This window comes from Mustela erminea, chromosome 6 (genome assembly GCF_009829155.1).
Source record: "Mustela erminea isolate mMusErm1 chromosome 6, mMusErm1.Pri, whole genome shotgun sequence".
Classification (NCBI taxonomy): Eukaryota; Metazoa; Chordata; class Mammalia; order Carnivora; family Mustelidae; genus Mustela; species Mustela erminea.
In genome coordinates, this window is record NC_045619.1 from 118976199 (window position 1) to 119036625 (window position 60427).

The following is a 60427-nucleotide window of genomic DNA, read 5'->3' on the forward strand; positions in this document are numbered from 1 at the left end:
TGGGATTGAGCCCCGTATCGGGCTCTCTGCTCAGAAGAGAGCCTGCTTCTCCCTCTCCCACTCCCCCTGCTCTGTTCCCCCCCTTCTCTGTCAAACAAACAAAATCTTAAAAGAAAAGAAAATAGGAAAACCGTAGTTACTTCTTGTCAAACCAAAAAAAAAGAAAGACATAATTGCCTACATTTACAAAAGAAGCAAATAATAAGGAGGAAGAAGAGTTATTTAGGGTAAAATAACCAGGAATTATAACTAAGATTCATGGGAATAAAATATTGGCATTGTGTGGCAGATATGACTTGTGGCCACAAACTATTTCTCCATTCTTCCTTAGTAAAAAATATATATAAATAATCCCGATTTTATAACGGCAGCAATGAACTCAACAAAAAGATGTTCTTTCCCAAACTCCCTTGCAGCTAGGTTTGGCATGGGATTAAGTTCTGATCGATAATCTGTAAGCAGAGTGTGGGGGAAGGGTAAGTAGAAGAGAAAGGGGAAAGGCTGCCCTAAAGCGGTGGGCTCTGTTTTCCATGCCTTGTCCCTTCTGCAATAAGGAGCTCCAGAGTCAACTTGGACCATGAGATAAGAATGGAGCAAGTCCCTGATGTAAATAAAGCAAAAAGATGAGAACTCAGTACTTAATAATTTTGTGGAGATGCTGTATTTATTCTGGACTGGCTCTCTCTGGACTTCTTTTACATGACAGAAGCAACTCGTGTGTGTTTATTGTTGTTTGTTTTTATTGTTGTTGTTACGGTTACATTCAGCTCTATCAAAAACCTGAGACGGACAATTGGAGAAAATAAATCAACTGCGGGATCCAGGACTCCAAGGCCCTCCCTTGCCACTCCAGGTGTGGAACCTGCAAGAGCCGCACGGGCCTCACTCAGGGGCTTGCTAGAAAAGCAGTCTCGGGCCCCACCCAGGCCTCCTGAATCAAAAGCCAAACTTTAACAAGATTCATGGGTGACCTGTGGGTATGGTTTAAAAAGTTTCAGTGGCGAAGGAAAAAATGAAACAAGATGGGATCGGGAGGGAGACAAACCACAAGAGACTCTTAATCTCACGAAACAAACTGAGGGTTGCTGGGGGGTGAGAGGGGGAAGGAGAAGATGGTTGGGTTATGGACATGGGGAGGGTATGTGCTATGGTGAGTGCTATGAAGTGTGTAAGCCTGATGATTCTCAGACCTGTACCCCGGGGCAAATAATACATTGTATGTTAATAAAAATAATTTTTTTAAAAGTTTCAGTGGCAGTAACAGAGTGAAAGCTCTATGAAAATCCAAACCAAACCTCACGGATTTGAATGAACTGCTGGGCAGTGCTCTTATGACCTAGATTTCTATCCTGAGGAAAAACAACAACAACAACAACAACACTGAGAAAATATGACCTGATTTTGAGGTCAGACATCAAACATACTATGTTCAAATGTTAAGTTCCTCAACAGGTTCAAAATGCACTAAAAGAAAACAAACACAAAGGTTATAAAAAAAATAAGAAAAACAATTAAACTAAATATGGACTTCTAAAGATATAATTTGTAATAAACTAGAGTGCTTTACACACAATGATCAAGCTTCTCAAATCCAGAAACAATAACCCTTTCGGTCATTTATTATACCAAAGCTTTTTTATTCTAATTTTTATGTTACTAACCACCAATTGTCTGATAAGTTCGGTAACATCTCAACTGCCTAACTAAAAATTAATTTACCTCCATAGCATTTAAATGGGAAAATTGTACTTTCAGTGTACACATTCAATCTGGAAATTTTCTCCTCCACTCCCCAAAAGGACTCCCAATCAGCAAATGTAATTCTCTACATGAACAAGATGTTTTGAATCAATGAAGTTCAGTTAATTTCCAAATAATTTTTCTATAGCAGTATTTTAAATAAAATGTATATTTAAAAAATTACTGGATCTTAACTGTACTGCTGATGAGTTTCACAATCCTATCCAACCCTGTAACCACCACCCCAATCAAGGTACAAGGCATTCCTATCCCCCTAGAAAGTCCCCTTGAGCTGCTCTGCAAGCCTTTCCCACCTCTGCCTCCTCACCCGAGGCAGCCACTTGTGGGGGTGGGGGTTCTCACCCTGATGGGGCCAGAAAATGGAGCCAAGAACGAATCTACAATTTAAGGCAGATAAAATAGCATTAAGAACCGTAGAGCTTTTTCTTGCCTGCAGGTGCTCTTACCATGTTTTAATCTTCAAAAAACGCTTGTCTAATGTGTGGTAGCAAGGAATACAGAACACCTTGAGCTTAGTTTAGTCAATAGTGTGAGCGCTGATACAATTTGCTAAAACACAGGGTCTCCTTAAGTGGATTCTTGATCTGTTTTAAGTAGGTATAAATAGGTTTTAAATAGGTATTCCTTCTTTGGGAAAATCCTAATTTCAAATAGTGCCTCCTGCCCTCCCATATCAGATGCCAAAAAGAGCCAGAACATAGAGTGATTTGCAGTTGAAAGTATAAAGTTTACTTCTTAAAACCTTTGATTATGCCATGTTATTGTTTTGGATTGAAGGTGGGAGTCACGTAGACAAAACATTGTCTCTTTTTTCCTAAACCAATATATTTAATTAAAAATTAGTGCACAGAGAGGGGCCTCTGAGCACTGTCTTCCGTCTTTGAATCGACTTACTCCATCAATTTCTCAGTACTTCACATTTCTCGATTTTAAGGACATGGATAAAGACAATATATGTGATCCTTACAAAAATAATGAGAAAGGCACTGTTAGGTTTGGGTACACTGCAAATGTAAGACACCACTAATAATCAGCAGTTTTCATTGTAAATCCAAGTAATCAATTCTTGGTTGTTTTTTTTCTTAAAGCAAAAATAATGAGACCACATACAGTGCAACTCCCAGTTACTCTTAACCAACAAGTCATTTTCCTGGAGAGTCACTGTGTCTTTCATTAATGGCGCACCAGCATTGGAGGGTCAGAGCTCTGTTTTGGGGTCGGCTGCTGCATACTTGGGTGCCAATTCAGTGATGAGATTCACGTAGTCGGTTTTCTCCGCACAGGCTCTGCACTCCTCTCCCCAGTTGTGCAATATCTGTTTCAGCTCTGCTACTCTCATCTTTGACAGGTCCACTGATGCCAGGTCCAATTTCTTTTCTAAACAACGAAAAGGGAAAGCACCATTTTAAAAAAACAAAAAACAAAAACAAAAACAAAAAAACCTGTGAAACACTTAGAAAGGCCAGTGGTGTTACTTATCTTGGTGCCAACTACCTTGTGTTCCAAAGTGGGGAACAGTTCCAATTTCTATGGAAACCAAGACATACCTAAGAAAAATGTGTTATGTACAAAGCTATTGGGATCATTAGTGTTCTATTCAATTTGCTTTCCATGGAATTATACTTGCTTCAAAACAGGAGCCTGGGTAGCTTTACAGGATTTTGTGACCACTCCATGGTTTCTCAAGACCGTAATGACTAAAATGACTGCACTGCATCTTAATTGCTGCTCCTAAGATACAGAGAAGAGTATTGATAAATGGCAGTGCCTGGGGATGGCCTTGAGCGTGGCCAGCTGAAAGCCCTAGATTGTAATTAACTAGAAAGTAATGGTTCGAGTTCTGTAAGAACACATGTCTGCATTAAAACAGATGGGCATACCTATTACGAGGCCCTTTGGAGCTTTTAAATAACAAATGTAAAGACACCAAAAACATGAATGAAATTAAGAGCATTCTCATTGGTCCTTAATTGTGTGGGATCTCTGCCTGAACTCACCTGATCCTCTGTCCCTACTGGGATTACAAAATCATCACAGCATTCATTGGTAGTCCTTTGGGATATATCCACTTCTCTAATGCTAGCGCTTTGGTGCCAGCCAATCTGGCTCCTAACCTTCTTGCCAATAACACTTGTTATTAACATCCAACTCCTCTAGAAAGATTACTGTTTCCATTTACTATCTGCAGACAATGTAGAGAATGCAGCTACTTCTCCATCCTTGACCCCAGAAACAGGAAAAACAAACAAAGTTCATCTATAACATACTCATGATTGTAATTTCCCTGTCAGAAAGGGGAAATTCTTTTTGTTCCCCCACCCGCAGGACCAGTTGTGTGTTTGAACATGGATACAACATTGAAGTTTGCTTATTTAATAATGAGTGGCAGCCCAGGACTTTTGCAGCTTGATTTCTCTCGAGGAGCCCTTTCCTTTTTTCCCCTGAATGATAGAACACAGCATTTAAAAGTCTCTTAACAGGAGCCGGGGTTGCTCAGTGGTTTAAAGCCTCTGCCTTCAGCTCAGGTCATGATCCTGGAGTCCTAGGATCAAGCCCCACATCAAGCTCTCTGCTCCATGAGGAACCTGCTTCCTCCTCTCTCTCTCCCTGCTTCTCTGCCTACTTGTAATCTCTGCCTGTCAAATAAATAAATAAAATCCTTAAAAAAAAACAAAAAGTCTCTTAACAACCATAGCATGGTCATCAAGTGACTTATCAAAAACTTCCAGTACGTGTGCTCAAATCTAAAAGTTGGATTTTATACTTAGGAATAAATGTAACCAAGGAAGTGAACGATCTATATACTGAAAACCACCAGACTTTGATGAAATAAACTGAAGAGATCACAAATGGAAAAGTATCCTGTGTTCGTGGACTGGAAGATTAATACTGCTAAAACGCCCACCCTACCTGAAGCCATCTACAGCTTTAATGCAATCCCCATCAAAACTCCAATGGCATTTTCACCAAAAAAAAAAAAAAAAAAAAAGAGAGAGAGAAAGAAAGAAAAAATAACCCCAATTTGTATGGAACCACTAAAGACCCTGAATAGAGGGGCGCCTGGATGGCTCAGTGGGTTAAAGCCTCTGCCTTCAGCTCAGATCCCAGGGTCCTGGGATCGAGCCCCAAATCGGGCTCTCTGCTCAGCGGGGAGCCTACTTCCCCCTCTCTCTCTGCCTGCCTCTCTGCCTACTTGTGATCTCTGTCTGTCAAATAAATAAATAAAATCTTAAAAAAAAAAAAAAAAAAAGACCTGAATAGCCAAAGCAATCCTCAGAAAGAACAAAGCTGGAAGCATTGCACTTCCTGATTTCAAACTGTACTACAAAGCTATAATAAAACAGTGTGGTACTGACATAAAAACACACACATATACTAATGGGGTAGAATCAAAAGCCCAGAAATTAACCCTTGCATATAAGGTCAACTAATATTTGACAAAGGTACACAGAATATACAATGGGGAAAAAATAGTCTCTTCAATAAGTGGTGTTTGGAAAACTGGATAATCACATGCAGAAAAAATAAAACTGGACCCCTATCTTATATTGCTTAGGAAAATTAACTTGAAATGGATTAAAAGTTAAACATAAAACCCGAAATCATAAAAATTCAAGAAGAAGACAAAGGGAAAGGCTCCTTGACGTTGGTCCTGGTAATGATTTTTTGGATATGACACCAAAGCACAACAAAACCAAAAACAAATAAACGGGGCTATATCAAACTAAAAAGTTTCTTCACAACACAGAAGCCATCAACAAAATAAATGGCAAGTTATGGGATGTGAGAAAGTATTTGAAACTTATATATCTAATAGGAGGTTGATATCCAAAATATATAAAGAACTCATACAACCCAATAGCAAAAATATCTCAAACAATCTGACTAAAAAAAATAGGGAGAGGAACTGAATAGATATCCTCACAAAGAAGACATACAAATGGCCAACCTTGATGAGGTACTCAGCCTCACTAATCATAAGGGAAATGCAAAACAGCCTTACAATGAAGTATCACCTCACATTTCTTAGAATGGCTGTCATCAAAAACTTAAGAGATAACAAGCGTTGGAAACAATTTAGAAAAAAATCACTCTTGCTGGCAGTGTAAGTTATTACAGCCACTATGGAAAAGAGTATGGAAGCTCTTTTAAAAATTAAAAGTAGAACTACCAAATGATCTAGCAGTCCCACTTCTGGGTATATATTGAAAGGAAATGAAAATAGGATATCAAAGAGATACCTGCATTTCCATGTTCACTGCAGCATTATTCACAATAGGCAAGATATGAAAACAACCTAAGTATCTAGCAACAGATGAATGGACAAAGATGTGATGTTTGTGTGTGTGCACATGTGTGTGTGACACACATGTATACACACACAATGGAATGTTATTAAGCTATGAAAAAGGAAATCTTGCCACTTGCAACAAGAAGAATGGACCAAGTGAAATAAGTCAGAGAAAGGTAAATACTGTATGATAACACTTATACATGGAATCTAAAAAAGCCAAACTAATAGAAACAGAGCATAGGATGGTGTTATCAGGGGCTGGTGGATAGAGAAATTAAGAAGATGTTGGCAAAAGGGTACAAACTTCCAGTTACAAAACAAGTTCTGGGAATTTAATGTACGCTCTGGTAGTTATGGTTAATACTGTATTATATACTTGAATATTCCTATGAGAGTAGATCTTAAATGTTCTCATCACAGAAACGATATGGTAATTATAAAACATGATGGAGGTGTTAACCAACACAATGGTGGTAATATTGCAATAGATAAGTGTATCAAGCCAACATGTCATACACCTTAAACTTACACAATGTTTTATGTCAATTATATCTTAATAAATCTGGAAAAAATAAAAGTTATATTTTAAGCCCTTTTTGTTATTTGGACAGTCAGCTACACCCTGTGCTCAGGGGACCCTTTAATTTTTATGGTGATTTCCATCCTTTAAAAAAAATAGATGTAGCAAAAACATACTTTCAGGTCAAAAACCAAATGACACCTTCCTAATTGAAAACATAATCTATCTCTACACTTACTTTGTTTGTTAATTTCATGGCTGACTTAGCAAAATACCTTTAAACATAGATGCTTTGATAGCTCAAATTATTAATATCCCACCAGTCGAAGACCCTGTTCAATCTCAACTTTACTGCCAACCATAAGCAGGGAAGGAGAATTTAGAACTATTGGTCTATTCAAGATATATGCTTAAAGGAAAAAAAAAAAACCACTTTCTTGCAAGTGTCAGTAGTGTCTTTGAGTTTTTTCTAGAGAACTTGGCATCTGGCTTTAATTTTAAAACAGGAAAAACTCTGTAACCCAAAAACTGTAAGGAAAACGTTGATCCCAAAATTAAAACTGGTTCATGGCTCCCCAAGGGCCTCTAGTGGCCAGCATTGCCAAAACATTAGTAACTCCACATTTCTTTTCAATAATACCTGAATAATTTTTCTATTATTCAAGATCCAAGTAGGATCCCTTGTATATAGCAGATGTTATTCCAAATACATCTGTCAAATAAAAGAATCAAGACAGGTTTGTTCCTTTTATGAATATTGTTTATATAAACTCAATGATTCCTGCCTCTACTTCACTGCTTGGAAGCCAATAAAAACAGATGCTTTCCCCATAATCACTACCTTGGAGATTAGGGCCTGCCCTTGGGAAATTAAGAAATAGATTTGTCTTGGTATCTTCTGACTTTAAACCTATTTAAAGCCAGCTTTGTTACTATGGTGCATAGGCATATTACACAGCTATGTTGGAAAATAAGACTAAAATAATTCAGAGTTGGGTGCTAATTACTTAAGTAGTTTATAATGCTACAGTGTGTCTGTAACATAAAACAATGACCTAAGCAAAAGAAATGAGTCTTTCCTGGTAAAATCTCAGGTATTAAGGACAGGCTAAGGGAGGGATGTCCCAGGCTTTCCACCCACCTCTTCAGTCTACCCAAAAGACTGGCCCAGATGCAAATCATCTGTACTATATAGGAATAGATCTATATCGGTGAAATTCATAAGGCCAAGGATAATGGTTTAAATAGGACAGCTCCTCCCTTTCTTCACTGTTTATTTTAGGCACCCTCGATAAACTTACTTCATCAAGCAAAACCTGACTTGATGTGAATAACCTATTTTCTAAATTTTAAAACTGGCAGGATGGTAGACAAATCTAGGGGAAAAAGGTATAGTCCATCTTTAAAACTTCAAAGTCCCAGCATCGCCTTTGAATAGATGCAACTTTTGTCTTAATAGGTCACCAAGACCTAAATCACCATGAATAGCTGCTCCCTTTACATTTGGAATTTTTCCTTGACATACATTGTCGACATTGCCTTGGTGATTTAAGAGTTTAAATGTGGCTATCTGGGTTGGAAGATTTACCAAAAGCTGATTGTGTCAGTATTCATTTCTCTTCCCCCAGAGGAGCTCAGATGGTATGAGGCACCAGTCAGCAGCCCCGGAACCTACTGGTGAGTGGAGATTTTCTTCCCTTCTGACACCAACATTTTAGAAACAGGGACCTCAGTTTAGAGAATTGACAATGCTCTGGACATATTGGAAAAATACATCTGTCTCCATTTTACCGTATTTCAGTTCACAGATCTGGCTGTCCATCTTCTTGAGCTTCTCGCAAATCTTTGCCGCGGGCATGTGCACACTCATCGGGCGAGCGACCTCACTGAGGATCTTCGTGGCTGCGTCCTTGGTTGCACCTAGATAATAGCACTGAAGGAGTACAAAGGGAATTTAGTGTCCTGGGTGATGAAAAAACGTAGTTAGTATAGTTTGGAAAAGTGAGAAAGAGGTTAACCTAATTTTCATGGCCCAGCTATTAAATTTTAACTCCTGCTGACTAAGACACCAGGAAACAAATTGTTCCATCCCCGTGATCATGTTAATTAGAAGCGCCCTACACTTCACAAGATGCTCAAAGACTATTAAGAGCCAACACTTGCTAAGTGTTTTCTCTGTGCCAGGCACTGCTCTCGGAGCTTTAAAGGTCTTAACTTACTGAACTCTCCCAACAGTCCTGTGAAGTAAGTACTGTAATTAGCCCCATTTTACACCCAAGTCAACCAAAGGTCACCAGTTGGTCAGCAGAAGAGATGGAATTTAAAAATCTAGTATTTTGGCTCTAGAGTCCGTGTCCTTCTCCATCATGCTATGCTGTCTTTCCAGCTGCCTAGCTGAGGCAATTTACACTTAAAAATAGGAAACTTTGTGGCACAAATGAATGTTGAGATGCACAAATGCAGATTTAACTGACAAACTGAACATCGAAATTTTAGGCAGAATGAATTGGCCGGCAATTATCTGTAGTGAATTAAAACACTATATTGAGGGGCGCCTGGGTGGCTCAGTGGGTTAAAGCCTCTGCCTTCGGCTCAGGTCATGATCCCAGGGTCCTGGGATCGAGCCCTGCATGGGGCTCTCTGCTTAGCAGGGAGCCTGCTTCCTCTTCCCTCTCTCTCTGCCTGCCTCTCTGCCTACTTGTGATCTCTATCTGTCAAATAAATAAAATCTTTAAAATAAATAAAATCTTTAAAAAAACCCCACTATATTGAAAAGTCATCTTTGTAAACCCAGGAAACACTATTATAAGAGAACATAAATACTTCATTAGTTATGTAGAAATGACTTGATAAAAATGTTTTGACAGGTTTGACTAATAGTCTTGGTAACAAATAGAGAGTCTACCCACACTTAACCCAGGACAGAAAATGCTCATTAGGAATCTGTGTAACTTTACTTAAAACATGGAATTGCTTGTCTATTCAGAAAGCAAAATGAATCCAGATATATTCTAAATGAAAATACATCGGACTACATTTCACTGGAAGATCAATTTCTGCTTGCTATCTGCAATGAACATGCTTGAGGCAAGCATTTGAACAGGAGAACATTAAGACAAAGATGAGAAATGAAACTATTAACAAGTTCTTCAAGCATAAGGGGAAAATGAACAGGGAAAATTTACCATACCAAGCGGTTTTCTTTTCCTTTGACATCCAAGCAAAAGCGGACCAATTCCTTTTCTATGGTGTCCAGGGAAAAGTTGACTCCTCTGGCTATCAAGGAATTATAGAATCGGTTCAAGAATTCTTTACAAACTAAAAGGATCAAAGAAATCGTGTAGTTAGGTACAGTATAACCCGGACCACAATGTGTATGCCCCACTCCCCAAGTAAAAAAGTTAAATATGATTCAACACATTGTGACAATGAATTCAAATTATAAGTAAGAATGGTTTGGGGTCTATAGCAATTTGCTTAGTGGGTCCTGAATAATATGAATTTATCAAATCAACCAATCAATCAACCTTTGGAACCAAGTTGAACCTGAAATGAAAATTCTCCTATAAAAGTTAATCTTAAAAAAGAATATACCTTTATATAGGATTCAATGCTTGGGAAAGCTTTGTTTAAAGCACAGAGAAAAACCTGAATACATATCTTAAATGAAACCCCTTGATAGTCTGCCTATGTCTGTATGTTCTATCATCACAAACTTAAGTGAAACTCCAAATTTGAATAATCATATTCAATCCCAGCATCCAGAGTCAGAAAAGAGGCAAAGGAGCTATGAAGTGGTTCAGGCAATAACCAGAGTCAGCATTTGTTGGGTGCTTACAGGTACTGGCACCATTCTAATGTATGTTATTAACTCATTCAAGTCTCAGAACAAAGTGATGCTGTAGACGCTTACCATCCTTATTTTACAGATGAGGTAACTGAGTCAAAGAGAGTCCAGTTAACTTTCCTAATAAGTGCTGGAGAGGGAATTAGATCCCTGGCCATCTGACCCTGGCCCTACACACTTATCCATTAGGTACTTCTGCAGTAGGAGGATTCTGCTTTCCCATGTTGCTTTCCCAGATGGGGCAAGTGTGCGGAAGAAGGAACTGGAGACCAAAAATTTAAACTGGAACACAGTGGCACTAGTATTAGAGAGAGAATTCTAGAGAAACATACAAGGAAGAGTGGAGAGTGCTCTGGCCCTTGGTTCTATCCCTACTCTTGATTTATGGTATTAACTAAAACCACGTAATGCGCTCCCATCCCCAATGTTCAAGTGTCTTATCGGTTTGTCTGGTAAATGAGGCAAGGTCTAGTGATAACCCTAATACACAAACTAGACACCTGCTGTAGTTTAAACTGTGTTCATCTGATTAAAATAGTTTATTTAATAAACATTTATTGGGCACTTCCTATGCATATAACACCTTAGGAGATACTACTAACAGATAAACTTCAGGAAGGAGGCAAGATCCAGAAAGGAGAATCAGGTTGCAAGAAGTAATGTGAGAAGAAAAAATTGCAAGTGGGAGAAAATCTAAATCCAAGATAACTGTGTAAACAATAATAATAAACATGTAGGGGTATAAGCATAAGGTAAAAACCAAAAAACAAGACAATCCTAAAACATAAGGTGGGAAATATAGGAGAATTCACTTGAAACTTCCTAAGATCCTTTATCATCCAGAAGAGAGTGGAGAAACATTATTGTTAAGTTATAATAATTTTTAGCCAATTATGAACATTGATTTAAAAAAAAGGAGGCATACCTAGAGAGAGAATAGAGACTCTAAAATCATAAGAAAACACCATAAGAAAGCTTTATTTCAATAAATTTGAAAACAGCATAGACAACATCACAGAAAAGCTTAACAAAAATAACTTACATAGAAATAAGAACCTGAACAGAGCTAAACCATTTTAAAAAATTGAAGCAGTAATTAAAAATCCACCAGGGAAAAAAAGAAAACCACTACCAGAACTATTTTATATAAACTGTCACAGAGACAAGGATAGCAAAGGAAAAGAAAGAAAGGAAAGAAAAGCTCCCGAACTTTAATGAGATTGGCCAGACCTTGACATCAAAACCAGGCAAGGACAATATGAGACAAAAATTATTGGCCAATTTCACGTTTTGAAAATAAAATGCACATTAAAAAATTATAATCAAAAAAGAATCACATCAGTGACCAAGATGATTTAAAATCAGAATAGCTATTAATGCAATTTATCATACGATCATCTCAGTAGATGTATACATATTTAATAAAATCAAATTTCTGTTCATGATTAAAGCAAGCATCCATATGCACACACTTAGCAAACTCAGACTAGAAAAGAACTGCATTGACTTAATAAAGGATATCTAAGAAAGCTCTACAGCAAATGTCTGACATTAGCAGTAAAATGATCCTTTGTCACCGCTTATATTCAATACAGAACTGGATGTGTTAGCTAATAGAACAAATGTTTATTAGAAAGGAAAAAGTGTGGCTCAGTAGGTTTAGCCTCCAAATCTTGATTTCGGGTTCAGGTCATGATCTCAAGGTTGTGAGATCAAGCCCCACATCAGGCTCCAGGGAGCCTGCTTAAAATTCTCTCCCTCTCCCTTTGCCCTTCCCAACCCCAGCTCACACTCACTCTCTCCATCTCAAAAAACAAAACAAAACAAAACAAAATGGGAAGGAAAAAGCAAAATTTTTATCATTTGCAGATTATATGATTGTCTAGGTAGAAAAACATTCTTAATAAGGAGAGCATTATGCAAAATTGCAGACTATCAGATTAATACAAAGAAAAAATGAGGAAACTGCAAATTTAAAATAAGAAATCATAGGTGCCTCGTTAGCGCAGTAGGTAGCGCTCAGTCTCATAAAATAAGAAATCATTTACAGTCATGACAAAAATTCTAGTATAACCAGGAATAAATTTAATGAAATATATCAAGACTTTGGAAGAAAAAATTACAAAACTTGATCAAAAGACCTTAAAGTAGACCTCAGAAATGAAAAGATAAACTATGTTCATGGATGGGAAGTTTTAATATTATGGATAATTATTTTTAAATAAACTTATAGATTTAATGTTACTCCAGGGGCACCTAGATGGCTCAGTTGGTTAAGCTCTGCCATGATCTCAGATCATGATCCTGGGCTCCCTGCTCAGTGGAGAGTCAGCTTCTCCCCTGGCCTCTCCTCCTGCCTTGTGCTCAATCTCTCTCTGTCTCAAATAAATAATGTGATTCTAATCAAAATTCAAATAGGGCTTTTATAGATTTTACAACCTGATCCAAAAATACATATGAAGAAACAAGAGCAAATGAAAGCCAAGAAATGTTTGAAGAAGAACGAAAAAAAGAAAAAGGAGTTTGAGGAATAGACATTATCAGATATCAAGATTTGGTTCTGGAGCATTGAAAACACTGTGGGAATGGCACAGAATAGACCAGGAGAATTAGTCTAGAAACAAATGCACAAATAGAGTCTAAAAACAAATGCACAAATCTAGAGGAGGTTGGTAAAGGATAGAAGTGATGCTAAAAATCAATGGAGGATAAAAATTTAGTAGGCAATAAGTGGTATTAAGACAACTTAACCACAGAAAGAGATAATCTTAGATCTCTATCTAAAACTAATGCAAACATAAATCCCAGGTGAAGATTTATATGGGAAGACCATCACTACTAAATTTTTAGAATAAAACCCAGGAAAGCATCTTTATGATGTCAGGATAGAGAAAAAAGATTTCGTAAAGAAGGCCTGGGTGGCTCAGTGGGTTAAGCCACTGCCTTCGGCTCAGGTCATGATCTCAGGGTCCTGAGATTGAGTCCCGCATTGGGCTCTCTGCTCAGCAGGGAGCCTGCTTCCCTCTCTCTCTCTCTCTCTCTGCCTGCCTCTCCATCTAGTTGTGATTTCTCTCTGTCAAATAAATAAATAAAATCTTTGAAAAAAAAAAAGAAGGTACAAAATACAGATCATATATTTGATTACAGCAAAATTAAACACTTTTATAATGCCAAAGAAATCATAAACAAAAGATAAGACAAGCCGTAGACTGGAGGAAGATATTTACAACTTATATAACTGACTAAAGATTAATATCTAGAATACATGAGAAATTGCTGTGGTCATACCCTTCGGTCCAATCATTACCAATTATCATAATCTCTCTATAATTTCAGTTGAAATCCCATTGTTTGACCATCACCTCCTATCTCTCCAGCTCACATCCTCTAACACCCAACGGTCCAATTCTCCCAACCCCACCAGGTTGTACAATCCATTGATTTTCTCACCTTTTAACCAAGCTTCCTTGTCCAGTTTAGATTCCATGTTCTACACTATCGTCACTTCTTTGCATAAACTCAACTTTCTTGCATCTTCCTCCCTTGTTGTATGCACCTGGAAAAACCCTAACCCTAATTAAAGCCAACTCCCCACCCAGTTTGTACCTATACTCGCTGAGCACAACTGGAGGAAGTAACACAGTGGGGCTCACTGGTCTCACTTCAAATTCATGGCCACGAATTTCCAGTGAGCTATCAGGGCTGCTTGACAACCCTACTCCTTTCACCATACTCCCACTATATCCATCTTCCCAAATGACAATTGCAAAACTGCTCTCTCCTCAAACCTAGTCTAACACCTTCCCCTCATTCTCACTCTCACCTCATGACCCTGCATCCTATTTCTCCAAGGAGAAAAAAGCAACAGGAGAGAATTTTCCCCTGGTCCCGCCACCTTTATCTACCACACCTGTACCTGCATGTTCTTCCTTTATTCTATGAATGAACTTTGACAACCCTTGCACTTGCTAAGTAGAGCCTATCAACTCCCTACTCCTCCACTTCTACGCTCTCCCTCCTGTCTCGTTCCCCATTAGCCTGCAACATGCATGTGTTACTTCTCACATCTTAGAAGCAATAGAAAGATCTCTCAAGACCACATTCTGCCCCCCCACCACCAAATATGACCCCATTTCCCCATTCCTTTTCAAGAAAAAAAAAAAAAAACTCAAAGAATTTTTATGCTGTGGTTTCTAATCTCCCTCCTCTTCCTCTCCCTCACTCCCCCACACCTAATTTAAAGCCAGTGAGTTATAAAAGTTTTGTTGTGAAAAACAGAGTCCTTTGCCTCCTCTTGTTACTTGATTATTTGTTTCTTTTGTCTACTTCCTTATTTTGTCCTGCATGATAGTCATTTGAAATGTATTTGTGGAGATTATTTGAAGCCTAAAATAATGATGCCTTATTTCCATAAAGGATTTGTGTCTGTATGTATCAGGCTTAGGAGCTACTAGCCAGGGAATACTTTAAACTAAATTGAGAGCTTGATATTATCTTGGACCCCTGATGTGAAATTTAGCTGCAAATCCAAGTGAGGACATCTTGTGGTTATAGTCGCTCAGAAATGTATTTATTCCTTTCTTCTATTCTGTACAGTGTCAAGGAAATTTTCCTTAGAGACCTCTGTGTGTAGGGATGGGTTAAGTTTATTGCTCATTCAACCATGCTCTCAGGGAGTATTTGGGATTTGGGAATCCCAGATTAACAAAGAAGAGTGTCCTAGTAGACTCCCTACTTAAAACAAGTCTTTGGCTTTGCCTTCCATCTCCCTCACACAGAAGATCATCTTTACTTTGGCCAGTGTCATCTGGGCAAAAATGAGTGTAAATTCAGTTTACCATTCAGGATTGCTCCTTCCCCTTCCAATTTTGGACCAATAAATTTTTCTATCTTGTCAGCTCTAGGTTCCTTTATGATGTTTTCATATCTTCTTCAGCAGCATTAGGATTTCTTGATCAGAGGATTGCTATAATCTGACCCACTAAGTTCCCAACATCCTAACCAGATTCTTTGAAAATGAAAGTCAGATTACGCTACTTCATCTGCTCAACAGCCTCCTGTGACTTTCCATATCACTCAGAGTCTAATGCAGTCTCTAGATTGTCCCAAAGTCCCTGATGACCTGACTCTTCACTGCCTCTCATGCTTCAGTCTCTGTCACCTCTCCCACTTAAGCTACATTGCTCTGTCTTCACTGAGGAACCTAGACTGGATGTGACATATGTATTTTTTAGCTGAATAAAAGAGCTTCTGCATATCTGTAAGAAAACCGCAGTCCAACAGGGAAAAGTTAAGTTGAAAACACATATAATGGATCACCCAGAGATTCTTGCTCTATGACCTAGAGAAATCATTACCCATGTGCTCCAGTTTATGTAACTATGTAAAGTTCTTCCCACTTCTCCAAGAAAGAATAGTACATTAAACTGTATTTCCCTCAGAAAGTAGAATTCTGTAGTGAATTAAAACACTATATTGAGGGGCGCCTGGGTGGCTCAGTGGTTAAGCCGCTGCCTTCGGCTCAGGTCATGATCTCAGGGCCCTGGGATCGAGCCCTGCCTCTGGCTCTTTGCTCATCAGGGAGCCTGCTTCCTCCTCTCTCTCTCTCTCTCTCTCTGCCTGCCTCTCTGCCTACTTGTGATCTTTGTCTGTCAAATAAATAAAGTATTTTTAAAAAGAGCAAACCAAATGCTGGTAAGAAATATTCTGAAGGAACTAGGCCGTGGAATTACCTGGCTCTTCTTAAAAAAAACAAAAACAAAACAAAACAAAAAAAAACTACATCTGTAGTTATCAATGTACATAAGTGCCCTAATATCATGTTGAATGAAAAGGTTGCAAATGAATATGTACAATGTACAATTATATAGAACTAAGATCAAAAAAATACATAGGTTATTTGTGATACACACATTTATAGTAAGAGTTCTTTAAAAATGGAAAAGAAGGGGCAACTGGGTGGCTCAGTGGGTTAAGCCTCTGGCTTCAGCTCAGGTCATGATCTCAGGGTTCTGGGATCAAGCCCTACATTGGGCTCTCTGCTCAGCAGGGAGCCTGCTTTCCCCTCTCTCTCTGCCTGCCTCTCTGCCTACTAGTGATCTCTCTCTCTCTGTCAATTAAATAAATAAAACCTTTAAAAATGGAAAAGAATGGGGCGCCTGGGTGGCTCAGTGGCTTAAGGCCTCTGCTTTCAGCTCAGGTCATGATCTCAGGGTCCTGGGATCGAGCCCCACATCGGGCTCTCTGCTCAGTGGAGAGCCTGCTTCCCTCTCTCTCTGTCTGCCTCTCTACCTACTTGTGATCTCTGTCTGTCAAATAAATAAATAAAATCTTTAAAAAAAAAAATGGAAAAGAAGAACACATTAACTTTAGAACAGACATTTCTCCTGGAAAGGGAGAGAAAACAGTGGCTGCAAGTGTGTTATTTTATTTTTTAAAGAGAGAATGGTAGCAAAAATAGCAAAATATTAACAATGAATCTAGATGCTAGGTATAGGTCATATAAAAAATTTTCCTGTTTGAAGTCCTAATTGATGTTAAAAACTCACCACAATATCTTTGACTGTCACAGAAATCCCCGATAAGCTCAAAATATTTGGTAATTGTTAGGTCCGCGATCAAAGGAGCAAGACTGATAGAAAACGAAGGTCAAGCAAAGCTTTATTTGGAGCCAAGCATCGAGAATCAAACCAACGGGTCAGGGCCGCCTCTTACAGAGAGGGCGACCACCCCCAGCCTCACAGAATAACTTTTATAGAGCAAAGGCCATGTGGTTGAGCCTGGCCACACACAGGTGGCCAATGAGATTGCAACACACAGAGAAAGCTGCACAGTCATGCTGGGTCACACACGGGTGGTCAATTGAATTATAATTTACCGATAGTAGATATTTGAACTAGCCTATCACCTTGGTCAGAATTGGCGCCCAAAAAGCAGAACCCACACTCCTTGGTAGCTAGGGAGATAGTATGTGCACTCCACTGATTGGATGTCTCCACTTGGCCTGACCCACCCTTGTATCTGCGCTCTGTTCCCTGGGACTGGTCAACCATATTTTACTAGTTTCCCAAACTTGTTTGAAGTAAGTCCGGGTGCAGGGGGCGGGGTGGGTGTCAGTTTAAGTTTTACTGCATAAACAGCAAAATGGCTGTTCAAAGGAGATGGAGCCACTCTGGCTAAATAGGCCCTTACAGTAATGTTAATGAAATTGAATTTAAAAGTTTAAGGTGAAATCACGGATCAATTAAGCAATTATTAGCCAAAGCCTGAAAGGGGAAAATAGTATTTGGGAAATATAAGAATGCCACCTGCAGGAAAAGAGCTACAAGTTTTTCAAAAAGATAATGATAAATGCTTAAAATTAGGTTAGTGGAATAATTAAAATGGCAATGGGCTAGTTCCATCCACAACTTCTAAAACTGCAGTTCCCACATTATCTGCTTGATTTTGGAGGAAAAATTTTAAAAAGACACCAATCGTGGGGATACAGGGACTAGGGGAGAACTGCTACGTAAGAATAGAACACAAGTTATAAGAGTTAGGAGTTAAAGAGTAGCCAGAACTTCTTGAATAATTTGTATACTACTTCATCTTCTGATTTTTTAAAAATATTTCCTTAAATAATTTAGTCCCCAACACTATACTCAGAAAGCAGTATAAGCAGTAATTCAGTGATTAGGCTCTGAAGCCAGACTTTCTGGGTCGCAATGCCAGCTTTACTGATTACTACCTGTGTGATTTTGGGCCTTTCACTGTTGAATCATCTGAAAGTCTAACTCTAAAGTTAGACTTAAACACAGGGCTTTGTTTAAGATTTTCTCTTTTTTTCTTCTTCTTTCTCTCTAGTAATTCATTCTTGACAATTTCTTCAATCTTCTTAGTTACTAATTGTTTCATCAGCTGTATCTCATCTGCCTGCTTAATCCCGTTAATTTCTATTTGTAGTCATTTAATCCTGGTTCTTTTCCAATATGGTTGGACATTTTTAAGAGTCTTTGCCCTTTATATTTTCATTCCCTTCCTTATTTCTTAGAACATAATAAATGTATTTTCTATTTCTGTGCCCTGGTAATTCCAGTACCTGAAGCTTTCCACTAGTCTCTGCCACCAGTCTCAACTGGCTGTCACTTATGGTGCCCGGCTTCCCCATGGATGCAAGACTTTTCTGAATGTAACCTTTATTTCTTAGACCTTAACCGTGAGAACTATTTGCAGGCTGGGCTAAAGGTGGATTCCTACAGTAAGATCACCATTTGCTGATGCCTAAAACCCCTTTAAACTAAAATTTCAGTTTGAGATTCTTGGGACAATCCAGGTTGTGTGCATTTGGGCCTCAATGCATATGTGGACTATCTTGTGATCAGGAGTTATCTGGAGACAGTTTGGTTTTCCCTTTCGGTACAAAATTCAAATACCACTATTGCTTTCAGTCTCTAAAGACAGGGATAGAGTTGTGGTTATTTCCAGGTCACGGAGGTCTAGCTCTTTAGGGTTTCAAATTAATTGGGGGAAGACCTCATATTACACTCCTAACTTGGGAAGGTCCTGAGCTTTGTGTTTATTCTTTTTTTTTACCAAAGCCATGAAAATCTAAATTCAGATTGCTTGAGTAACAAGTGCCCTCAAGGCAAAAGCTACCTTTTACCTGTTTCGGTCCACTATCACCTTGATTTTTGGCCTCTGGTTGTGCCTTACTAACTTACTCTTAAAATTATTTTTAGGAGTGCCTGGGTTGCTCATTGGTTGAGCATGACACTTGATTTTGGCTTAGGTGATGATCTCAGGTGTCCTAAGATGGAACCCTGAGGCGGGCTCCTCACTCAGGGGAGAGTTTGCTTGTCTCCCTGGGCCCCTCCGCCACCCCTCCCAAGCACACGCACCCACACACACTCTCTCAAATAAATAAATAAATCTTTAAAAAATATTTTTACATTTTTATTTTATCCAGTGTTTTTAGCTGTTTTCAGCTAGAGGACCAGTCATGTAGTCTTTTAGCGCTCCAAGTTCCATTCTTTCCTAATGCTATTAATAGGAACAGAGTATTAAATACAACAGCCCGTCATTTGTGTTTTTAATAAATATTCATTGAGCAATTAGTAAGTACCAGGCAGTGTTCTAGGCTGTTGAGAAACAAAGTCCATTCCCTCAAGGATTACATGTTAGGAAATAAATAAAAGTATCTTATGGCTGTGAAGAAAAAGAAACACGATAATGGGGGTAGAAAGGGACAAGGTAAATAGTATTATTCTAAAAGGAGTGGTCCAGGAAAACCTCTTGGATAAAGTGGTATTTGAGCAGAAACCTTAAGAAAGGGAGAAGACTGTAAGTGGACTACTTGGGGGTAGAACTCTTGAGCAGAAACCTTAAGAAAGGGAGAAGACTGTAAGTGGACTACTTGGGGGTAGAACTCTCAAGGCAAAGGGAAGAAATGCAAAGGCTCTAATCCAGAAGTCCAAAAACAGGGTAATGGGAGCAGAGTGAGCAAGAGGAGGGAAGACAGTAAAAAATGAAACACACAATAATTACAATATGCTGTAATAGATCTAGGCAAGATGGCATAAGCTTCACATTTAATGTGAAGCTTATGCCATCTTGATTTAATGAATTGAGGGGCTCTGGCTTTTCTGAACTGTTTTCAGGTAGACACTCCAGAAATTAAATTACTAATGAGTAATCAAATCTATTGTTTATGTCTCACAAGTTCTGCTTTAAATGCATAGATGCAGTTGTAAGATTCTTTAACTTAGAGGAACAAATATAACTATAGAAAGTTTAAAAATGATATCATGTAGATATTTCAAATTTCTGGAGAGAAGTTTAATTATTGCAGGGCTGGTAGAAAACTGGACTCCAATTCTTAACACTTCATCAAGTTATTATACAAACTACACTCATCCAATTATTCAATGTGTACTGTGAATCTACAATTTCCTGTTAAGCAGGGATAGAGTCCCAAGGTCACATAAGGGTGAGAAGGATATACACTTACATAAATTATTTTGGTCTATGAAAAATGGTTGTTACAGCAGTCCAGGAGGAAGGGGCTAGCATAGCCAATTTTCTTCTTTAACCTTGGTAACAGCCCTCTGAAGTAGGTACTATCACGCTGATTTTGTAAGGAAGGGGCATGGGGGCTCAGAGCACAAGGGTTGGTGGAACCTAGCCCCACGTGTTTTGATTTCAAGTGCATAGCTCAGGTTCTGCGAACAGAAAAGGAATCATTCCCGGATATTCCTCCAAAGGAGTTAATGTACTCCTTTGTAAAGCAACTTTACTCTGTAAATCCTAACAAACGTTACTTTCGTTCTCCGGTTTAAACCACCTCAACTCAATTACAGACAACTTGTTTTATTTTTCTTTTGGGAGTCAAACGAATTTAAATTTGAAAGACCTCGCCTGGGCTGGGAGGGGCCAGACTCGCCCATTCACAGTAGCAGCAGAGATGGAGCGCTAGGGTCCTCCGAAGCTAGTCGCGTCTACACAACATCTAATCCAAATCCAAACTCCCCGGCTTTTATCACAGCCGTTTAATAGTGCAAGACGGCCTCAAGGTGTCACTGGACGCGGATCGAAATTCCCAGGCTAGGCAGAAGGCGGTGGGAAACCAGGGACGGGGGCCTGCATTTCCTGAGTTAAATATTATTTATAGCCAGCGCCGGGAGAAGCCAAAGCCGACAACAGCTGCGCTGCAGCGCGGTGCCACGGCCATGCAAGCGGGTCTCACACCGCTCACCTTCACAGTCGGCCCCTGGCCGTTCCCCGGCCTCCTGGCCCATCGCCGTCCTCGGGTTAGACACCCAAAGTCCGGCACAAAAGGCTACCACCGCGGCTGGGCCCATGCACCACATGATGAGCCAGCCGCTCCAGACGCCTGCCACCCGCGTCCACCAAAACAGCCAACGCAGCTATCGCCCGGGGCTGTTACAGGACGCGGAGGGGCAGACCTAGGGGTTAGCGGGCGGCGGAATCTGCCGGGAGTTGCTGGGCCAAATGACGCAATTCAATCACGAGTTTCCATTGGCTTTCACGTAAGGAACTAGGAGGGGGCGGAACCAAGACATCCCTTCCAGTCCCTTCCCGACTGGCGCATGCGCAAGATCGCACACGCGCTGCGATTCTGGCAGGGCTGGGGTGGGAGGACGCAGTAAAGCTATTCGCCCGCAGTCGGAAAGGAAAGGCGAAACCTTCACGCTGATTGGTGGCGACGCGGGAGGCCGCAGCGGATGGACCGGACGCAGTGGGCGGGCGGGAACGTGAAGTTTCCGCGGTGCCTGATGGGGCTGTTCCGAGGCCCGAAGCTGTTGCCACAGGGAGACCACTCGTTACTGTTGCCGCCTTCTCTGCCGCCTCATGGCGGCCATCGGAGTTCACCTTGGCTGCACATCAGCCTGCGTGGCCGTCTATAAGGTGAGGCACTGGGGGAGCTGGGCTCCAGCCTGATGGTCCCCCAGTTCTCCGGGTGCGGGGCAGGTCCTTTGGTCTCTTGTGGGGTTGTGAGCAGCATGTTGCCGGCCTAGGAATGTCTTGCGGAAAGACATTATAGCAGGGAATCTGGAGCTGAAGGACCGGGCGGACCCGGCCTGGTCCTCCGCAGCTCCTCCGAAAAGGCTGCTGGGCCCTGGCAGAGGTCGTGAGGACGCGGGCGCGCGGGGTCCGGGAACGTCCGGGCCGTAGGGGGCCTACAGGGGGGCGGTCCCGGGAACGTCAGGGCCTCTGGAGGCCCTGAGGCATCTCGGGGACGTCGTGGGCACTGGGGGCTCGGAGTCGGGCGGGCCCGGGGACGTCAGGGCAGCAGGAGGCCTGGAGGGTCTCGGGGACATGAGGGCCGCGGAAGGCCGGGAGAGGGGCGGTTCTGGGGACGTCAGGGCCTCAGGAGGCCGGGAGAGGTCTCGAGGACCTCGTGGGCGCTGGACGCCGGAAGAGGGGCGGTCCGGGGAAATGTCTGGGCAGCAGGGGGCCCGGGAGGTCTCGGGGATGTCAGAACGGCAGGAGGCCCCGGAGGGGGATGGTCCCCGGGGACGGCAGGGCTGCTGCTGGCCGGGAGGTGGACCTGAACATCCCGACCCGGAGGTTTACAAAGGTTTGCCTGGAAGGGACCTGCTTGCTGGTCGAGATCTGGAACAGGAATTGATGATCCCGCGAAGCTCGTGAAGCGAGTTGGTGGTGCATGCTCTACTGACTTGACCTTTCTTGAATGAGGGGGCTTAACAAGGAATTGTCTGCTTCTCATCAGTAGGGAGGTGGAAGGAACAATAATAATGAACTCCCCTGATATTAGTCTTGCATTTAAATGTCAAGTGATTTGGAAGGAAAAACCAAAGGGATTTAGTGTGCTACCTCATCATACTTAGAAAAAGGAAGAAAAATGTATTTGTCAGGAAAGAAAAAAAACTGGAAAGGGTGATATAATAAATCTTATTATTGTATACAGGAAAGTTATGTTTGATCCAATTATTGACTAGAGCAGATTGAAAAAATGAGTTGTTTGTGAAATGTTGACCTTATATAAAATCTAGGAAATTAATAATGGCAATTAAATCTGCAAGTTTAAAGTATTGATACAGTGATTTTTTTCCTACAGGTATGGCAATGTAAAACTGACCCGCATATGTCTGATGAGACTATTTGTGTGTGTGTCTATGTGTCTGTGTCTGTGTGTCTATATCCACCCCCCAAAAAGATCTAATAGAGTTGTGTATTTTTTTTTCCAGGATGGCCGGGCTGATGTGGTTGCAAATGATGCAGGTGACAGAGTTACTCCAGCTGTTGTTGCTTACACAGAAAATGAAGAGGTACTAGTCCCCTCATGTTTGTATTTGGAAATAAGTAAAATTACATGCATTGTAATATGCTGTTCTTTTTCAGGTTGTTGGATTGGCAGCAAAACAGAGTAGAATAAGAAATATTTCAAATACAGTAATGAAAGTAAAGCAGATCCTTGGCAGAAGGTATGGAATAAAATAATACTTTTCCATATGGAAATAAAATGTGTTCATACATTCTCAGCATAATGTGATATGAAACTAGAAACATCAGTTTGATTTTTTGTTGCTTTTTATGATTGAATCATTTCAGAGATTATCCCAGTAGGCTCTTTCTTTTGATGATTAGTGTTGTGTTTTCTCAGGGATGGGATTCACTCAGATACTTGTTTTTTTGCTCAGAGATCTGTTTTTACTGATAAATGCCAACATTTGTATAGTTGGATAATGTTTCATTTAGAAGTGGTAATTTGGACTTTTCATCTTTTTACACGACAGAGGGAACTTGAAAGATTTTGTGGGAATTTGAAGTCTTTCCTGCACTGTAGCTGACTTTTGCAAAATTTGTTACAATTGGTCATAATTTATATAGAAGCTATTGATTTTCTTTCTCAGGTCCTTTTGTGACACTTTCTGGGGACTAACTTTTCCAGTTGGCTTACAAATTTAATCATTAGAGAAACAGCTTAATTAACATCTTAAGTAAGAATCAGGTTAATCATCTGTTGTATCTTTAATTAAAAGATTAAAGAGGCTTGCTTCTCCAGACTTCTGTCTCCTCAAATTATAGATTACCATAATAATTAGGGGTTTTCATTTTCACTGGAGTAGGAATACTTGATTCAGTGTTTTTAAATTTTCAAAGTGCTTTCACATCTATTATTTAATCCTCTCAAATCCCTAAAAGATTGGTAAGGCAGGTTTTATTCCTCCCCATCTGTAGATGAGAAAATCAAGACACACAGAAGTTATGGAATTGCTTGGTTAGTTAGGGGGGTGAGCTAGATAGGACTGCAGTTCAGGACTTCTAACTCTTAGCCCCAAGTTCATCTTCCCTTTCTGCTTTGTTCATTTGAGAAGTATAAAAGCCCCATGTTGATCTTGGGATTTGGGGGTTATAGATAAATCTAATATTTATTTCTTTTATACATACAGATATTTTTTGTTATCCCTTACCTATATTTAGTTATATTGAACTTGACTTATTTTTCTCCTTAGGGTATTTTGGACAGAATTTAAATTTTTGTGATGATAAATATACTCCCCTCTCCGTTTATGTGTTGACAAAACTGAGTATTGTACGTATTGAAAATAAATCAATTGGTGTCAAAATTTGCAGGTTATAAAATCTCTAAAAATCTCTAGACGGCTTTGAAGCTATATTCACTAAAAGAAGCCGACAGTACGGATTTTTTTCAATTAAACTTTTTATTTTGAGATCATTGTAAATATACATACTGTTGTAAGAAATAATACAGAGAGACCCAATGTATTACTGGATTTACCTCTGGATGCTAATATCTTGGAAAACTAGAGTACAGTATCACAACCACGATACTGATATTGATACAGTCAAAATACAGAATATTTCTGTAGATTTAGCTCCTGGTGGCTCTGTTGGATTTTGCTATTTTAGGGCAGATGATCAGAGTAATGATATGGTTGTGTTCTGCCATACCATGCAAAATCTTTGTATTATCAGGAAGAAATTAAGCTTACTTTTCTGGCCCCAAAACTTACCTTTTAACAAAGTACCACGGTGACGGTCAGATGTAATATGTAACCACAGCAGGCTGCTGAGGCCAAGGCTGGTAAAGGATGAGTGCTCTTCTGACCTGCTCCACCATGGTCTTGCTGGCACTTCTCTAGAGCGAACTGTCTCTTGGCCCAGGTATTCCCACCTTAGCCTACTTACAAGACAGTGGTGATTTTTACAGGTAGACACAGTTGTACCAGGTCTCAGTCTCAGAAGCACTCTCTCTTTTGTGGAGGAGTCAGTCCCCTTTTACCAAGGCAGTAATGTCCTTTTGAGCTCTTGGTCCAGTACCTGTCCCGGGCAAACCCTCACAGTTGGGCTTTCTCGGTCTTGGCGTCCTCCCTGTTTGCACCCTGCTCACAGGTAGCACCACCTAACTTGCTGCCACAGTTATCCTTACGCCCTCCCTGTAACTCTCATTCCCCTATGGCCTTCCAGCCAGAAATGCGGTCCTTGGACCTGGCTTCTCAACAATTAGCCCTGAGAGGGAAGAATCGGCTGGCTCCTGGAAGTACACTGAGAGCACACAGAGCTTCCCCACACCTTCACCTTCACCTTGCAGCCCAGGAGCTTCCTGCAGCTAGCCTGCCTTCCCGGTCCACTATGGCCAGTTCCAATAGCAGTGCGGGCATCCGGTGGTCCCGGCAGGAGACACGAACTCTTCTCTCCATACTAGGCGAGGCAGAGTATATCCAGCGCCTCCAGACTGTGCATCATAATGCGGATGTCTATCAGGCTGTGTCTAAGCGAATGCAGCAGGAAGGCTTCCGCCGCACCGAACGTCAGTGCCGCTCCAAGTTTAAAGTTCTGAAGGCGTTGTATTTAAAGGCGTACGTTGCCCATGCCACGAGTGTGGGTGATCCGCCGCACTGTCCGTTTTATGATACGTTGGATCAGCTTCTCCGAAATCAGATAGTGACTGACCCAGACAACTTAATGGAGGATGCTGCTTGGGCCAAGCACTGTGATCAGAACCTAGTGGCCTCTGACACCCCAGGGGAGGAGGGCACCAGCCTTCTCAGAGCAAAAAGGACTCAGGCAGCAGATCATCAGCCTATCTTGAAAACAGTTAAGGAATCAGATGAGGATTGTCAACTGAGAATCAGTGACCAGATGCGAGAAACCAGTGACCTCGAGGACTCCTGGGATGAATCCTCGGGTGCAGGTAACTCCCAAGCATGTGAAGGATTGGGGTACCAGAGTCACTTGGTTCTAAACCGCAGTATACATTTGGATGGTGTTCTCTTCAACTTTGTCTCCATTTCTGACCCAGGCCCTCTGTTTTTTTAAGCCTTCTCGTAAGGTAAGGGGCTCCGTGTCTTCAAAAGCAATGACCCTAGGTATATAAGGTATTAGATTTTTTGAGATGTGGAAAAAGTACTCTTTAGAACCAGACTCGTTTTGGCATTATTTATAGTGGGTGCATAGGAATGTGAGAATTGAGATTGGGTTGGCTGGCTACGTGGAAAGGGGTTCGAGAAGGCAGTGGGGAGGTTTGGAGGGAAGATAACGGTCGGCAGAAGTGTCCAGACCAAGGCATTGAAATCTTCCCAACCCCTTGTGGAAAGAGGCCTTTCCAGGAACTACCACAGTGTTGTAATTGTCTCTCATCTCCGCTGCTGGCTCCAAGCATTCCCTTCGCAGGAATGTCCTCTTTGCAACATTGTTGCTTTGTTTTTCAGGGTGCTCTCAAGGGACCCCCAGCTACAGCAGTTCCCACCACCTTTTCAGAGGTGCAGTTGCTCCCTGTCAGAGCAGCCCCATGACCAGACTGGGTGTGTCCAGTGAGCCCAGTCCCTGCGCCAGTACCAGCCGGAACACTCCTGGGGTGGCCTCCACACAGCGGCCTCCGGTCGTCTCCTCCAGAGTTCCTTTTGTTTCTGGTGGGGATAGGCCTTTGACCAGTGAGCCCCCTCCAAGGTGGGCGAGGCGAAGAAGGCGGTCAGTGGCCAGGACTATTGCAGCTGAGTTGGCAGAAAACAGGAGGTTGGCACGAGAACTTTCAAAGCGTGAGGAAGAAAAATTGGACAGGCTGATTGCTATTGGTGAGGAGGCCAGTGCTCAGCAAGACACTGCCAACGAGCTCCGCAGGGATGCCGTGATCGCAGTCAGACGCTTGGCAACGGCAGTGGAAGAGGCCACCGGTGCTTTTCAGCTAGGGCTTGAAAAATTGCTTCAGAGGTTAATTTCAAATACCAAAAGTTAGGAGTTGATTGCAAAAGAGTCTCTTTCCTAAAGTGGTAGAAGCCCAGGTCCAACACCTGCCTTTTGGTACCTTGGCTCCTTTTACAGGTCCTTCGGGAAAAAGAGTGGATGAACCGTTAATACGCAGGGTGGCAGGAAGATCCACGCTAGTTGCTTTCCCCAAGCCTCTCCACTAATTGAAAGACCTCTCGGATGTGTGAGGAGCGGTCTCCTAGGAAACAGATGGAGCCGAGTCCAGAGAGCTAGTTAGCTGTGGCTTTCCCTCTGACGCGAGGCAGTTTCGTTTACCTCTACATCAGTTTCCTCATCTGTAAAATGGGGGCTAGGTAATAACTCCTGACCTGCCTACCTCACAGGGTTGTTGTGAGGATCAAATGGCTAATAGATGTGAAAGAGTTTGAAAGTTTAAAAGCACTACACACTATATACATGTAAGTTATTAATGCATCTGACCTTGGCCGAGGTAAGGCTAGGGTGAGGCACATTAGTTGACAAGATACAGAATTACGGTGTATACCACGACCTCATTGCTTGAATCTTTACTGGTTTAACCTGACTGATTCTTGTAAGATCTTCATTTTTTAAATTCCTCTGTGTAGCTTATTAGGCTAATATAGGTATATGTATTTGTACTTTTATCTCTTACGTTTTCACTGCTGTATCTGTGACATACCTACTAGTAAGCACTCAGTGGTCAAACCATCATTCCCTCCGTTTTACTGGTTCTTAGTGTCTTATCACTATAAGGATATAATTCAGAATGGACAGGGAGCCACAGTTGTGTGTTACAATTCATATTGATAATCTCTAATGAGGTATTGGCTGTTTTATAAAACATTAAATGTAAGTAAATTCTTTGCATTCCATATCCTTTGGATCCCTTTATATGCATAATTACATGTCTTTAGGTTGGGTATCATTTGAACAACACGTGGAAACAATTTAGAATCTGTTTTCCAAATGCTTTTAGCTAATTTTCATTCTTTTCTGTTAGCCTTTTTTCTGTCTCACATGTTACAGAAAGCAAGCCCTGGAAAACTGTCCTTCTAGGGAGCTTTGCAAAATCACTTTTTCTCATACTGTGTAAACAGACGTTCACCTTGTTAATGGCATATGGTAGAAGAGGACAGCTTTGGGAACAATTGAGGATGGTGTGGATAAAGACTGCCTGCAGAGTTAACTGCTTTTAAGCACAAAGCCCTCAACAGACACATCCCCTTCCCTCCCAAAACATACATACTTCTCTAGGAGATACAAAGGTGTTGAGCCATACTCCAGTTTACTTTAGAAGGAATGCCGTTACTGGCCATCATTAAACTAACTTAAAGCTTGTAAGTGGTTTAGTTAGTACTTTAAGGAGATACAAATAGGAGCCTTGGAATTTAAAAAAGCTTTCCTCCAGTCTACAGGCTAAGAATAAATAAATAAACAAAACAAGTGTAGGCACGTTTGAAGATATTTTGTTTTATATTTTGTAGGCTTGGGTGCTTACCTCAAAGCTGGCAATACAGATCCATAAAGAAATAGTCAAAACAATAGTGGGAATATGCCTGGAACCATGAATAGAGGGCAAGCGAGCAAGCTGTTCTGATGAGTGGGAGATGAATGTAGAAGGCGGCTGGTGTGGTAGAACACACTGGACTCCAGTTAGAACTGGGTTCTAACGCTGTTACAGTTTGTTACATCGGGCAGATGACTTGTCCTATTTGTGCCTCAGTTTCTCTAAAAGGAGAGATTTGTACTAGATGACTTTTCTAGTACCTTCCAGTTCTAAAAAAAATGGTCATAAGTGGCATAACAAAAAAAGGCGAAGTGAAATTTTAATTGCTGTGTTTTCAACTACGGCCACATATTGTGTGTTTGAATTATTGGTAACATTCTGTGATCCTAGTATTTATTAATACACTCAGCTTAAATAAGCATCATACATAGGACACAAGGAACATAGGTTCCTTGCTTTAAAGAAGCATATACCAAGGCAGTGAAATGGGTATATATCTATACATGTGCATTTTCTCAAATTATTTTATGCCTTTATATGGAGGGATGTGTGTAATTTATAACTGGATAACACTAATGTAGATATGTAGACTTTCTGGAAAAACAGGGCTGTACTTGAAGGAGAGTTAGGCCTGTACTATATTAATCTATTAATGGTAGCAAGGTACGTAGGCAGGGATTTATTTGAGATAAGAGAAGTGCTAAAGAACAAAAGTGGAGTAAAACTCGGAAGGTAGTATCATGAAAATCTTTTGGGCGAAATAACCTTCACGTGAAAGTAAAACTAAAGTGAAAATTCTTAATGAAATAAACAAAAAAAGAGGCGAAATATTGTTAAGGGGAGGCACCATGAGTGAGAACAAGCTCAGAAATCCTGCCTAAGCTCTAAGCTCTAGGCCCAGCCATTCGTATCTGCCCGTCTTTTGGCAGATCAATGTACCATTCTGTGACTCAGGTTCCTCGCCCACAGAGGGAGAAACAAATCACCCTCCTACCTACCTCACAGGAATGTCGTGAGGGCCAACTGAACAGATGAATGTAAAAACACTTTCAGACACGGAAGGCGCCGTGTTGTGATGGTAACGGGGAAGAAGACCTTGGGGCACATTAGTGCTGCGTCTACCAGGTCCAACCGCCTGCTGACGGTGCAAGAGACATTTAAGGAAGGACGAGGAAGAGAAAGTGGCGTTGCTTGTAGAAGTGGTGATACAGTGGTGGGATTAACACTCGGCCACCTAAAGACCATGATGTAAATGAGGTGCTGTGTATGCCAACTTCCCACCGTCCTTTGTGTTTCTGTTAAGTGATTTAATCCTGGTGTGGACAAATAAAGTTTTCACTTGTATGTACTTGTGGGTCAGTCCGCTACTTTCTGGCGATATCCATGACCATGTGTTGTCACGTCCACGCTCTGGTTTCTTTTTCTTTACCAGCTAATCCCCAGGGTCTCGCCTGTATCTGGTTCTAAGAGCTTTCTGTGCTTCCTGTCCTCACATGAGAAGGACCCTCTTTGCAGGGCAGTTGAGAAGTAATTTTCCATTTCTAGAAGTTCTTTAAATTCCATAATATAGGCTTTCCTGGCAAATTACCTTGTCTAAGATAGCTCACAGATAGTTTACAGGTAACAGGGTAAATTGTCCTGGTTGACTAAAATTCTCTTCTGAAGAAAACAGCTGTTAAGTGTCATTGCTGAAATTACATTGGTGCAAAAAGATTGCAATGGGTAGACTTCATCTTTTTTTCTTACCCTTAAAATAGTTGTCCAGGATGTAGTCTAAATACTGGATTATTGGATTTAGAGGAAGGAAGGGAGGGAGGACTGAGGTGAAAAGAATACCAAACTTCATATTAAAGATCTGGATTCCAGTCCCTTCTGCCATGAATTAACCCTGTGACTTAGGGCAAGCTCCTTACCTGTTTTCCTCTCTATCAATTTTTAGGTAATAAGAAGTATGAGGGATCGTCAAGTGTTCTAGACAGATTTCTGAGCTGCATGAGTCCATCAGAAACCCCTTTTGTCTTCCTCTTGTTTACAGGTTAGGGTCCTCGGGTGTTCAGTAACTGCAGCAGATCATCCCTATTCATTTCCAACTCCTCTTACTAAAACTGATCCCTGGACGGAATAGCTATGCCTTGGAAGAAGGGTTAACTGGAAGGGTTTACTTTCATTTCTAGATGAAATTAAGCAAAGATGAGAGACTCCTGTCACTGCTCAAAAGGGCAGAGTACTTAAGTCATTTACCTTCTTACTGGGAGGCAGTTGGTAAAGTGCAAACAGCAGAAGACTAACTAGAGAAGACCCCCTTACTAGCTTAGAAGTCACTGATTCCCTAAGGACCTCTTTTCTCTAAAATAATACCTGCCGAATTAACCCCACTTAAGTGTTGTGAATATCAAGTGAGGTAATAATAGGTAAGAACATTTTTGTAGTCTGCACAAATTGGTATTTTGAGCAACATTACACCCATTGTTACTTTTTTCATTTCCATACATGTTTATTTACTACTTAATTTGTATAGGACATTATAGATCTATGTACCTGCAGTATATTGCACCTTTCCATTTACAACGTGTGTACTTTTGCTCAATTTTTTTGACGTTGCATGTTGATTCTTCCTCAGAAGCCAAGAAACAAAGATGGTGCTAGGTGTTCTGGTTTGCCCTTACTTTGAAATATTTTCTTGCCCTTTTCACTCAGGGATTGGGTCTTCAAGATCATAGGTGAGAGAGTATGTGACATAAAATCACTGATATTATGAATTACCCCAAATGTATAGCATCTGTTAATAGCAAGATCAGAACAAATAAGAGCTATTTACTTTTAGATGTAAAGATTAACACTTTAATAGAATCACTAACCATTATAAATACTATATCCATTTAGTCCTATCCTCTATATCATGATTTGTTAATATTAGGCAGCTTAATAATTGCTTGTATTTTTATATTTGTTTAGTGGTATTGAAAAATATAATCTTTAAATATTACACATCAACAATACTGATTTTAATATTTATCTTTATCTTTATGGACAGCTCTGATGATCCACAGGCTCAGAAATACATCAAGGAAAGTAAATGTTTAGTGAGTATGGTTCTATTATTACCTCTCTATTACACAAAGTAATCGCCAAAGTCATAACCTATAATATTATTTTGAAACTTTGTATTTTTATTACAATTATTCCTCATCTAACACACTTAACAATTTCCTTGATAGGTCATTGAAAAAAATGGAAAGTTACGATACGAAGTAGATACTGGAGAAGGAACAAAGTTTGTTAACCCAGAAGATGTTGCCAGACTGATATTTAGTAAGATGAAAGGTATTGAGCAAAAGATCTTCTAAAGGTTGACCTTTAAAAAAAGTTAGAGGTATTTCTTGATCTGGAGGGAAGCAGGGTGTTGGAACAGATGAAGACCTAATACTAGATCTGTCTGGGCTACTACCCAGCCATGTGACCTTGATCAACTGACTTCCTTCCCCGACTTTGGTTGTCTTAGAAGTAACATTATGGGTGGGGCGAGGTTAACATTTTCACAGCTTCTTAAAATGAAGTGACCAAATAAGCTTGGTGAAGAATGAACATTTTATCTCAAGATTTTAGCTCAACATATAGCTCAAGATTAACAGTGCTCCTCGAACAGTTATTTAGGCAGATGAAGCAGGTCTGGCTTACCACCACTTCTGATGAAGGCTCGAAGCTGAGTGGCATGCTGTGGAACAGTTTGGAAAATTCTGGAGTAGAGTATTTATAAGTCTCACTTCATCTCTGGAATTATGTTATAAATTTTTGGGATGGAAGGCAGCTTTTTAATGTGTTGAACTAATACGCTGCTTGTCTTCACACTCATGGATTAGCAGCTCATTCTTAATGGAACCAGGCTAATTTGGGAGATAGTTGCCATTTTGAAGCCTAAGAGCCAGGCTTTTTGGAAAGTACCTAGTTCCATGTCCACAAACTTCCAAAACCACAGAAAGTTCTGCACGATTTAAGAGAGCGAGGGAAGAAAATGAGTGGGGTGGGCAATCAGGTGAATTGGAAAATCTTTACAGTGAGAAGGTCTTTGGCACAAATTAGTAAACTGCAAAGTGTCGTGATTTTTTTTTTTGTCATTGGAATTTATTTTTATATTTTTTTATACACAGAAACAGCACATTCTGTACTGGGCTCAGATGCAAATGATGTAGTTATTACTGTTCCATTTGATTTTGGAGAAAAGCAAAAAAATGCTCTTGGGTAAGTTTATCTTATTTGCTTAAAGGAAATAAAGATTTCATATCATAATGTAGTCAAAGGTAAAATTGTATTTGAAAATACCTTTGGCGATAAAATTGTATTTATAAACAGATGATTAGAGTTACATATATAAATACTATGGTAGAAGGTCTAGTGATGATCATTAATATTTCCTGTCTTTTATGAAATGCCAAAAGAACATAAAATTAGATGTACCTTATTAATTGTTTCAACTGGAAATGTTTTTAATTACCAGGTTCAGTGGTTTACGTGGAAATTATATAAAAATACACAGTTTTTTGCAATGAAAATATTTGCAATAATTTCTTCACCTTAGATCTTTACATCTAAGTTGGGGGGGCACCTGGGTAGCTCAGTCAGTTAAATGTCTGCCTTTGGCTCAGGTCATGATCCCGAGGTCCTAGGATTGAGCGCCACATTGGGCTCCCTGTTCCACAAGGAATTTGCTTCTCCCTGTCCCTCTGCTCCTCTTGCTTACTCTCTCTCTGTGTCCAAAAAAAAAAAAATCTTAAAAAAAAAAAAAAAAGTTGGGTTTAGTTTTTAGTTTTTATGGGTCATTATTCAGATATAATTGGCAACCATGCATGCCTTTGCCTTGAGGATAGAGTCTCATGTGGGACTTCGGCAAGCATCTGAGTTGCTTCTGGGATAGATAATTGCATTATTTACTTAAACTTGTGGAATGTTAAAACTGTGACCCCAAGTTAAAGAAACTGGAGAGTTCCAAAATGTATTATAAATTTGTTTATTAATTTATGTATCTTTATTAAGTTATAATTAATTACATTATTAAATTTGTTTAATATTAATCTCTAAAGTTTATAAGCATGGGCATTTTTGAGAGCTTTCCTTTTCCTTCATATATGCACACTTTATTTTCTTTGTTAAGAAAATATTTCAACATGTTGTATTGATGAACATGTTGATATTAAATTTATTGAATACAAATCATCCACAGGGAAGCAGCCAGAGCTGCTGGGTTTAATGTTTTGCGGTTAATCCATGAACCATCTGCAGCTCTTTTGGCTTATGGAATTGGACAAGACTGCCCCACTGGAAAAAGGTAAAAACCATATTTGCAGCTTTAAAGTTTTCAGTGCAGAAAATATTTTAGATTACTACATTTATATCAGTAGGGATTATTATATAAATAAAGCCTTTATGAATAAAAAGGTCCTGAAACTGCATTGGAGATTTTCAAATAGATGAGAAAGACGTCCTAGGAGAGCAGAGAAAGGACATAACGAGAGGGAAGACTGAGCTTTCCTATCCTTTTCTTATCACTCATGTTATCTTTATTGGAGAAAGATTTGAAATTTACAAGCCCGACCAAATTCTAGCTCAGGCTAGGGCACTGTTAATTTTTCCATCAATTCCAATTATTGAACATGTTTAGAAACAGTGAGTACTTTTACATACATTTTTCATGGCAGGAGATGGGGAGAGTCCAGCATAGGATTTGAGATGTCTTTTAGTAATAAAATAGTAAGACATACTCCTAATTTAGTTGTCAAAACTTGTCTTAATAGAACGGACACGGGTACTTTAGGGGGGGAGATTAATACAGATGTGCCAATTTTCCCTCGTTGTTTGACCTTACTCCTATTTCACAGCTAGAAAAACTAATATGTTTAAATCCATAGGAAAACAGTTTTAGGTGAACTAGATAATCCTAGAATATCGGAAGTTAGCTTCCAGTTTTATGTATGTTTGATTTTTATAGAACATGTTACTATAGTAGTTACTTGGTCAATATTAGCAATAGAATTTCTATATTTAATTCTCTTATGACTTGTATTTGCAAACTCTGCTTGGAAAGGTTAGTATCTTGCACTGTATGTTAATTATACTGGAATTTTAAAAAAAAGTATCTTGAACTCTGGTTACTCAGAAAAATCGAATTTTAATAGTACAACTAAGTAAAAATGAACTTTGACTTTGAATCAGAAGATATGGGTAATGGGTTCTAGGTTTAATTCAGCACTAAGTGATGACCATGGACAACTCAGTTGACTCGTGTGAGATTTTCAGTTTTCTTATATGATTAGGGATTAAACTAAGTTAACTTCTAATGTCCAACCTACTTTAAAACGGTGTGATTCTCTCATAACTTACTCATGTTATTTTTCTTTTAAGCAATATTTTGGTTTTTAAACTTGGGGGAACATCCTTATCTGTCAGTATCATGGAAGTGAACAGTGGAATATACCGTGTTCTTTCAACGAACACTGATGATAACATTGGAGGTACACATTTCACAGAAACCTTAGCACAGTACCTAGCTTCAGAGTTTCAGAGGTGAGTATTAATGGACTTGATGGTGGGTTTTTTTGTTGTTTTTTTGTTGTTGTTGTTAAGATTTTATCTATTTGACAGATAGATATCACAAGTAGGCAGAGAGGCAGGCAGAAAGAGACAGAGAAGCAAGCTCCCTGCTGAGCAGAGAGCCTGATGCGGGACTCGATCCCAGGATCATGACCTGATCCGAAGGCAGAGGTTTTAACCCACTGAGCCACCCAGGTGCCCTTGATGATGTTTTGATTGAAGTTTCTCTTCAGGGTTTTTGTTTTGTTTTTTTTGTTTTGTTTTGTTTTAAATTGCACTGCTTCCAAGGAGGACCTATTTTTTATTTTTATTTTCCAGTGCTTTGGCTATTTTCATGTCGCTGTTATCCTGTGCTCTCCCAGCATTTACAGGGAAGCAGAGGCCAAGTTGCGCAGCACAATGTGCTGACTTTTCACTTAGTGCAAGGGCCCACCAGATATTGAACGGTGTGAACTTGGGTCTCCAAGTTCAAATTCTTAATTCCTCAGGTGCTGCTGTTATGTCTAGATAAAGGAGGGTACAGGCACTGAGGGCTCACTACCTTCTAAACAAATTTGAAAAGGTTAGAGCTGATAAAGATTACATTACGTTATGGTCACATCCTAGTGAATTAGTGTCTTTGGAGTGTTTATTTAATTACTAGCCTGCTGTCACAAGGAATATTTCAGTTTTGGTCCTGGGTATAATTATTCCATTCAAAATCATGAACCAAATAAATAAAGCTTATATTTTAGACATTGCCACTCTTAAAAAAAATTTTAGGGGAAGTAGGTTCTCACTTGTTTCGTAAAGACCTATACGGCTTTCTGTTATGAAGGTGCCTCAACTCAAGGATAAGAAGTTGTTCATTTGACTACCAGTTGCAGTTATTATACATGTTTAGAGACAGAGCCAAGTAATTTTAACAATTAACTTGTGTTAGAGATAGAGAAATGATAATTTTATATATTTTATATGTGTCAAATTTCTTTAAAGAAGCCACCTGGGTGGTTCAGTCAGTTAAGTGTCTGCCTTCAGCTCAGGTTGTAATCCCAGAATCCTGGGATCGAACCCCATGTCAGGCTACCTCATTGGTGGGGAAGCCTGCTTCTCTCTCTCACTCTCCCTGCTGGTGCACTCTGACTCGTGCTCTCTCTTTGTCGAAATAAATAAATAAAATCTTAGGGGGAAAAAAACCCTTTTAGTTTTTTTGTTTTTTTTTTAGTGCTGGACCAATCATTTTATACCATTAAACTGTGATTGTGCTGCATTTATAAATGGAGAGAGATAGGAGACTTGACCTGGTCATAATAATCTCCGTCACCTTCTTGTTTAACGCTCCTGCCAAAAGATGGTAGCTACTCTACTTCTTCAAAGGACAGTCTGTTATTATGGTCACAGAATTTAGCAATTCCAAGTATCAAAAATACTCATTTCTTTTTCTTGAGGAGACTCTTAATTGCAAAGAATTTATTCAGATATTTTGAAGGGTTTTAAAGGTAGTTACTAAAACCTGATATTAATATGAATTTATTATATTGTTATCCTAGTAAGCATTATCTAGATTTGAGTTTTTATAAATTCTAATGTATAGAATCTAATAATCAGAATTTATATATGAATGGCCTAGGAATTTTTAAGCTCCAAAGACTGTATTTTTGATTTAGATCCTTCAAACATGACGTGAGAGGGAATGCCCGAGCCATGATGAAGTTGATGAACAGTGCTGACATTGCAAAGCATTCTTTGTCAACCTTGGGAAGTGCCAATTGTTTCCTTGACTCACTGTATGAAGGTCAAGATTTTGACTGCAACGTGTCCAGGTAAAACTGAAATTCAAAAAACCTAAAAAATTCCAAAGACTTTTTTTTAGGTGTAATTTTCTCACTTAGGGCTTTTTGTTTGTTTGTTTGTTTGAGATTTATTAGCCATCGTAAAGGGAGAGCTTTCTTGTCTTTATTCCAAGGTCGAGTTCTTGTTAGACTAAGTAACTGCTCCAAAACTACTGACCTCAATTGTGATTGCTTGCCCTGTTACCGACAGCTACTAAGAACAGTGTGTGAAAAAGGAATCCTAGATATTTGAAAGAAAGGCTCGTTGTTGGTTAAGTTTATGTGAGCTGCACGTGTTTCAACGGTACTTAGTCAAACTAAATAGTTAACACAGTGTGGCAGGCTGTAGTCTAAGTAGTAATGTATATTAACTCATCAAATCCCTATAACAACCCAATGAGGTAAGTAGGATTCTTTTCTTTATTTTACACACAAGGAAGAAGAACCAGAGAAGTTTCATTCTTGCCCAGGATTACGGGGTAATTATGTGTAATATTAGTGATGGACAGTGGTTCAAAACCCACAAGCTTGACTCCAGAGTTCATGCTCTCTGTCACATTCTGACACCAGAGATTCATGTCTGTCTTGGTTTTGTTGCCTCTGTCATCCGTTGTCAGCATTTTATTTATTTTTTTTTATATTTTATTTATTTAATTGACAGAGAGAGAGAGAGATCACAAGTAGGCAGAGAGGCAGGCAGAGAGAGAGGGGGAAGCATGATCTCCGCTGAGCAGAGAGCCCGAAGCGGGACTCGATCCCAGGACTCTGAGATCATGACTTGAGCTGAAGGCAGAGGCTTAACGCACTGAGCCACCAGGTGCCCCATTGTCAGCATTTTAAATTTTGTTAGTGTTTACTGAGTAAACACAGGCTTAATTTGCATAAAGCTGTTTTAAATTTCCTAATCTTTTACATAATCCAAAATGTTGGTTACAGGTGATTACACCTGTACTTAGAGAATCCAAAGGGAGGACATTGCCCTATCATTTTGCCTTGCATATTATTAACGCTAATAATAGCTACCAGTGGTTTGCTGTTTAAACCTCCCAACAACCTAACAGGTGACTTGGAAACGTAATAATAATTTCCAGAATTACAGTATTATTTTTAGGATTCTACTGACTATATTTGGTTAAATTCAGTCTTCATTTGGTCCTTATAGTTTAGCTTCCTTATTTCCAGGGCTTTCCTGAAGACTCTAGCTCTGTGTCCCCAATACAATATACACTAGCCACCTATGGCTATTTAAATTGTAATTAATTAGAAATAGATAACATAAAAAATTCAATTCCTCAGAACTAGCCACAGTTCAAGTGCTCAATAGTCTCAGAAGCCTGGTGGCTCACAGAAAATTCTATTAGCACTGCTAGCTCTTTTAAGAGAGATTTCAAACTATGACCCAAAAGATTGAAAGGTGTTAAATTGAAATCTCTTTGTGGGCAGAGTGTTGTGTATTTTTTCTGTTTCTAGAATTCCTAACTTAATGGTGAGTTTGTCCAAGTACTCAGTATATGCTTGCGTATTATTGCTTGGTTATCAGGAATGAAATATAATTTGTAATTTTTCGTTAAGGAAATTTTGTCTTTATCACAAAGAGTTCAACTATAAGGTATGTATAGATAGTACAAATAATTTTAAAAATCAGTCATCTGCATTTAAGCTTAGTGTAAAGTTAGGGAATACATTTTTCATAATCATAGATCTTAAAATTATGTGTTAGCATTTAGTTCTCAGAGTAAGAGAACTAAACATGTACAGCATAGTCTCAGATTATAAAGAAAAAATGATGAGAAATAATTTTTGAAACCGTTAATGTATAAAAATAGCGAAAGCTTCCAAATGGAGTTTGAATTTGAGTCTATGGCTTTGCTGGAAATACCATACACTGAGTATTTATTTTTAGGTTTTTTGAAAGCTTTTACAAGTAAGCCATGAGTAAGAATCTTCTGAATTGGACATTGAATGTCTTCATACATTTGTAGGTGAATCACTTAGGTGTCCTCTCCCCACCATGGTATTACACTGTTAGGTGTTTAATATCTTGTTCTGATCATAAACCTATCTTTAAGAGAACCATTATACTAGGTTTGGGCATTACTCTTCACAAGAAAAATTGTCTTAATTGTACTAAGCCTTTTCTCTATGTCTTTTTCTATGTGTGTCCAGAGCAAGATTTGAACTTCTCTGTTCTCCACTTTTTAATAAATGTATAGAAGCAATCAGAGGACTCTTAGAACAAACTGGATTTACAGCAGATGATATCAACAAGGTAATACTTCTATATATTTTATTTTAGGAGTAGTATCAGTCTTGGAATTCAGCCCCTTGAATTGAAATAATATTTTTATTAATTTAAATATTTTCTGAGATTGTGTTAAAGAATAAGGAAAATTGAATTTTTTAATACTGGCTCCAGTTTCCTAGCAAAAAAGAATAGTTTCTTTCCAGTATATTTTTTGAGATGTGAACAAAAGCTGATGGATGCTTACATGTTTACTATGTGCAAAGCACTGTAAAATACTGTAAGTATTTTATATGAATTAACCCATTGAATACTCACCAACAACTCTATGAGGCAGGTGCTTTTATCTATCCCCATTTTATGAGTGTACACACGAAGGTACAGAAAAATGACTAATTTCCTGGGAATCGTGTGGTTAGCAGTAGAGGCAGGATTTAACTCCCTGTAGGTCCCGAATCTGCTCTTAACGGGTACACCATTCTGCTTCTCTTTGTTCATGTAGCAAAGTATTTTGAGACTTTTCAAGAATATTCAAATTATTGTTTTCCTTTTTCCCCCCCAAGATTATTTCTACTCCTTTAAACTGTATATTTTTTTTCATTGCTACAATAATAATAAGTAGTCATGAAAGAAAATTCAGGAGAAACCAAAAGGCAAGCACTTTACAAAATACAAATCAGTATTTTGTAACATTTCTAACTGATCCAATCTGTACGTATAATTTTGAATTGTGTTTTTTATATAATATTATAACCAGTTCCTTTCCCCATATTACTGTATAATGTTCTTAAACACAATTTAAAATACATTCTTAGTGTCCTAGGAAAGGAAAGCCACCTCAGATTATTTCATTCTGTTGTGTTCTATTGGGGACACTTAAGTTGGGTTTCTCTCTCTACTAAACAGTGAAGCCCATCTTTGGACATCAGTTTTTACCATATTTGGGATGGATTCCCATTGTAGAATTATTGGTTTGAAGAGTATAAATAGTATTAGACTATTTTTACCTTCAATTACCTTTTTCTTTTTTTAAGATTTACTTTATTTATTTGACAGAGACAGAGAGGGAACACAAGAAGTGGGATGGAAGAGGGAGAAGCAGGCTTCTGCTGAGCAGGGAGCCCAGTGTGGGGCTCGATCCCAGGACCCTCGGATCATGACCTGACTCAAAGACAGACACTTAATGACTGAGCCACCCAGACGCTCCCTCTTCAATTCCTTTCTAAAAGAGTTACACTAATACTATATCAGCAATACCTAAAGATACGCATTTTACCTTGCCAACTCTGAGTCTTATCATTCAAAGATAAATTTTCCATTAAATTGTTAAAAATTGATATTTTTGAATTTTATTGGTAGAGGATTAGCTCTTAGAATATTTATTTAATCTTGTATTTCCTTCTGTGTAACTAATTATTTCATATTCTTTGACTAATGATTTACATCTTAGTATTTAAAAAATTTTTTGTATAGATGTTTTACATAATCAGTATATTAACTGTAATACACTGCATTCTTCTAAGGCATGTAGTTTACTGTTTAGTTTTGGTCCTCTCAGGAAAGGGGAGGGTACTTGACATACAGAAATTTCCTTTATTTATTTAAATCTATTGGTCTGTCACTCTGATTTCTTCAGCTGCTCCTAAGTTTATAAATTCCATCTCTGTTCAGATGTATGACAGACGTTTAATGCTGTTTTCTTTTAAATTATCTATTGTTTGAAAGTTCTTATATTTTAACTATTTTGGTGTACACTATACAGTGGAAATTGGGGAATTTTTGTTTTTGGGTGGTTTTCTTTGCAGGTTCGTTCAAAAAGTTTTGTTTTTTGTTTTTTGAGTTTTTTTGAACATGTATAATATGCCAGGCTTTGTGCTCAGTGCTTGAGGGCTGGGGGTGGATCTTGGAGAATGAGATACGGTATAATGGTAGCGAGGCTGTGGTCGGAAGTGAATGGCTTTGGAGACAGACCCACCTGAACTGGAAGGCTCATGGCCAGTAGTTCCAGAGTAGACTTAATTCCAAATCACTTAATTACCTGAGCCTTCTCTAACTCTTCTTATTAGGAGGGTGAAAATACTTACCTTGTAAGTGAGTATTATAACTTATTTTACAGGGTTGTTAGTTTCAAAGATGAAGTGAAATGTCATGTGTGGCACAAGTAAGTTCCTTCCTTCATTAACTGGTCATAGAGCCCTGACATTTAGATATCACAAGTGGTAAAATTCTCAATTGCTTGAATTTAGGTCAAATATATTCTTAGGATTAAGAATGTTGTTAAAGATTCACTCCCCAGATATTTCTAAAGTATAGACTTTTGAGAACTTAAAAACAGAGTTGTCTTTGTAGTTTGTTGACCTTCTTACAGTAACAAGCCCCAGATCTCAGTGGTTTTCTCCAGCAGACTATCTTTTCTCATTTTTCATGTGCGCTGCTGAAGGTGGCTGTAGGCCTGTTGGCTCTGGCTCTCTTCTCCCTGCTTCCCCTTTTAGGGCCCAGGCTAAAGGAGCAGCTCTCTGGGACATGCGTTTCTTGTGGCAGAGGGGAAAGGAGGAGAGAGCTTGCAAGAACATGCGTGGCTTTAAAAAGCTTCTGCCTTGATACAATGCACGTACACGCCATTGGCCAAAACTAGACACAGGGCCAGGCCTGACAGTGGGGCCGGGGAGTCTGCTGAATCTCAGAGAGGCACAGTCGGGCCAGTGGCCATGGGTGGGGATGTGTAATCCTCTTGCAGGGAAGGAGGAGGGAATAACTGGACTTTTACTTGCCTTAAAACGTTTAATCCATGCAACAGCACCGTGAGGTATGCACCATGATCTCCATCTTCAGGTGAGGAAACGAAGAGGTTTCCAAAGAAGGGAAGCGCATTAGCCGTGGAGCTGGGGCTGGTGCTTGGGCAGTCTTGCCTCCGCAAGCCAGGCTCTCTCTTCATCATGGCTGTGCTCACTGCCTTTCTCACCTTAACATCTGGACTTGTTTTTTTCCAGAAAAATCCTCTGATCTCTTGCTCAAGAAGGACATGTCTGGTTTCTGGCCTTCAGAGAGCAGGAGCGTCACTATTCCTATTCCTTAATATGCGCACTTGCCCTTATTCCACCTGCTTTCAGCACCATGCCTGCTCTTGCCGGTGCTGTAGTGTCGTGCCCACATCCCATAACTGGTCCAGACCTCCAGCCCTGAGTGTGGGAGAAGGTGCTGGTAGCCCCCTGTCTGGGTGAGGGGAGGGCTTTGGGGAGTCCAGTCACTCCTTGTATCCTGTCAGTCACCCTGCTTTCATGTCTCTGCTTTAGCCTCCCTTCTGTGGGCCTTGGTACTTCCAAGGCCTGGGCCACACTGGGATTCTGTACGTCAGACCGCCTTGCTTCCTCCTTGGTTATCTCCGACTTCATCTGCTTTAAGACAGTTACCTCTCTTTCCCAACTTCCAGAATTGTTGAAATCTCAAACTCAAGATCTCATTCCCATTTATTTTGCCCTAGTGCACTTATGTCTTAAATTTCTTTACTGTCATTTTAGTGGGCTTTTGGAAGAACACATAGATAAGTTGATGTGATTAATCCCTCCATTTTAACCAAGCTCCCAGGCTCTACAGCTGCAATTTTAATAGCTGCATGGTATTTGATTGTATTGACATACCATAATTAATAAAACCAATTCTTTATTGGAGAAATTATTTTGGTTTTATAAAAAGCAGTCTTTGAGGCTTTGTGAACATCCTTGACTTCCTTAGAATAAAATTTAGGAGTAAATCCCAAATTTTAAAACATTTAATATTAACTATTAAGTAATTATTAATATTTATTGCCATATTGCTCACCAGAAAACAATTTACTTTCTGAATAGGTATTATTCAGGTAATCATTATTAGCATAGCAATTTTAAAAAATTCTCTTTATTCATACTTCTTTTACAAGAGAGCTTTAGAAATATTTTTCAGCTTCCTGTATAAAATCCTATTATAATTTTGTTAGTTTCATTAAGACTGTAGAATAATTTGGGATGGTGTAGGAACTTTACAGTATATTGTTTTCCTGACCAAGAAGTTGGTATCTCTCTGTTCAGATATGTACTTTCAGTTACATGTTTTCTTAGTAGTTACATTAAATTATTGCTATATTTGCTGTCAGATTTATGGCTATTGTGAATGAGATGTTATTTATACTTTTATTTTTCAGTTTGTTTCCACTGATCATTGGAATACTTACTGGATTTTGCTTATTTATCTAATATTTTGCCACTTTTTAAAAAGATTTTATTTATTTATCTGAGAGAGAGCATGAGCAGGGTGAGGGGCAGAGAGAGGGAGAAGCAGACTCCATGCCAACCAAGGAGCCTGATGCAGGGCTCAAACCCAACACCCTGGGACCCTGGGTTAAGGCAGACACTTGACCAACTGGGCCACCCAGGCACCCCTGTATTTTTGCCGTTTCATGAATTCTTGCTATTAATAAGTTTTCATGGAGTCTTCTGAATTTTCTAGAAATGCATTCAAATTAGTTTACTAATCAATCCACAACTCATTATTGAGCATGCCCATTCTATGGAAGCAGGTTCTAGGCACTTGGGATACAACACTAAATGTAACGAAGTCTTTGTCTTCATAGAACTTACATTCTAGTAGAAATATTCAGGTAATGTATAAAGGAACATACAAAGAAAATAATGCCCAGTTAAGATAACTGTTATAAAGAACAATGAAGCAGGATAGGGCATAGCTAGTGACAAAGGGTGATTTTTCAGATAAGAGACCCATAGAAGGAGGTGGCTTTTTTTTTTTTTTTAAAGATTTTATTTATTTATTTATTTATTTGACAGAGAGATTACATGTAGGCAGAGAGGCAGGCAGAGAGAGAGAGGAGGAAGCAGGCTCCCTGCTGAGCAGAGAGCCCGATGTGGGACTCGATCCCAGAACTCTGGGATCATGACCTGAGCTGAAGGCAGCGGCTTAACCCACTGAGCCACCCAGGCACCCCAGGAGGTGGCTTTTGATGAGACCTGAATGAAGTGGCGGAACCAGCTGTGTGCCTATCTGCCAGTTTCCCAGACATAGGGAACAGCAATGCGCCAGAAGCTTGTTGTGTGAGGGGCAGCAGTGAGGGTAGTGGGTGGAACTGAGTGGACCAGGGAGAGAGTGGTAAGGGAGCTAGGGACTGAATCAGAACACAGCATGGATGCCTCTGGCTGCAGGGGCAGGAGGACAGTGTGGCTGGATGTGTGAGTCCACATTTTAGGAGAGAGTTCTGGGCTGGAGATCTACCTTCGTCCGTGCCTGTGTGCCGCTTAGAGCTGTGCCTGCGTGAAATAGAGCCACAACAGAGAAGAGACCTCCAGACAGGATCCAGGGCCTCTGGACATTTACACACCACAAGGGGATGTTGCACGGGATTTAGGACTAGCTAGTGAGGAGCCATGCAAACCAGGAGACCAGTAAAATTGTCCACGTTAGAGAGAGAAAGATCACCTGCCCTGTGCCGCTAGAGGCCCAGCAGGTGAGGCCCAAGGACTGACCACTGAGCTTACCTGGTTGGTGTTAGTGGAGTAATGGAGAGAAACATGCTACTGGAGTGAGTTAAATATAGAATAGAAGGTAGGATCGTTGACACGACGAGTACAAAGAACTCTCTTGAGAAGTTTTGCTGTAAGAGCAGCGGGAAAATGGAGTGGTAGTTAGGGTGGGCTGTGAGTTCTGGGAGACGGTTATATGTGAGTGGTGATATTTCTCTCTCAAATATGTATCCCTCACTTTTTTATATATATTTGGTTGTGTTGGTCAGAACTTCGTTCTTTTTTTCTCTTTTTTAGAGGAATATTTTATTAGCCTTTTAACGAAAAATGTGATTACTGATAATTGGGAAGAAATAGTTCGGGCGCCTGGGTGGTTCAGTCAGCTAAGCATCTACCTTTGGCTTAGGTCATGATCCCAGGGTTCTAGGATCGAGTCCCACATTGCATTGAACAGGGAGCCCTCTGCCTGCTCCTCTCTGCTTGTGCTTGCTCTAACAAGTAAATGAATAGAATCTTGAGAAAAAAAAGAAAGAAAGAAATAGATTTTCTTTCTCATATTGAGTATTCTCTTTTCCTAACATTTCCTGTATTAATATGAAATAGGTGGTGAGTCTTTACAAATGTATTTTCTGGACACCTCCAAGGCAGGCTTATGGTTTCCTTTATATTTGTCTTTAAGTTGTGTGATAAATTATTGATACTTTCCTAATGTGGAACAGTATTCCTGATAGATCTCACTTCGTTATGAAGAATTATTCTTTCAGTATATTAATTTTCTGTGATAATTTATTATTTTCACCTTATTTATGCTTAGCGGGAAAGAGTAAATGGTCTATTTCGGGGTTCTCTACCTTAACCATATTGTCCGAAAAAAGTAACCCATTTTGATATCAGATACTTTAAAGGAGAATGGTTCTGCTTTTTGGTTTCATTGGTCTAAGAAGTGCCTTAGAGGGACACCTGAGTGACTCAATTAAATGTCTGCCTTTGGCTCAGGTCATGATCTCAGGGTCCTGGGCTCGAGCCCCATGTCTGGCTCCCTGCCCATTGGGTAGTCTCCTCCCTCTTCCTCTCCCATTGCCTTCTCCCCTGCTCTTGTCTCTTTCTCTGTCTCAAATAAATAAATAAAATCTTTAAAAAGAATGATAGAAGTGCCTTAGCTACTGGCCTCCCAGCTCATTCTCTCTTCCCCACATGATGACTTGTCTGTGGCACCTCCTGAATCATTGTTTATTAGTAGGGCCTCAAGGCTTCTGTCTAGGGACAGGGTGAGGAGTGTGGGTGAGTCTCAAGCATTGTTCAGATAAGAAGCATATTATAAGGTAGAGGCACGGCTTGGTCCTTTTCTCATCTTTCTTGCTCCTACCTCCCTTCTTTTTGAGTCCAGCAGCATGACCTGCTCCTTCCTTAATGGTCTACCTTGTCTGAGGTTGTAATTTCATAAGCAGAGGCTACTTCTCTCTTTGTCTTTAAAAAAGAACAAAAACAAAAACAAAAACAAAACTCCTGAGACACACTCAAAGAAATAAGAACATTATTCCTTTTTTGTCTCAAATGCTTGAACTTAGATGACAAAAGTACCACAATATATCTGATTCATTTATCCAGAATAATACCTTCTAAACCAAAACTTCCAGTACTTTAACTCTACTTTATTTCACGGTAATGTAATCATACACAGTGTTCCTCGGAAAGAGATTAATATTACCTTCCTTTTCTTCATAGCTGGAGGCACCATGTGGGAGAGGTTACACGCTCTAGCAGTTAGTTGTAGGGGACAGCCGTGAATGTGAATGAAGTTGTCAGGTATAGGAAAACACAGCTGCCAGAAAATACCCATCTGAACTCAATATAAAAATGCAAATTCCTGATTTGGAGGTTACATTTTAAATTCCAGCTTGAAAAAAATAGCAAAGTGAAAAATAGAAATATTGAGTAATTAATGTTTCTTTCACAGCTAATTTCTCCAGATTTGGAAACTGAAACCCCTTTTCTTCTGTTCCACCATGTCAGTGTCCGATCTTACATTTTGGGTTATGTTTGGTATAGAATTCAGCCTTAAATCCTTTAGAGGGGCACCTGGGTGGCTCAGTCAGTTAAGCATCTGCCTTCAGCTCAGGTCATGACCCCAGGGTTCTGGGATCAAGCCCTGAGTTGGTCTCCTGGCTCAGAAGGTCTGCTTTTCCCTCTGCCCCTCCCCTGCTCATGCTTGCTCTCTCTCTTTCTCAAATAAATAAATAAAATCTTTAAAAAAATTTTTTTAAACCCTTTAACTGGAAGTAATATTTTGGGTTTTTTTTTTTTTTTTTTCATTTTCATCAATGAAAGTATCCACTCACAAAATTTCTGTAGGGGTGCCTGGATGGCTTGGTCGGTTAAGCATCTGACTTTGGCTCAGGACATGATTTCAGTGTCCTGGGATTAAGCCCATGCTCAGCAGGGATCTACTTGTCCCTCCCTTTCCCTGTCCCCCTGCCGCTCCCCCAAATTGTGCACATGTGCATTCTCTCTGTGTGTGTGTGTGTGTGTGTGTGTGTGTGTGTGTGTCAAATAAATAAGATCTTTAAAAAAATATGTTTCTTTAACCAAGGACGGAACCTTTTATGGTGGTTTTTAAATATATATTCAGTATAACTCCTCCTAAGATATATGTAGAATTCTAAAGTGAGCGTTTAACCATATAATGTGGGAATGTGATTTTAGGTATGATTTACATATCTGTAAATTAAGTTCAGCATAAGAAAGTGTGCCAGATCCCCTTGTCAAGTAGAGACTTAATCCACTGAGCCACCTAGGCGCCCCATATATACCACATCTTCTTTATCCTTTCATCTGTTGATGGACATCTAGGTTCTTTCCATAGTTTTGACTATTGTGGACATTACTGCTATAACATTTCGTGGGCATGTGCCCCTTCAGATCCCTACATTTGTATCTTTAGGGTAAATTTTTGATTTAAAAAAAAATTTTTTTTTGTTTTAGGCTAATTCTTTATTTTATTTATTTAAAAAAATGTTTAGTTTCTTTAATTTTTTAAATTAACATATAAATGTAGTATTTGCCCCAGGGCTACAGGTCTATGAATCGTCAGGCTTACACACTTCACAGCACTCACCATAGCACATACCCTTCCCAGAGTCCATAACTCAGCCACACTATCCCTACCCCCCACGCCCCAGCAACCCTCAGTTTATTTCATGAGATTAAGAGTCTTTTATGGTTTGTCTTCCTCCCAATCCCAATTTGTTTCATTTTTTCCTTCCCTAGCCCCCATGATTCCCCACCCTGTCTCTCAAGTTCCTCGTATCAGAGAGCTCATATGATAATTGTCTTTCTCTGATTGACTTCTTTTGCTCAGCACAATACCCTCTTAGTTTCATCCATGTCACTGCAAATAGCAAGATTTTGTTTCTTTTGATGGCTGCATAGTATTCTGGGGTGTGTGTGTGTGTGTGTGTGTGTGTGTGTGTATGCATTTGTGCATATAGTTTCCTTTTCCTTTGCTAAGCTTGACAGATTTTTTTGTTTGTTTTTTATTTTTTGGCTCTAACTCCTGCCACTACTACCCCCAAAAAACTTCAGATTTTTTTTAAGTCTTTTTTTTTTCTTTTCTAATTGATTTATTTCTGATTTTCTCCTTATTTCTTCCAGTCTTTCCAGGACACTTCCGTTATTTTTCTAAATCCTTATATTGAATGCCAATTTATTTTTTCATTTTTTTCTGTAGTAAAAAAATTAACTACAGTTTCATTTCTTAATAGTTTTGGTTTTATTCAGTAAGCTTTGATAGATTTTATTATTTTCTGTATTTTTAGAATAATCTGTAATATATTTTTCCCTTTTTGTTGTTTAGATTCATGTTTTTAATACCCAGGTAGTTAAGATGGTTTGATTTTTTTTTTTTAACAGCAGTTTTATGAAATTACTGTGAAAGTTATATTTGAAAATCCTTTAGCATGTTATTTATGTTTAGTATGTTATTTAGTAAGTCATTTATGTTCAATATATGTATATCCTATTAAATTTTATTTATTTATTTATTTATTTGTTTGTTTGTTTTTAAAGATTTTATTTATTTATTTGACAGACAGAGATGACAAGTAGGCAGAGAGGCAGGCAGAGAGAGAGAGGAGGAAGCAGGCTCCCTGCTGAGCAGAGAGCCAGATGTGGGGCTCAATCCCAGGACCCTGAGATCGTGACCTGAGCCGAAGGCAGAGGCTTTAACCCACTGAGCCACCCAGGTGCCCCTATTCTATTAAATTTAAAATCACAAAAGAAATCTTATAGTACAGACTAGATCTTTGAAGAATTTATTTAAATTAAAACTTGGTGGTTACTGTCAGCATTAATGGTAACACATTGTTATTTTTTTCACTTTTTTAAATGAAAATTCCAAAAGCCAAGACTTTTTAGTTTTTTGTTTTGTTGGGTTTTTTTTTTTGGGTTTTTTTGCATAGCATCACTTAACTGCTTCTTGATAAAGCTTTGTGATGTTGACTGTGAGAAATTTGAGGGGCGTATTCTACATTCTTATCCTCATGGTATTTACATGGGATCATACAATTTTAAAATCTTTTTATTTTATTTATTTATTTGAGAGAGAGACAGTGAGAAAAAGCATGAGTGAGGAGAAGGTCAGAGGGAGAAGCAGACTCCCCATGGAGCTGGGCGCCTGATGCGGGATTCGATCCCGGGACTCCGGGATCATGACCTGAGCCGAAGGCAGTCGTCCAACCAGCTGAGACACCCAGGCGTCCCGGGATCATAAAATTTTAGAGAAGATTTTTATTTTTACTTACCTCCAAAACAGACCATTTAGGGAGGTCTTAGGGAACTTTGCCAGGGCAAACCTGCTTTTCCTCTTTTCTTTTTCACTCAGCTGATGTTCCTCATGCCCTCACCTGAAGATCAGTACGATATTACTCCTCATTTCACACCTAATGTTAGAGAGGCCTGGTTTTCATCAGTTGGTCATTTTCTCTAACACATTGAGCTTTGAGAATATCCATAAAAAGACTGTGAAATAAGAAGTGAATATTGGGGGTGCCTGGGTTGCTCAGTGGGTTAAAGCCTCTGCCTTCAGCTCAGGTCACGATCTCAGGGTCCTGGGATCAAGCCCCACATCGGGCTCTCTGCTCAGCGGGGAGCCTGCTTCCCCCTCTCTCTCTGCCGGCCTCTCTGCCTGTGATCTCTGTCTGTCAAATAAGTAAATAAAATCTTTAAAAAAAAAAAAAAAAGAAGTGATTATTGATGGTTTCCCTTCTTGGGCTACCTATTTATTCAATATCCTGTGTACCTATGGAGATGTAAGTGCTAAATGTATAAATGAAGAAATTCAGGTCTTTATAAAGGAGCAGTTTTATTCCACTTTATTGAATTCTAATTGACAAATAAAATTGTAAAGTATTTATAGTTACAGGTAGGATTAGATACACGTATACATTGTGATAGGGTTTCCACCATGGAGTTAATTAACACATCTGTCACCCTGTATTTTTACCTATTTGGGTCAGAGGTGAAAACACTTAAGCTTGCTTTCTTAGCAAATCTCAATTGCACAGTACAATATTATCAACTATAATCACCATGTTATATAATAGATCCTCAGATCTTATTCACGTTCAACGGAAATTTTTTACCGTTTTATCAACCTCTCCCTATTTCCCTCACCACGTAGCTCCAGCCACTTTTCTACCTTCTGTTTCTATGAGTTTGACATTTTTTCTTTTTTTAGATTCCACATATAAGTGACACTATGCCATATTTGTCTTTCTCTGTCTAGCTTATTTCACCTTGCATAATGCCTTCGAGATTCATGCATGTTGTGTCAAATGACAGGATTTCTTTCTTTTTTAAGACTGAATAATATTGCATTGTGTCTATATGCATATGCCACATCTTCATCCATTCATCCATCAACAGACACTTAGGATATTTTCATATGTTGGGTATTGTGAATAATGCTATAATGAACATGAGCATACACATACCTCTTTGAGATAGTGACTTCATTTCTTTTGAATATATACTCAGAAATGGGATTGCTGGATCATATGGCAATTCTATTTTTAATGTCCTGACGAATTTCCGTACTGTTTTCCATAGTGGCTCTATTATTTCACATTCCCAGCAGTGTACAAGGGTTCCCTTTCGTCTATATTTTTGCCAATATGTGTTCTCTTGTGTTTTTGATGAGAGCCACCCTAACAAGGGTGAGGTGACATCTCATTGTGGTTTTGATTTGCATTTGCCTTATGATGAGTGATGTTGAGCATCTTTGCATGTGTCTGTTAGCCACCTGTATATCTTCTTCAGAAAAATGTCTATTTAAGTCCTTTACCCACTTTTTAATTAGGTTGTTCGGTTTTTTTGCTTTTGAGTTTATGACTTCCTTGTATATTTTGCATATTAACCCCTTTTCAGATATGTGGTTTGCAAATATTTTTTCCCCTTTTCCAGGTTGCCTTTCCACTTTGGTGATGGTTTCCTTTGTTGTTCAGTAGCTTTTTAGTTTACTGTTATTTATCTTTGGTTTTATTGTTTTTGCTTTGGGTGTCAAATGCAAAAAAATTCACTACTAAGACTAATAATGTCAAGGAGCTTACCCCCTGTTTTGTTCTAGGAGTTTCATAGTTTTGGGTCTTAATTCAAGTCTTCAGTTTGAGTTAATTTGTGTATATGGTATAACATAATGATACAGTTTTATTCTTTTGCCTGTGGATATCCACTTTCGCCCACACCACTTACTAAGGAGATTGTCCTTATATGATCTCAGGGTCATGTTGTATATTCTTGGTTCCTTCATTGAAAGTTAATTGACCATTTAAGCATGGGCTTTTTTCTGGGCTCTCCGTTCTGTTGATCTGTGTGTCTGCTTCTGTGCCAGTACCATTCTGTTCTGATTACTATAGCTTTGTAATACGTTTTGAAATCGGGAAGCATGATGCTCCAACTTTGTTCTTTCTAATGATTGCTTTGGCTGTTTGGGTCTTTTGTGGTTCAGTATAGATTTTAGGATTGTCTTTTCTGTTTCTGTGAGAAATGCTATTGGAATTTTGATAGGATTGCATTGAATCTCTAGATCACTTTGGGTAGTATGGGTGTTTTAACAAAATTAATTTTTCCATTCCATGAACATGAAATATCTTTCAACTTACTCATGTCTTCTTCAATTTCTTTCATCAATATCTTTATAGTTTTTAGTGTATAAATCATTCACCTCCTTGGTTAAATTTATTCCTAAGTCTTTTATTCTTTTTTTGCTGTTGTGAATAGGATTGTCTTCTTAATTTCTCTTTCCAATAATTTATTGTTAGGGTACAAAAAATAATTTTTGATTAGCATAAACTTACTCTAACCATTTTGCTAATTTTCGGTTTTATAGTTCATGTGCTCCTTTATTCCTTCTTCCTTTGTGATTTGTTGATTTTTTTGCATAGTAATGTGCTTTGATATCTTTCTTTTTATCTTTTGTTGTATCTATTATTGGTTTTTGCTTTATGGTTACCATGAAGCTTATATAAAACATCTTATAATAGCCTATTTGAAACCGATACAGCTTAACTTTGAACACATACCAAAGCTCTACATTTTTACACTCCTCTTTTTCACATTTTGTTTTTGATGTCACAATTTATGTCTTTTGTTTTGTGTATCCATTAATTATTTATTGTAGTTATCGTCATTTTTAATGTTTTTTTTCTTTTAGCCTTTATGCTAGAGTGCTCACCCCCACTATTACAATATTAGAGTATTCTGAATTTAACTACAGTTGACCTGTGAACAACACAGGTTGAATTGCACAGATCTGCTCATAAATGGATTTTTTCTTTAATAAATACAGTAAAGTACTTTAAATGGATTTTCTTTTCTTCATGGTTTTCTTGACATTTTATTCTCTAGCTTACTTTATTGAAAGAATACCGTATATATTACATATAACATATAAAATATGTGTTTATTGACTGTATTATTGATAAGGCTTCTGGCCAACAGTAGGCTATTAATAGTTAAGTTTTGGGGTAGTCAGACATTATACATGGATTTTCAACTATGCAGGGAATAAGTGTCCTTGACCTTTGAATTATTCAAGGGTCAACTGTATATATTTACCTTTACCAGTGACTTTTACAGTTTCATATGTTTTCAAGTTACTAATTAGCATCCTTGAAGAACTCCATTGAACATTGCTCAGTCTGGTAAACTCCATCAGCTTTCATTGGTGTTAAAACACATCTCTCCATCAGTTCTGCAGGATAGCTTTGAGTCGAGTATTCTTGGCTGACAGGTTTTTTCTTTCAGCAGTTAGGATAGCTCACATCTAGTTTGTAAGATTTCTGTTGGAATATCTGCTTATCATCTTACGAGAGGGTCACTTGTATGTAACAAGTTGCATTTCTCTTGCTGTCTTTGAGATTTTGTCTTTAACTTTTGATGCTTTTTTTTTTTTTTTAAGAGGGGAGCAGGTGGGTGGGCATAGGGAAAGGGAGAGAATTTTTTTTTAAAGATTTTATTTATTTATTTGACAGACAAGAGATCACACGTAGGCAGAGAGGCAGGCAGAGAGAGAGAAAAGGAAGCAGGCTCCCCGCTGAGCAGAGAGCCCGATGCGGGGCTTGATCCCAGGACCCTGGGATCATGACCTGAGCCGAAGGCAGAGGCTTTAACCCACTGAGCCACCCAGGTGCCCCGAGAGAGAGCATCTTAAGTAGGCTCCATGCCCAGCCGTGAGGCTGATGCCGGGCTCAGTCTCATGATCCTGAGATCATGACCTGAGCTGAAATCGAGAGGGATGCTTAACCAACTGATCCACCCATGTGACCCATTAACACTATAATTACAATGTTTCTCAGTGTAGGTCCCTTTATACATCTTACTTGGTAATTTTGGGGCTTACTGGATCTGGATATCTGTTTGTTTCCCCAGGTTAGGTAATTTTTAACCATTATTTCTTTTAATATGCATTCTGCCCCTTTTATTCTCTTCTCTTTCTGGGACTTATATAGTATGTGCATTAGTATACTTACTACTGTCCCATAAGTTCCTTAAGCCATCTTAATTCTTTTTCATTCTTTTTTCTTTTTACTCCTATCTTTAGGTGAATTCCTCTGTCCTGTCCTGAGTTTATGAATCCTTTCTTTTCCTTCATGAAATGTGCTGTTTAACCTCTCTACTGAATTTTTCAGTTCAGTTATTATATTCTTCAGTTCTGTGATTTGGGTTTTTTTTTTTTTTAATATTTTCTATATCTCTGTTGAGATTCTCTTTATTCACACATTACTCTGCTGACTCCAGCAAGCAGCCTTATTGTTATAAACTGTACTGGGAAAATCACTTACCTTTGTCTCATTAAGATCAGTTTTTGAGAAGTTATTTTGTTTGGAATATATATGTTGACTCTCCATGTTGGTTTCTGTGCATTACATATAACTACCACATCTTCCAGTCTTGACACACTGGTCTTCCATAAGAAATTAACTTTATCAATCACCCCAGCCCCAAGCTTCTGGTTGCCTCTCAAATCTGTATGCCTAAGCTGCCATCTTTGTTCTTAGTGGCTCTCAGTAGCTGAGAGTGTGCCAAGACCATCAGTGTCCCAAAGAGGAGGATTGAAGAAACAGCTGATTGGAAGCCAGACTCTCAGGCAGCAGCTGGGAAAGTATGCAGTCAAATCTCCTCCAGGGATAAACTGGGAGATGGGCATTTTTGCCTGGCTCCCTCTCTGCTGAGCCCAGGTATATAGGTATATAGCCACTGGGCAGGGGGTGCTTCTTAACCATTTAAAAACTGCCTCATTGTGATAGTCCTGTGGAACTCATGAATGCCAGTACTTTTAACTATCAGAGCTAGGTGATTTGGAGCCCCAGTCCCTCAGGTGGCAGCCATAAAAGCTGGGGCACTTGTGTGGATAAGCTAGTAAAGGAGTAGTTTTATATGAAATTCTTCAGAGACAAGATATTTAACTAGATGGACCAAGAGCTTAAAATGTAGTTTTGTAAAACATCTTTTTCCTCAGAAAATTGAGTGTTCTTCCATGGTGAAGATAAAAATCTGTGGCATAGTTTTCACATAGTGAGATTGCTTATATTTGTCATAAAAATGCCATAAGATGTATGTAAACATTTCTTTTAGAAGTGTTGGAATAGTATAAAGTATTAATATATTTCCTATTCAGATGCCTGTTTATGGTTAAGCTGCATATGCCCAGTATTAATCATAAGCCACATTGTTCGTGTGTTGTATTTTCTACCGCGTGGTAAGATCTCTTCATTTTAAATTTTGTTTTTATGAGTAAAGAATATGTTAAATACTTAAAATGTGTTAAATATATATATTTTATATATATGGTAAGTACAACATAAAATAATGTTACAATAGGGCTTCTTGTATTTTATCATTACATGGGTAAAGATGGCCAAACTTTTAATACTTGATTTTGAGAAACAGCCATTGTTCTAAAAGTAAAAAACTGAAAATTATTTTTATTTTCTAGGTTGTCCTTTGTGGAGGGTCTTCTCGAATGCCAAGGCTACAACAACTGATTAAAGATCTCTTCCCAACGGTTGAGCTTCTGAATTCTATCCCTCCTGATGAGGTCATCCCTATTGGTGCAGCTATTGAAGCAGGGATTCTTATTGGGAAAGAAAACCTTTTAGTGGAAGACTCACTTAAGATAGAGTGTTCAGCCAAAGATATTTTAGTTAAGGTAGGTTTAGCTTTTCTTTACTTTTCCATAAAAGTAGCATAAACTTATTGTCATAAGTTTTTTTTTTTAAGTTTGTTTTTTTTTTTTATTTGACAGAGAGAGATCACAAGTAGGCAGAGAGGCAGGCAGAGAGAGAGAGGAGGAAGCAGGCTCCCTGTTGAGCAGAGAGCCCGATGTGGGACTCGATCCCAGGACCCTGAGATCATGACCTGAGCCGAAGGCAGCGGCTTAACCCACTGAGCCACCCAGGCGCCCTTGTCATAAGTTTTTATACATACCATGGTTTTACAATGAAAATTTGTATATTGGTAAAAATTTTAAATTGAGATTTATAATTTTGCGTTTAATGAGTCTCTTGTTTTCTTTCAGTTAATATTTATCTAACATTAATTTCTTATAATTTTAATCATAAGGGCACCTGGGTGGCTCAGTCGTTAGGCACATGCTTAGGTCATGATCGCAGGATCAGGCTCCCTGCTCAGTGGGAAGCCTCATTTTCCCTCTCCCACTCCCCTTGATTGTGTTCCCTCTCTCACTGTGTCTCTCTCTCTGTCAAAGAAATGAATAAAATCTTTTAAAAAAAAATTTTTTTAATCATAAGCTTCAAATACAGATAGAGAGATACGTATCAATTTATTTTTAAATGAAGTAAGTTGGGATCAAGGATCACATCTGCTTCCTTTGCCTATCTGTAGTTTCTAGATGATCAACAAGGATTAAGTATTATATTTATAATAGGAGTGACTTTATAATTGTAATGATAAATATCAGAGGATATGCATATATTTTTCTGCTTATTAGGGAGTCGATGAATCAGGAGCCAACAGTTTCACAGTATTATTCCCATCAGGGACTCCTTTGCCAGCTCGAAGACAACACACATTACAGGCCCCTGGAAGATTATCTTCAGTATGCCTTGAACTCTATGAGTCTGAGGGAAAAAACTCTGCAAAAGAGGAAGACAAGTTCGCACAGGTGAATACATAATTTGGGCAATTTATTAGTCATGTGAGACTGTTTAGCTTTTCTTTCTTCATTAGACTCAGTTTAATATCAATATAAAATGTTTATAAGATACCTATTTAACACATTTGTATGAATGGATTACTTCTACTTATAAAAGAAGGAATAAGCAATTTTAATTTGAAAGAGTTACAGGAAAGCAAAAACAAAAGACAATGTGGGTTTTGTTTTTGTTTTTGTTTTTGTTTTTTTTCTGTTTGTCTTGTGCTCTTGACTCTCCTTGGTAAAATGTAAGTGGCAGGGGAAATGACAGTTTTTGGTTTGCTAATGCCAGGAGCTAAACCAGGCAACTTACAAAAGCATCAGAGTGCCATGAGGTAGACATTATTATGACCATTTCATAGATGATTAAAAAACAGGCTCATGGCAGTAAGTACCTTATTTTCCTTGTTGAGGTAAGATTTATCCTCAGTTGGTTTTACTTCTGGGCTCTTGCTCTTGCCATTACACCATGTTGTCTCTCAAAAAGGATACCTTTACTTTTTCAAAATACCACATTTCTATTTTATATTGTAGAGTCCTCTGCATCCTCTAAAAGAAATGAAGTGGAGCCACTTGATTTGCTTAGAAACATGCCCAAGAAATATAATTACATTAAAACACATATACAGTATGATGTCATTTGTGTTTATATAAAAAGTTTGAGAGCTTGGGTGTGTGTGAGGGAGCGGTGTTTTGGTAGGTGTGGGTATGTAAATATCCATGCATGGATACAGAAAATATCTGTAGGTATTAGAAATATATTGGGGTGCCTGGGTGGCTCAGTGGGTTAAGCCTCTACCTTTGGCTCAGGTCATGATCTGAGGGTCCTGGGATCAAGCCCCGCATCGGGCTCTGTGCTCGGCAGGGAGCCTGCTTCCTGCCCTCCCCCCCACCTCTCTGCCTGCCTCTCTGCCTCCTTGTGATCGCTCTCCCTGTGTCAAATAAATAAATAAAATCTTTAAAAATATATATATATATTTAGAATACTTAACAGTGGGTAGATTTGAGGGTACCAAAAGGATGTTTGTTTTTTACTTTTTAACACTTTGTACTGAAGTTTTAACAAATAGCATAGGACATGAGCATGAAATACTTTTACAGTGAAAATAAAACAAATGTAGGTAAGCAAAGGGAATCCATAGTATCTTTAGCTTTGTATCTGTTTTCTTATTCAACAAAAGGATAATGAAAACACACATACAAAACCTATCTGGACACTACCTCAAACATCTTAGAATCTAGGGGAATAGGGCCCCTTCAACTAGTAAAGTTTTTACAAGCTCCTCCAGATGTTTCTGTCGTGGATTACTATATAAGCACCTTTCTGTGTACTGTATTTCTAAACTCACTTGGCTGTCTTAGTATTCCCTTAGCTTCTCTCTCTTGCACATTTATTACCTTTTCTCCTCATACACTGCTCCAAGACTCTGCTGCAGCTACTGTCCCTATATCCTAAGTTACAGATGCCAAAAGGAGAAGAGTTAGTCAACTAATACTGAATTTGGGAGCTACTCTTGTAAAGATCCCACCTATTCTAATCTCTATGTTTTACAAATGAGTAAACCAAGGTACTTAGTGCTTCCCTAGGGTCATAAAACTTGATACTGGAAAAATCTGAAAAGTCACTTCCAAACTTGGTTTATTGGTATACTTTTCTTTAGGAAACTAAATAATTTTTTGGTAAATTCATTAATATTTCTTATGTACAAATATAATCTTAGTTGTTCAAAAGAATTTGTCATGTGTTTCCTTAAATTGGTTTTCCAAGTATATGTTACTGGTAATGGCTTAATTACCAAAAAGAAAAGCAATCTTTATTTTCTGAGACAGAGTATACTTCATAACCTAGGATATGATGTTTAAGAGGAACAAATCTATTACTTATATGCTCTCCTTCTAGAGGCAAAGTTTCATAGTTAAGAAAGCTTAATCCTATTCTCTGATTCTGGTCATTGAAAACTGCCCTATTTTAAAAAGTTTCAGTAAGTAAGATTTGGTCCATTGGAATAACTGGTGCATCAGTCTACTAATATATCAAAGTACTGAACCATCTTTATATTATTTTTGCATAAACAGGTTGTACTCCAGGATCTAGATAAAAAAGAAAATGGATTACGCGATATATTAGCTGTTCTTACAATGAAAAGGTATAAAATTAAACTATTCCTGATGTTCCAAAAATTCAACGTGAGACCTAACCTTTTTTGTTAGTTTATTGATTTCTTCACACATTGCTATTCTAGGAAAACCTGGTATTAAAGCTTGTAAAGGTTTTGTCAGTGAATTACATTTTTTGTTCTATAAAATTTGCTATATTTTACAAAGAAAGTGTATCTCAAACTATTTGCATTCTTCATTTTTTATGAACTCTAATTATTTTGGTGTGGTCAGTGTAAAAAACTGGTCCATGAAGTTTGAGATACAATTTTTATCAGTCTTAAATATAATCTTCTAAGGTTTATGTTGATATTATTTATTATTTATCCTGTGAAAGGATAAGTTTATTTTGGTAAACTACAGAGCTACAGAAAAGCTCTAGGATATATATTACTAATTAAATCCAGCTATTACCACTGTACTAACAACTGGCCATCCAGAAGACTGTGTCTTGCAAGTAAATCATTTCCAAATTAACTTTAGAGACAATTCATTCTATAACCATACTTAAAGATGGCATGATTCATGTTCAGAGTGCATAAAGTCTTAAACTTGAGATCTTCATCCTGGTTTTCAAGGAATACAACTTCTGTGTCAGTGGTCTAGAAAGAAATTTTTAAGACCAGCTATCTAATTACAGCATGTGACACGAAGTTAGACACTGAAATTGTGTTTCTTCTTTATCTTAATACTCTTCTTTCAAAAATAAAATTATCTCATTTATGCTAAGTCTTTGAATTATTTCTTAAGAACTTTTTGCTTTTATGAAATGAGCTGATGAAATGTTATACTTTGTTTGTTTAGGGATGGATCTTTACATGTGACATGCACAGATCAAGAGACTGGAAAATGTGAAGCAATCTCTATTGAAGTGACATCTTAGTGCTCTAGAGAAACCCGGAGTTTTTTTTAGAACTAGACTATCAATATTCTTTGGTTTTGTTTACAAGTGATGTTTATATTAAAATACTTTTTGAATGAATTGTATATGTTTCTATTAAAATACAATATATTAGTAAGTGCTGCAACCTTTTTTTGTTTTCCATTTAAGATGGGAAATACAAGGTCCTTTATTAGTGGGAAATATAAGGAACTTTTTCTATCATGAAGCTATTTAGAATTAAATTGAGTGAATCGAAGGAAATTTTACTGGAAATTTAACAATGTTTTTTAAATTTTGTTCTATAACTTTAAATTTGGAGAAGTCTCATTAATTCTTACTAGATTAATGAACTAGGAACAATTTACAAGTGTTTGATATTAAATAAAATTAGAGAGTCATGTGCAAAGTAAGAAACAATTTTTGCTTTAAAAGAAAAAAAATTCACAAACTCAACAACTGTGCATAGATATGTGTGTGACAAGCATAGAAAACAAAAGTCTAGAGGGCTGCCCACCAAACTTGTAACAGTGGCTTTTTTATGGACAGAAATATTTTAGGGTGGCACTTTACTTTTCCTTTTTACAATTTTGTTTAGTGTGACTTTTTCTCTCTAACAAATACATTTTATCTTTTGAAATGAAATGATCTTTTTTTATTTTGAAGAGAAGGCTAGCCACATTCTGTTTATCAGAGAACACTCATTAGTGCATTGAGATACTCTGTGGATTACTAATGAAACGCTTAGTCATTAAAACAAGACAACTAATCTGTATATATTGAAAAGAGAGTGAGCAGTGCACATGAGATTCTATTATCAAGAGAGAATTTTCCATTCATTTCACTCCTTGCTTCCCAGGAGACTTGAGAAGAGGAAGTATCTTTACCCA

General features: G+C 38.7%; 3 protein-coding genes across 4 annotated transcripts; 2 read left to right on the forward strand and 1 right to left on the reverse strand.

Annotated features, from left to right (window-relative positions):
- Positions 1 to 1199: 1199 nt before the first annotated feature.
- Positions 1200 to 21393, reverse strand: CDNF (cerebral dopamine neurotrophic factor). The gene is made up of 4 exons (XM_032345696.1): positions 21155 to 21393; positions 9766 to 9893; positions 8367 to 8508; positions 1200 to 3138 (listed from the first exon to the last, which is right to left on the reverse strand). The coding sequence occupies exons 1-4, from the start codon at positions 21267 to 21269 to the stop codon at positions 2960 to 2962; spliced, it is 564 nt and encodes a 187-aa protein (XP_032201587.1). The 5' UTR covers positions 21270 to 21393; the 3' UTR covers positions 1200 to 2959.
- Positions 21394 to 21589: 196 nt separating this feature from the next.
- Positions 21590 to 59946, forward strand: HSPA14 (heat shock protein family A (Hsp70) member 14). 2 transcript variants are annotated; one of them, XM_032349481.1, is made up of 14 exons: positions 21599 to 21828; positions 23133 to 23213; positions 23287 to 23369; positions 31680 to 31728; positions 31864 to 31969; positions 32794 to 32884; positions 33864 to 33968; positions 35042 to 35203; positions 36877 to 37032; positions 39208 to 39310; positions 55283 to 55495; positions 56297 to 56470; positions 58577 to 58647; positions 59462 to 59946. In XM_032349481.1, the coding sequence occupies exons 1-14, from the start codon at positions 21772 to 21774 to the stop codon at positions 59538 to 59540; spliced, it is 1530 nt and encodes a 509-aa protein (XP_032205372.1). In that variant the 5' UTR covers positions 21599 to 21771; the 3' UTR covers positions 59541 to 59946. The 2 variants fall into 2 exon arrangements, with proteins under 2 accessions (XP_032205374.1, XP_032205372.1); XM_032349483.1 differs by lacking the exon at positions 59462 to 59946 and having other exon boundaries at positions 21590 to 21828; positions 56346 to 56470; positions 58577 to 58603.
- On the forward strand, positions 25426 to 29993 carry LOC116594273 (zinc finger and SCAN domain-containing protein 20-like). The gene is made up of 2 exons (XM_032349484.1): positions 25426 to 26104; positions 26622 to 29993. The coding sequence occupies exons 1-2, from the start codon at positions 25543 to 25545 to the stop codon at positions 27143 to 27145; spliced, it is 1086 nt and encodes a 361-aa protein (XP_032205375.1). The 5' UTR covers positions 25426 to 25542; the 3' UTR covers positions 27146 to 29993.
- Positions 59947 to 60427: the final 481 nt, after the last annotated feature.

Bases quoted from the DNA above. Each gene is read 5' to 3' on its own strand.
- LOC116594273 (XM_032349484.1), top strand. From the start codon at position 25,543: ATGGCCAGTTCCAATAGCAGTGCGGGCATCCGGTGGTCCCGGCAGGAG. The intron at 26,105-26,621 runs GTAACTCCCAAG...TTTGTTTTTCAG, and splicing joins GGATGAATCCTCGGGTGCAG to GGTGCTCTCAAGGGACCCCC.
- HSPA14 (XM_032349481.1), top strand. From the start codon at position 21,772: ATGGCGGCCATCGGAGTTCACCTTGGCTGCACATCAGCCTGCGTGGCC. The intron at 31,970-32,793 runs GTATTGAGCAAA...TTTTATACACAG, and splicing joins GATATTTAGTAAGATGAAAG to AAACAGCACATTCTGTACTG. The intron at 37,033-39,207 runs GTAAAACTGAAA...ATGTGTGTCCAG, and splicing joins TTTGACTGCAACGTGTCCAG to AGCAAGATTTGAACTTCTCT.
- CDNF (XM_032345696.1), bottom strand. From the start codon at position 21,269: ATGTGGTGCATGGGCCCAGCCGCGGTGGTAGCCTTTTGTGCCGGACTT. The intron at 9,894-21,154 runs GTGAGCGGTGTG...TGATCCTTTTAG, and splicing joins GCCAGGGGCCGACTGTGAAG to TTTGTAAAGAATTCTTGAAC. The intron at 3,139-8,366 runs GTAAAATGGAGA...TTCGTTGTTTAG, and splicing joins GATCTGTGAACTGAAATACG to AAAAGAAATTGGACCTGGCA.